This window comes from Choloepus didactylus, chromosome 20 (assembly GCF_015220235.1).
Source record: "Choloepus didactylus isolate mChoDid1 chromosome 20, mChoDid1.pri, whole genome shotgun sequence".
Classification (NCBI taxonomy): Eukaryota; Metazoa; Chordata; class Mammalia; order Pilosa; family Megalonychidae; genus Choloepus; species Choloepus didactylus.
This window is the reverse complement of record NC_051326.1, coordinates 1,369,453-1,439,895: the sequence shown is the minus strand read 5'-3', so window position 1 is coordinate 1,439,895 and position 70,443 is coordinate 1,369,453. Positions and strand designations below refer to the sequence as shown.

Below are 70,443 nucleotides of genomic sequence, written 5' to 3'. Positions count from 1 at the left end.
CTGAAAGGACCTCAGAAACCAGACATTTTAATCTCCTTACTCATTTGTTCAACAAATAGTCAGTGTGCACCTGCAGTGGACCTGCCAATGGTAAACCGTCGCATTTTATAATTTGCGTTGATTATTTGGGCAAAAATATTTGCGGATCGGGCAGCACTGAGCCGAATGTGGTGAGGGGCTCCGCTGAGGGAGCCGAGAGGGGAGGCTCATACGGAAACGTGCTCTGGCTGGGGCTGTGTGTCCGGTTTGCACGGGGCCTTACGAAATGGGCGCGATGCTCGCAGTCCAGATGCCCGTGCTTGCCCTTCTCCTGGACCATACCGGCTCATCGTGCTGAGCCACGGTCCTGAGGGTCCCCCCGGTTCCACATTCTCTGGAAACCCCAGCCGGTCAGCTGCTTTTGTCTTCTGGAAAGTCCATTGTCTGGAAGGGGCCCTCCCAGCCACGCCCAAAGCAAGTGGCCACTTTCCTTCACTGAGAGCAAATCCCAATCTCAGTGAACAGAGGCATAAACCCATCTTTTAGAACTTACGTTCTAGAGGTGGAGACAGACAATAAATAACTCATTTGGTCTGGGGCCAGTTGACAAATTATGTTCTTCATTTTGTCTCATAGTTATTTTCTGCAGCCGCGTCAGCCTCAGACGAGGTCTTTGGCAGCCAGATGGTGGACGCACCGGGTAATTTATTCGAGCTCATGCTACAGTGTCAGTGAAGCTGATAACATTAAGAAATACTCTTAGAAATACATTCATGTCCTCTGCTTTTTTCCTAAAGCATAGCTATAAGCTTTTTCGGCACCGTTTCGTTAAAGCCTTTAGACGACAGAGACATTGAAATGTCCACTGTGACTGGGATAGGAGGTGTTTAGGTAAGTTTAACATCTAAATCCAAGGGAAAAAATTAAAAGTTTTCTTTAAGTAACCAGAATCACTCTATAATGATTTTTCTGAGCAATAATAACTGATCATGATGAATAATTTATGTTTTTGAAAGTTATTTGTTAAAAACAAGAAACAGCCATTTGTGAGTTCCACCTTAGTGCTGTAGACAATGTGATAGTTTTCTTTGGAATTTCTGTTTCCTGATGTTGCATGCTGTACTTCATGTGCCATTGTTTTGGCAAATAATGATTTGTAATTGAGACCTGGTTTGTCTAAGTGTAGAGTTTCCTGCTATGGAAAAATTTTCTGTATTGAAAAAAGAAATTCTTCATAAATGTTCAAATAGTTTATTTGGACAAAATATTGCTCCTACTATAAAGTAGATAAAACCGTGAGGTTTTCCCCAACCTTAAGACATCACACACTTGCTATTTAACTTGCTTTGGGGCAATCTTTGGGTGTAGCTCAAAGCCCTGTTTTTTGTTTGCTTGTTTGTTTCATTCACTTACTAATTGTTGTTCCCCAATTTCTATTTTGCCTGAAAGATAATCATAATTCATTCTCTACCATTTCCATCATCCCAGATAGAAATCCTATATATTTAAGCCTTGGCTCCCCATTCCCTATCCCCACCCCATCTCCTGGCAATCCATATTCTGGATTCTGACTCCGAGTTTGCTTATTCTAATTATTTCATATCAGTAAGACCATACAATATTTGTCCCTTTGTGTCTGGCTTATTTCACTCAACATGATGTCGTCAGGTTCATCAATGTTGTCTCACACATCAGAACTTCATTCCTTTTTACAGCTGAGTAATATTCCATTGAGAATATATACCACGCTGTATTTATCTATTCATAGGTTGTTGGACAATGGGTTGCTTTCATCTTTTGGCAATTGTGAATAATGCCACTATGAACATTAGCGTGCAAATAGCCATGTGAGTCCCTGCTTTCAATTCTTTCAGATGTATAGGTAGAAATGGGATTGTCAGCTCACGTGGTAATTCTGTACTTAACTTTCTGAGGGACGGCCAAACTGTCTTCTACAGGGGCTGCACCATTTTACACTCCCACCAGCAATGAATGAGTGTTCCTATTTCTGCACATCCTCTCTAGTACTTGATATTTTCTTTTTTTTAAATAGTAACCATTCTGGTAGACGTGAAATGTTATCTCAATGGTGTTTTGGTTTACATTTCCCTGATGGCTAATGATGCTGAGCATCTTTTCATGTACTTTTTGGCCATTTGTATATCTTCTTTGGAGAGATGTCTGTTTAAATCTTTTGCCCATTTTTTAATTGGATGGTTTGTCTTTTTGATGTTAAGTTGAAGGATTTCTTTACATATTCTGGGTATCAAACCTTTATCAGATTTGTGGTTTCCATGTATTTTCTCCCATTGTGTAGGTGGTTGTTTTACTTCCATGATAAATTCCTTTGAGGCACAAACGTCTTTAATTTTGATGAGGTCCCATTTATCTTTTTTTTTCTTTTGTTGCTTGTACTTTGGGTGTAAAGTCTAAGAAACCATTGCTTAACACAAGGTTCCGAATATGCTTCCCTTTGTTTTCTTCTAGAAGTTCTATAGTTCTGGTTCTTATATTTAGGTCTTCGATCCATTTTGAGTTAATTTCTTGTATAAAGTGTGAGGTAGGGGACTTCTTTCATTCTTTTGCAAACAGAGATCCAGTTTTCCCAGCAACATTTGTTGAAAAGACTATTCTTTCCCAATTGAGTAGTCTTTACTTCTTTGTCAAAAACATTTGGCCATATATGAGGGTTGATTTCTGAGCTCTCCATTTGATTTCATTGGTCTATATGTCTGTCCTTGTGCCAGTACCATGCTGTGTTGATTATTATGGCTTTGTAATAAGTTTTAAGATCAGGAAGTGTGGGTCCTCCAACTTTTGTATTCTCTATTCTGTTTCACTGAGTTGTTGATAAACTCCCATGTGAACCCCAAGTTCTTTTAATTACAACAATGGAGAAGATTGAAATATTTCTTGGGGCAAGACTTTTATCATTATTCCTACTTTTCCACAAATATTCTAAGCATTTCAATCAGCTTATTCTTCCAGCAGAACTTAAATCCTATTTCCTATTTCATTAAAATTCTTATTGCCACTTATATTTTGATTAGCTTACAGAGAACTAACACTTTTACAATCTAGAGATTTTCTGTTCAAGTATAATATATTCATATCTTGTTTGACACCTATCCAAAGATTCTTATAATTTTGTTCATGTAGATGCTAAAAATTTGTATTTAAGCAATATCTAGTTATGTTGTAATTTTAATGTCATTAAGACTGCGACAATTTTTTTCATCATCTGTATTATATTCATATTATTGCTATACATGAAAGTTATTGATTTGCAAATATTTTGTAACCAAAAGACTTACAATTAATAAAGTGTTAAAAAGTTTTCAGTTCATCTTCTTGGTTTACAAGTTGACAATGTAGCATCTGAGAATAATGATGATTTGCCTCCTACTTGTCGATACTTATAATTCTTAATTTTGACCATTTAATCATGTCATTTTACATTTTGCTTTGGTCTTGAAGATGGCAGAGAAAGCAAAGGAAAAGGTAAATAAATGGAACATAACTGGAGATAAAAAGGCTGCTATGAAGAATAGCATCACAAGATCCAACGTCTTGTTAACTGATGTCTGAAGGAGAGAATGAACAGGTGGAAAAACTCTTCTAAATACGTAAGAAGACCTGAGTCGGTCGGGCAAGATGGCGGCATAGAGAGGAGTGGAAGCTAAGTAGTCCCCCTGGAACAACTACAAAAAACCCAGAAACATCTAGTAAATAATCCAGAATAACTGTGGGGGGACAAACGAGACCATCCACTCATCATACACCAACCTGAATTGGGAGGAATGCCCGAGAACGCAGCATAAACTCTGTAAGTAAAACCTGCGGAACCAAGTCGTGAGACCCCCTCCCCCATAGCCGGAGCTGCAGAGCCTCGTGGTGCCACAGAGAAGCTCTCTCCCAGCAAGCGAATACAGCTCAGCTGAGCTCCAACTGGGGTTTTAAGTAGCGAGTGTGAACTGCTCACTACAGGTACGCATCCCAAAAAACAGACAGAGGCTTTGGGTGACGACTGAACTTGGAGAGCCTTGGACTGGGTCTGAAGGGGACTGTTTCTTTTTCGGCTCAGTGGAGAAAGCCCCAGTCATTTTCAGTTTCCAGGGCTGTGACTCAGGGAAGGGTGGAGACAGCACAAGCAGAGAGTGAGACCATTGAAATGCTAATGACCTCCACCTGGGGGGTCTGTCTTCTCTAGGAGGAAAGGGGTGGGGCCCTTTCCATTCAGAACCAGACCCCAGAGCCTGGGGGAACACGGCCACACCTCCTCACACCAGTCAAGGATTATAGGCTAACAGGCATCACCTGCTGGGCAGAAAAGCACAGTGACCCAAGGCATCAAAGGGTGGAGCAATTTTCTAAGACACACCCTCAGGGAAACCAGATACTGAATATTTCTTCCCTCTGGGACCTGAGCCTGCTCTGGTCTGAGAAAACCTGATTTGGATAACCAAGGAAACCATGCCTAGACAACAGAAAATTACAACCTACACTAAGAAAAACAAAGTTATGGCCCAGTCAAAGGAACAAACGTACACTTCAACTGAGATACAGGAATTTAAACAACTAATGCTAAATCAATTCAAAAAGTTTAGAGAAGATATTGCAAAAGAGATAGAGGCTGTAAAGGAAGAACTGGACATGCATACGGCAGAAATCAAAAGTTCAAAAAACCTACTAGTAGAATCTATGGAAATGAAAGGCACAACACAAGAGATGAAAGACACAATGGAAACATACAACAGCAGATCTCAAGAGGCAGAAGAAAACACTCAGGAACTGGAGAACAAAACACCTGAAAGCCTACATGCAAAGGAGCAGATGGAGAAAAGAATGAAAAAATATGAGCAACGTCTCCGGGAACTCAAGGATGAAACAAAGTACAATAATGTACGTATCATTGGTGTCCGAGAAGGAGAAGAGAAGGGAAAGGGGGCAGAAGCAATAATAGAGGAAATAATTAATGAAAATTTCCCATCTCTTATGAAAGACATAAAATTACAGATCCAAGAAGCGCAGCATACTCCAAACAGAAGAGATATGAATAGGCCTACGCCAAGACACTTAATAATCAGATTATCAAATGCCAAAGACAAAGAGAGAATCCTGAAAGCAGCAAGAGAAAAGCAATCCATTACATACAAAGGAAGCTTAATAAGACTATGTGCGGATCTCTCAGCAGAAACCATGGAGGCAAGAAGGAAGTGATGTGGTATATTTAAGATACTGAAAGAGAAAAACCACCAACCAAGAATCCTGTATCCAGCAAAGCTGTCCTTCAAATACGAGGGAGAGCTCAAAATATTTTCTGACAAACAGACAGTGAGAGACTTTGTGAACAAGACACCTGCCCTACAGGAAATACTAAAGGGAGCACTACAGGGTGATAGAAGACAGGAGTGTGTGGTTTGGAACACAATTTTGGGAGATGGTAGCACAACAATGTAAGTACACTGAACAAAGGTAACTATGAATACGGTTGAGAGAGAAAGATGGGGAGCATGTGAGACACCACAAGAAAGGAGGAAAGATAACGACTGGGACTGTGTAACTTGGTGAAATCTAGAGTATTCAACAATTGTGATAAAATGTACAAATATGTTATTTTACGAGGGAGAACAAGCAAATGTCAACCTTGCAAGGTGTTAAAAATGGGGAGGCATTGGGGGAGGGATGCAATCAGCATAAACTAGAGACTGTAACTAATAGAATCATTGTATTATGCTTCCTTTAATGTAACAAAGGTGATATACCAAGGTGAATGCAGATAAGAGGGGGGGATGGGGAGGCATGTTAGACACTTGACATTGGTGGTATTGTCTGATTCTTTATTCTACTTTGATTTAAGGTTATTTTTCCTTTTGCTGCTTCCTAGCTGTCATTTTTTTTTGTTTCCTCTTTCTTTTGCCTCTCTACCTTCTTTGACTCTCCCTCCTGCCTTGTGGAAGAAATGTAGATGCTCTTGCTTAGTATGAGCAGAATGTTCAATTAGGATGAACTTAAATGTTTGGAAATGAACAGAGGTGTCAGTAGCAAGATGTGAGAATAACTAACAGCACCGAATGGTGTATGAATGAGGTGGAAAGGGAAAGCTCAGAGTCATATATGTCACCAGAAGGAAAGTTGGAGGTCAAAAGATGGGAATGTATAAAACTAAATCCTATGGTGGGCAATGTCCATGATCAACTGTACAAATACTAGAAATCGCTTCCATGAACCAGAACAAATGTATGACAATACAATTAGAAGTTAAGAACAGAGGGGCATATAGGGAAGAACTATATACCTATTACAAACTATATACTACAGTTAGTAGTATTTCAACATTTTTTCGTAAACAGTAACAAACGTACTATATCAATACTAGGAGTCAACAATTGAGGGGGGTTAGTTAGGGATAGGGGAGGTTTAGAGTTTCCTTTTCTTTTTTTCTTTTTTCATCTTTCACTTTATTTCTTGTCTGGAGTAATGAAAAGTTTCTAAAAATTGAACAAAAATTAAGTGTGATGGATGCAAGTGATTGTACACTTTGGATCTTTGGATAATTGTATGGTATCTGAACAATCTCAAGAAAAATGGGAAAAAAAATTAAAAAAAAAAAAAGAAGACCTGAGTCAGAAGACCTAATTAGAGAGCCACATGCCTGACAGATGATTGTTGCAGACAGTGCCCCAGTCCCCAGCCCTCCCGCCGTGGGCTGAGGAAACTTCCACATCCCAGACTTTCAGACTGACCCTCGGCTCGCTCCGACCAGAGGAACGGGGACGCTGGTGACACTGAGCGACCCCAAGCCACTCTGAGCTTCTATCCTCCGCCATGAGAAAGACATGCCCCAGTCCCGAGGTTCCTTCAGCACGGGCTCCAAAATGCAGATTCGGGGAGCCCCGGATCACTCCCCTCAGAGCCAGCAGGGAACCGGAGCCGTCAGAGTTCAGCCGACCCCTAGGGAAGCCACAAACCTGTGAGCTGATCAAGAATGAGAAAGAAATGGTTTTGCTTTTGCAAGATATTGTTGGATTTTACTGTATCATCACAATACAAACTAATATATCTAGTATTGCAGAAAATGTTGCAAAGAAAACAGACCAAGGCGTATTTTGATGAAGTTAGTAAACTTCGAATATAAAGAATCACACAAGCAATCAGTTTCTAGGCTGAGATTACCAAAAAAGGAAAATAAATTATAATGATTTCAGATGTTGCTTCAGCAACATTAGAAACCAGCATAAAACAAATAAAATATTTTCAGAGATTTGAAAGGAACATTGTATGACCCCCACTTTTTCTAACTAGTAATGGTACTGTACATAAAGACAACAGTGAAAAAAATTCTCATCACAAAAGATCTTAGAAACCAGAACATCTGTGATCTAGAAAAATGTGTTTGAAATCAGAATCAAATTAAGGATGTCATAAGTGAGGAATTTATGGTCTATAAGGTGGGGTAGTGAATATGGGATAGATTTAAACATGGTATCAAGTCAGATATTTCCAAAAGAAAAACTACCTAGTGTAGAGTAAGTCATTGAACTGTTATCGTTGAGCTTTTACATTCATTCCCTGGTTTCAGTGTTTCATATAGGTAAAATTTTATTCTCTGTTTTTTTAATTTTTTCCTTTTTCATTTTGGGGGAAGTTACAAGTAGAGCACTTATTTAAAAATTACTTATTTCCTGTGATGGTTGAGTTCATGTGTCAACTTGACTGGGTTATGGCGTCCAGGTGTCTGGTCAAGCAAGCGCTGACCTGAGTGTTACTGTGAGGGTATTTTGTGGATTTAAATCATTTGTTAGTTGATGGCGTCCATGGCTGATTACAGCTACAATCAACAAAAGGAGATTGCCTCTGGTGATGAGAGGAGTCTCATCCGATCAGTTGAAGATCTTCACAGGAGAACTGATGATCTCAGCTGTCAGAAAGAATTTCTACCTCTCCTTCAGCCAGTCAGCTTCTCCTAGGGAATTCATCGAAACCTTTATTGGCCTTCCCAATTTGCAACATGGCCTACAGAATTCAGATTTGCCAAGGTTGCTTGAGCCAATTCTTATGATTAACCTCATGATATTTATGGCTCTGTCGCTTCTGTTTCTCTGCAGAACCCTGACTAATGCACTCCCAAACATAAATCCAGATTGTAATAGTATGTTCCTAGACTGTGTGTGGTTATCCTTCACCACTACCCTTTACATATAAAAGATAGTTCTAATTGTCAAAGTGGCTTATTTCTCTCTTGAGTTAATAACTTGAAACCACTATCTGATTTCTGAGTTTCATTTTGTCACCTATATGTCAATGGACATATCAATTTGCAGAGTTTCAACAAGGCCTGAAGGAGACAATGCAAGTGACAGCACCTGAAGTGAAAGCGCTCACGCAGTGGCACTGTTGGCCGGTGCCCTCCCTGACGTACGTGGACACCCACCGTATGTTTATCCAACTCGCCAACCTGTGGCACTGTCAGCCGGTGCCCTCCCTGACGTACGTGGACACCCACCGTATGTTTATCCGACTCGCCAACCTGTGGCACTGTCAGCCGGTGCCCTCCCTGACGTACGTGGACACCCACCGTGTGTTTATCCGACTCGCCAGGCCGTAACTTCCTCGAGAACTGGGGACCATTTTGTTTTCTTTGTGTGCTTGTGCCCAGCGCAGGGCCTCGCCCACGGCCCTCACCCAGGAGACCTGTGTGGAGGGAACACAGACAGAAAGACATTGAAGGAACTCAGACAGAAGGACATGGAAAGAACCCGCTCCCTGCCCCTCCAGAAGAGAGCTGGCTTAGAAAATGCATTTTTAGTCTGCATTTGTTTCAAATTAGTCTCACCACGGTTATTCCTCTGAGCGGTCAGTGGGGACACGGGCGGTCACGTCCTCCTCGTTGTTCCCAGAGCAGCCTGACCCACATCTCCCGCCATCATGGTCTTCCCGGGGAACAGTCAGGAACACTTGGGTTTTCTAAGTTATTGCACACTCTGAGCATGGACTACATGGCCGGTGCTGTGGGAGACATTTCCATGGGTATCGCATCTAATCTTCAGAACACGTTTAAAGTTGGGCATTATTAACCGCCTTTTACAGATGAGAAAGAGAGATTTTAATATGAAAGTGATTGTCCACGTCTAATAAGGGTCAGAGCTCAGCTGCTGGCTCCACTCTCCCCGACCCCACACCTCGTTCCCGGTCCACTGTGCCACAGCTGCAAACAAACAGCTCAGGAAAACACCGTCTCTGTTACCCTTTCTCTCTCTTGTCCTTTCTCCAAACATGGCTCATACCATGGAATGGAATTCTAAGGACATAGAGCACATTCTTTCCTTTTTGAACGCCTTTTCCTTTGGAGATCTTCCCAGTTCTTGCGTGAACTGTGGTTCAACTCCAACATCCTCTCTTTGACCCTGACATCCTCTCTGATCTCTTTACAAGAATCCTCCTGACCCTGTGTGATGAGTCACCTGGTTTCCTCAAGACGCAGAACGACAGACACACCACCCTGTCGTGGTACACAGGAAACTCTCCCGGCCATCCACGTATTTAGCCCTGCATATCTGCTACAAGAAGTGTGTCTATAAGGTAAGGGGTTTCCAATTATGCCTTAATACATTGGGCATCCAGCACAGGTTCAAATCAAGTTATCATGCTCACCTTTATTCTATTCTATTCTATTCTAGTCTAGTCTATTCTATTCATTTATTCACCAAGGTTTCACTCTGTACCAGGCATTCTACTACACTTATTCGAGGATTACTAAGTTACATTCTCTGCACTTAAGGAGACCAAAGTCTTGAAGGGGCAGGCAAATAAATAAGCATTACAAAAGAGTGTGGTAAATGATGTAAGAGGTAGGTGGTACATAGCAGTGTAAGGATTACGGGCTTAGAGACAAATCAACAAGCATTTAAAGTCTGACTTTCACACCTACCAGCTGTATGCACCCATGCCAGACCCTTAGTCTTTCCAAGTCCCATTTTTCTCATCTGTAAATCTGCGACAATGCCCCCCATACTGTCACTAAGTTACAAGAAACCACACAGCACACAGCCTGACACATAAGAGCCCAGTATATGCCACATCCTATGCCAGGAGAGAGGAGAGGAGAAAGTATTTTTTTCTCAAAGTTAAACCCATGTTAAGAAACAAAAATAGGGAGAGGAATGTTCATGAGACTAAATTATATAAAAATTGACCTAATGTGGCTTAGACTTATGTGTAGATTCCAATAAGATCTAAGTTAACTAAATTCTTAAGAATTAAAGAAGGTGTGTGCATGTGTGTGTGCATGTGTGTGTGTGTGTGTGCACGTGCGCTGGCAGGGACAGGGGAGATTTGTAAGGCCTTCTTTGATTGCTTGACTAATTGATTCAACTTTCCACAAATATGTTCTTCTGTCCATTAAAATTACCGTCTCAGTGTTGTCCCGGGTGCTAAAGGGGAAGCTACGTGAGAGAAACAAGAACTCACACAAGAAAAATCTTTCTAAGAATGAAGTCCAGCATACACCTTGAGAGGTAGCAACTTTCATGACACTCAAAGAGTTCAAATAGATCTTGAAAATCACTGGTCCAAAAGCTTGTTGTAGAAAGAGTTCAAGAACCCGGTGAATCTGAGAGAGGTGTCCTCTAGTCATCCTTACCCCTCACACTGTGTGCCTCTTTCTCTGGGCTCCCCATCCTCCCTCGATGAGCAGGACCCTAGTAAACTGTTCAATGTCTCTGTGCTTAGAAGGGGATTGGTGGGAGCTCAGTGTCCCCATCCTGACAACAGCTCATACCCTGTTCCAGTTTGCTCAAGCTGCCATTACGCAAAGTACCAGAGATGGATTGCTTTTATACAGGGAGTTTATTCAGGTACAAATTTACAGCTCTAAGACGATACAGGTGTCTGAACCGAGGCATCAACAAGAGGACACCTTCACTGAAGAAAGGCCGATGGCGTCCAGAACACCTCTGTCAGCTGGGAAGGCATGTGGCTGGCATCTGCTGGTCCTTTGCTCCCGGGTTCTGGTTTCAAAATGGCTTTCTCCAAAATGTCTCTGAGCGTCTCTTAGCTTAGCATCTCCACACGTCCTTCTCTGCATCTCCAGGCATCTCTAAGCATCAGCAAGCACCCCTGGGGGTGTTCTGTCCCCCCTGCTCTCTGCATGAGCTCTCTTTAAAGGGCTCCAGTGATCTAATTAAGACCCACCCCAAAAGGGTGGGGTCCACACCTCCATGGGAATAGTTCATTCGGAGTTTCCACCCTACTCAGCAGACTAATCAGTCTGCCCCACGAGGATACAGCATATGGCATTTTGGGGGGTTATAATCTATCCAAACCAGCACATACCCCCTTACACTTCACATATTAAAGAGATGACATGACTTCATTGCACTGAATTTGAAAATGCATCCCTAGTCCCAATGTAATTTTGCTGAAGCTTTTTTATTTTTTTATTAAAACAATTAGAACGCAATTTTTGTTGTACTTAGATTTCCCCCTCCCCTCCCCAAAAGTAATTAAGACTTCTAGGTGGTCGGTTCCACGTAGCCCTGATCTAAGCCATTCCCCTAATGTGCCCCGGGGCCACTTCCAAGACTCAGGAGAGCAGCAGTGAAGGGCCTGGCAGTGGCCCTGCCAAGGAAGGACAAACGCAGGCCCCTGCTACCAGCCAGGGCCCACTGGCCACTGCCGTCAGCACGCGGGGCCGGGCCTGCCTGGAAATCCCGCGTCTCGGCTGCTTTCCCTTTAGGGGGCTGGTTCCCACATTTTCACCTGGACTGACAGGTGAGTGGGCAGGGCTGGCTGGAGGAAGCTGCTGCCGTTAGAAATGGGCCCAGGAGTGATTCGGTCTCGCGCCTGCATGACGTTTGGGAGAATGAAGCATTTTAGGAACCTTTGTGCTATTGTAATGGTCCCACAGCATTTGTGGTTTTTAATCCCACTAGCATGACTGTAGGCAAGTTAATTAACCTCTCTGAGCCTCGGTTCTTAAAGGTGAAATAGAGATAATAATGCCTTCCTCACTGGATGTCAGAATTCAGTGAGTTTACCCGGGGAGAGCCCCCGACAGAGAGCACGTAACTGCCCAGTGAAGCCGGCTCCCGGCGTTATCCCTGTCGCCTTTACAAGTTCCCACCCACACGCCGCTGCAGCATCGCATCCTCAGCGAGCACAAATCCAAACCCATCGCTCCGCCCGTCTCCTCCTAACCGTTCCCAATTCTCACTTCCAGCTTTGGCCTCCACGGTTCCCTTCCATCACATTCCGCCTGGAATCTGCTCCCCGGCCCCACTGCTCCACTCCACCGTGTCAGCTCCAGTGTGGCCCGGAGTTCAGCCGCCAGTAGCCACATCAGATAGTCCACCCAGGGGCTCTTAGACATTGCTGTGCCATGAGCTCCTTCTGACAGTCTGGTGAAGCCTCTGAGCCCATCCTCAGAACATTGTAATGCATTTAAAACTTGGATATCAAGAGCAATAAATTATACTGTAATGCAGTTATTCATATTAAAATATACTTATGGTATAGTTGTGTTTCTTTATTAACACACTGCATAATAAGATCTAATAGCAGATCTAATAAATGCCTCAATTTTGAAATAGTGATGAGCGTACATACTATTTCAAGGTATTTGAAACAACTATAATGGGATATGAAAATATCTGTGATATACATCCGGTTTGCAGGTACAGAGAATGTGATTGCAGTTTGTCACCTACAGAGGCTGGGTTTAAGATGGGGGTTAGTGAAAATACATAATTTTATTATCCCTGAATTCCATCCACAGACCTCTTGGAAGGCTCATGAACCCAAAGTTAGGAGCCCTTGGTTTAGTGCAGGATGGGGTAGATGCTTCTGAAGATCTGGTAAGTTCACTCCAGCTCTCTATGTGGGCTCCAGACTGTGTCCTGGCAGCCTGGGGATCCTCCCTTTGGGGTCCTTGTCCCGTCTTTTCACCGTCAACGGAAACCTCCACGTTTCAAGGCGCAGACCAAGCCCAGCCTTCCCAGGAGACCCTCCTGGTGGCAGATCCCGCAGTGTCCTCTAACACCCCCTGCGCGGGGTTTGTTACTGCTGAGGAGAGGCCAGCAGTGACACTTGTGTATGGGGCTTTAATGTCACCTTCCTGCTTTATTGGGAGCTTGTCTCACTACTGCACTTTATAAGCCTGAATAGCAGAGGTCAGGTGAACTACCATTATTATCATTTCAGCAGAATCCCTTTGCACCTTGCAAAGTGCATACGTGGCCCAATTGGATCCATGTGACAGGTCTCTCTGGGTGGTTTGGGCAGGATCATAATCTCTATTTACATGCAAGGGAAAGCCACGTGGCTTTCTAAAGGAAGGAACTAGGAGTCGACACTAGAGCAATGGACTCCCCGTCCTCTCTGCTCTCACCCCTGCCTGGTGTCCACTCCAACAGCACGGGTTTGCCCGCAAGCCAGCGTGGTGGAGCCCTGTGGCCGACCCCTTCAGGACTCCTCTTCACCGTAAACCTCATGACCTGCAGGGGAGAGACCAGCTCGAGGGTGATTCGAGACTGCTGATCTAAAATAGGAGGTCTCCAAAGAAGTTGAGCGTCAGAGCCTTCCTCTCATTGTAGGTGCAATTTTATTTCTTAAAATGTTGCAAGGCTTCATGGGAATCCAGCTAAGGACTGCCAAAAGTGAAAAAGACAAAACATGTAACCACTAACAAAGACTTTGGAAGCGGTTTCCTACAACATCCACATTTTGCAGCAGAAGGAAGCGCATCCAAGAAAGGATGTGAGTCGCCAAGGGGCGCGCTGCTGATTCACAGCAAAGCCGGGAGGGGGGGGGCCCAGGTCTCCAGGGACCCACGAGACGCCGAGGTGTATGTGCTCCAGTGGCTTGGGTCGCCTTACAAATGCACCTCGTTTTGAAGGGTGTAATCTACAGGGAGGTCTCCAAACTGCTCTGTCAGATACTCTTGGAACATGGTCTTGAATCTCCTCCTTAATATGCTGATTTTACAAAAATATCCATATTGTACATTTTACATCTTGAACTTGAAGAGGCCACATGCCAGAGCATGCACCTTGGTATCTACATGTGTGGAACATTTGTGCCCACTCGCCAGCTGAGCACTGGGACCTTGCCCGGGGACCCCCACTGCTCCGAGACAACGGGCCCAGGTTAGCTGCAGGATGGGGCCCGTGGTGCCCGGGGAGCCATCCCAGCTGAGACAGCGCCCGCCCAGCTGCTGCGGAGAGGCCTGGGTGAGCTCAGCGAGATCTGCGCAGCCCGACCAATCAGCAGAACTTCCCACCTAACCCGAAGACTATTAGCAAACATACGTGGTTATTTTGGTTTGCCGCTGCTGGTGATCTGTTGTGCACGGCTATCGTGGCACCAGACGGCTGATGCAGGGTTGGGATCCAAACGACGGGTTTAGGCCCCAGCAACTCCACGTCTGGCCTATGTGTCCCTGTGAAATCACTTCTTCCTGAGCCTCAGGCGAACTCGCTATAAAATGGGGCTAACCGTACCTGCCCCGTGGGATTTTTGTACAGAGTTGAGTGACGTGTAATGGCTGGCATGCAGCGGGCACTCAGTACCGGGCGACGTTAATCCCCCCCCCTGCATCCACGTGGGAGTCCTCGTCCCCGCGTGGCTCCCCGGTACAGACCTTGGCGGTCATGCTCCCTGGGTGGTCAGCAAGCCCACACTCAGGGAGGCGGAAGCGGATGGGGATCTGAAGCCCAAACGGTGAGAGACGAGCTAATTTAAAACAGGTCCCTGAGGGCAGCAGAAGTCTCCATGCTGGGGGTGCTGGGAGCCACCTTCCCAAGGGCGCAGAGCCTTCCTGACCTGGCCAGGCCCTGCCCCATCGTGCACGGCCAGGGCTGTCCCCGCAGAGCCCCGGCGATGCAGAGCACCTGGGGAGCCCCTCGGACCACCCAGATGCGCTTGGCTGCCTCATTAGGAACCGAGCCGGTGGGAACAGGACGTTCCAGCCGCTAGCTCGCCAGCTGCCCTGGCTCTGGCTCTCAGATCGCTCCACGGGGGAGGTGACGCCTTTGATCTCCAAAGCCCACGTCCACTTTGATCAGGTCACCTTCCAGCAGCTGGCCGCTCCCTTTACATCAGTCACCTGTGCCCCGAGTCAGACTCGTTTAGTGTTTCCAGATGGAGAGAAACTGGGAGAGAGGGAAGCCGGCTGCTTCTGCCGTGTAGCCATAGATGTGGCTTGAAAGAGACCTGAGATGCTCTACGCATTTTGTTTTATCCTCCAGAACCGCGCTAGCAGTGGGAAGGGAGGGAGGTCACTTCGGCGGTGTCCATCGGGCACCAGGCTCGGTCACACACTCTATCTCAAACAACCTGGAATCAACGCTGAACTCCAGCGCTGCTGTTTAAGCAACTGTGGGCAAGTCGTTTGTTCTCTCCACCTGCTTCCTCATTGACGGACTGGCACTGATCCTCTGAGCCTTCCTTATTCCTAATAATCCAAGTAAAGCCCTTACAATGAAGTGCCACTCAACCTACTCTTCATAACAACTGCACAATTGAAGTATCTCTTACCATTTCAGAGGGGCAGAAATAGACCCAGGACCCAGGTGAGTAAGAGCCGGAGCTGAGGTCTGCCCTGGGTGTGATCACCCTGCACTCCCGCTCTGCAGCGCTGCTGATAGCCAGGCACACGTGACCACCGGCTGTTTCGTTCTCCTGAACTCCTCCTCTGGGTGGCAAGTGTGGCAAGGCCAAAAACTCCCTAAAATAAACTTAATATCCATTTAACTATGAAGTTCACCCATAAACTTTTCTGCCAGAGTTAGTTTCTGTCTTCTCGAACTTAAAATATTTTAGCTTTTCCATTTTGATCAAAATCTTCCTAAAGTGATTTTTATACTGCTGTTCTGTCCTAAAGAGAGGTTACTTCCTACACGTTAAACCTTTTCCTGATGACCCAGTGGCAGTGACTATCTGTTAGAAAGCTCTGGAACAAGAGATGGTGCCCCCTCATCTCGCGTGCACCCGGCAGGCTCTCCGCTCTGGGTGGTCTGCTGGGCTGCAGCAGCCTTCCCCTCCTTCTGCGTGCAAATTCAGGGCTTGAGGGGGACCTGGAGACATCAGGAGAGGCGAGGACCTTGCTCTCAAGGGCGTGCAGAGCAGCACTAACGCCATTTGACCCCACAGTCACAAGCTCTTCTTCTTTCTTTCCTTAGAACTATGAATACTATCATGAAATCAGAATAAGAATAACTCGTTTATTGAATGTCTATGAGCATGCCACTATAGATACATTATGACATTTAATTTAAATCTCAAAGACCCTGCACAAAAGTGCTCATTTTTCAGATAGAAACCTGAGGCCAAGGGACAGAGCGCTTTGCCTGAGATCGTTCAGGAAGCCTGTAGGATGTCGGGGATCCACATGAAGAGTTAGAAGGGGCCCTCCCAGCACCACTGTCCCACCTCACCTTGGGCTAAAGCCTTTTTGCCAAAAGAATGTTTGCATTTTTACTTCTGGTGTACATGTGCTGGTCTTGGGAGTTTCAATCCAGTCTTCAACCTCATACCCCTAGATGTCTCTCCCTGGAGTAATAATAACCACCCTATTACTTTTGGAGCACCTGTAGAAATTTAAACATTCAAACATACACATTTCTGTGTAATGACAAAGATGAAAAACATAGCAGCAATGGAAAGGATGCGGAAATGTCAACTTAAGATTTTGAAGTTTAAACGTTTATTAATAACATTTGGAAGCTCGCTGTTAAATATGGTCATGGAGGAAGGAAAAATCCCCTTTGTCTTTCTGTCCTTCAAAGTCACTCTGTATCACAGCTGGGAAGTTTCAAGGGGCGGTTGTGGGGCAGGAGAAACTCTGCACAGAAGACATTTCAAAGACGGAATCTTCTGCAGGAATGAGGCCTCGAGTCCCAGGGGGGCTTTCTTCTTAATTGAATCCTCCTGTTTTTCATGTTCAGATTCTCAGTAATGCGTTTGGTCCCCCCCAACCTCAAGAGTGCAAAAGCACACCAGAAAAAAAAAAAAACCTAGCACATTTGATAAAAGGCAGATTGGGTGGGATTCTCCCAGCATTCGAGGCACTCACATTTTATAATTAAGGCATCTCCAGAAGCAGCTTTTAAATTAACAGCTCAGAGGGGCTCTCCCTGGGGGTGATTTCCAGCTAGATACCTAGTCTCAGGTCACAAATCACGCAGCTCCCTTCTCCCGGCCCGGGGTTTACACAGAACCTCTTCACATCATCTGTAGAACCCGTAATTTACAAGAATGCCAGTGGGGTGTACTTATGCTCTCTTTTAAAGTGCACCCCGCTGGGAAATGTGTGAGGCTTCCATTCACCAACACTGGAGCACAAACTTCCTCAGTGGGCTTTCTTCCTTTCTAACACCTGGTTCTGAGCAATCAGTTCAAACAACAGCTTCTGAGGAAGGGGGCTGGGAGGGTGGGGGGAGAAGGAGCTAAGAAAACCAGCAGGAGAACAAAAGGTTCCCAAGAAGAAAGGGTGAACATAGTCTCTGAAGATTAGTCCAGTTTTCCCGGAGTCGGAGGCTGGTCCTTCCACTGTCCTCCAACCTTCCCTGGGTCTTTCTGCCCACACTGAACCCCAGGTTTCTCTCCTCCTGCCGTCTCACCACATCTCTTTCTTCCTCTGGGCGGCCACTCTTCCGAGGTTTCTGAGTTGTCCTACCCCTTCACTCCATCATGCGGTCACCCGACAGCCCACGATAATTCCATTTTCATCCACGCCACTTCACGGAACGTAGCTTTTCCTGGGTTGCCAATGCCCTCTTCACTGGGTCAGCCGGCGTCATCTCACGCTGTTGACCATTTTCTTCTCTCCCTGTTGGTCCACGAGGCAGCTTCGCCTGGTTCTCGCCAGCCTCGGCGTCTGTCCTTGCTCAGTCTCTTCTGCGGGTGACACCCTCACCCAACACCACACAACATTTACCACCTGCCCGCTGGGGCTGCTGCATGACACACCCGGCCATCACCCACATCGAGTCCATCAGGGGATACTGTGAGATGCTTTCCCAGTCGCCACATCTCTGCTGCTGCCCCCAGACCAAGTGTCACCTGCACCTGTTCCGTGCAGGGGCTCTGACGTGCCCCTGCGCTCTCTCCCAGGCCATGTGGCTCTCCACTGGGCAGCCAGAGCTCCAGCGCCGCCGATGACCCCAGAGCGTCCCCTTCCCTGGTGCGGAAACCTTCTACAACACTCAGCCGCATCACAGTAAAATCTAAACGCTGTGCTCTGTCTGCAAGGCCACACGCCCGTGTGAGCCTCTTTCTTTCCCTCCTCTCCCTCATCCGTGGAGGTCCAGCAACCCCGGGGCCCTGGCTCCCGAGCAGGCCGGGCCACGCACGCCGGGGCCTCGGCTCGGCTCAGCCACCCCCAGACACGGCCCATCTCCCCTCGAGGCCGCCCGTTGCCGTCCAGCTCGGCGCCGCCGGGGCCTCCCAGAGGGGCTGCTCAGCACAGGCCCAGGGGAATCCCACGCCCCCAATGCTCGGTCCACACCTCCCCGTTTATTTCCTTGACATTGAAGTTTAGCATCATCTTATTTAATTGTTTATCATCATCTTATTTAATTGTTTATCATCATCTTATTTAATTGTTCATTTCTCTCGACTCCAACTCGCCCAAACTCCCCCCCAGTGTCAGTTCATGGTGAGAGGGAATTCTGTCCCTTCCACTTCTTTATAACCAAGTTCCTCAGTTATGCCCGACACAGGGTTGGCCCCAACTAAACGCGATTACCTGACTGTAGGAAAGGTGAGGCGAGCACCTAAGGGTGGAGCAGGAATGGAGGAGAGGGGGCCATGTTGGTGAAGGGAGAACGTCAAAGCCAGGACCACGTGGGCCAGGCCGGTCCCCCCTTCAGCTCTCGTCTCTGAGCTTTGTCTGGGGACCGGACGGCGAGGTGCCTACTGGTCTGTGTGAAAGACACACGGCGTCAAGCTCTAGAGGCAAATACTCATCTGTTGCTCAGTTTTCTCGTCTATAAAATGGGAATAGTGTGCTCTGCATCACAGGATTGTGTGGCTGGTCTGGAGGGGCAGAGGTGAGACTGGGAGTCTGGTGTGCACGTCCCCGGGTGTTGTGTAGGTGCAGGTGTGTGCGTGTGAGCACATCCCTGTGGTTCTCCTCCTCCTGCTTCTAGACTGGTCAGCTCTACATGCAGCAACAGCTGCACATGCCAGGATGACGCCTGAGTGTTCTGTCTTCTAAACCTCCTGCTCCTGCCTACACACCTGCAGCACGTCATGATGAGACGTCTCATCCCACACTAACAAGCTTATCTAATTCCTGACACCGTGGCCAGATGGCGTGAACAGCTGATTCTCCTTAGAAAGCCTGGTAAGAAAAGGCAGGAAGTACAAGAATACAAAAATACTTTTCAAACTTTCAAGAAGGAAACAGAAATTGTGCAGAAGAGAATAAAAATTATGCATTAAAAGAACTCGATGGGACACACATCTAGGGAAGATCTCGGGTGGCAGTGCAGAGGGGAAGCATCTCGCCAGGGGAAGCATGGCCGCAGCGGAGCCGACCCCAAAGCCACGTGCCCGGAGGGTCGGGAAGAAGAAATGATACTGGGATGGCATCAACCTCACAGACAATCGATGAGCACCACGGGGGCCCCGGGTTACTGAGTATCACTGCTTCCTTCTGAAGGCGTTTGTCCATAAAACCATTTTTGCTTTTTAAAATAAATTCTCATTTCCTAGCAACTTATATGGTTTAGAGCCCTCAATCAAATGGCACGACGAAGAAAGAGGTGGGGTCTGGTGCTTGGAGAGAAGCAGCCTTCTCCGAGAGCCTGCCAAGTGCCAGGCAGCAGGCCAGGAAGCAACCAACGCCTCGAATTCCCACAGCCATTCTATAAGCCGGGCAGAATCTGTGCCCGTGGTGGGGGTGGGAAGACAGAGGCTCCGGAATGCCGAATTACTTGCTCAGGATGAAGCGGTGAAGCTGAGCGTGACATCCACGCTTGCATCATGCCAAAGCTGGAGATCCATTCCTCTCAGAAGAGGTTGACTTCATAATTTCCAACAAAGTTGGTAAAGGTGATTTGGAAAGAGCTCTTCACAGGCTCTGCTGTCTTCCTGCTCAGATCTCTCTCCTTCCCAGCCTCCTCGGGCTCTGTCTATGGATGGGATGTCGGTGCCTGGAGTGCCCACGTCCAGCATCCTTGTCCCAAGCCGTCTCCATGTTTGCTGAGACATTCAAATGCACCCGACACAACCTCCGGTGGTACAAGAGGTTGGCAACCCTCAGCCAGGCAGTGTCTACTGCTCCCGCACGGCACCGGCGAGAGAGCAAGTCCCTCGTGACTCTACGTCCGGCGTCTGCAGGAGCAGAGGAGACTGACCTGACAAGGAGCTGGCACGGTCTGCTCTCCTCCCGCCCGCACAAGCTCCTCCTCGGGCACCGGCTCTCCTCCCCTCTCCTCTCTTTCCTCTTTGTTCTTGTCCTCTTCCTCTCCTCTTTTCTCACCTCCCTTTTTATTGACAACCCCCCATACACTTCTCCACAAGCTCTAACCCCCCACACTCTTTCTGTCCTCCTCTCCTTTCTTTTCTAGCTACCTCTTTTATTTCCTTCTTTCTTTCCTCTCTTCCCCCTCCATCACTCCCTTAGTTCCTTTCTTTCTTTTGTATTTTCTGTCTCTTGATTTGCTTTTCTTTTGCTTTCTGGTATCTCACTAGAGTGTTCTGCACAATACCTTACCCAGTTTTACAAAAAGAAAAAGATGGAAAGAGTGTCTAATGATGTGTATTTGTGTGTGTGTGTGTGTGTGTGTGTGTGTGTGTACATTTGTTTGTTTTTGTAACAGAGGCAACAATCTTTGTTTCCCGGAAGCCATGTGCTATGCTCTCTTTCCCATATCTCTTCCCACTGGCACTAGAAAAGATTTGGGTCTCTCTATTTCAGAATTAGATGGACTCTTGGAGACCACCTAGTTCAATTCCCAACAGGTTCAGGAATCACCTTGGCCACATGGTGCACAGGATTTCTCCAGGTAGCGGCCAGGTGGACTGAGATGTGGTAGAGACGAGCCAAGGAGGTGGGGTCAGGCTGCTGGCTACCCCAGGCCACCTGTGCAGGGCAGCCTTCTCCTGACCAGCGGGAAACTGCCTGGGTCCTTAGAGGAACGGAGAAATGTGGGTGTCGTGGCAAAGCTCATGGGTCTCCTTGGGGAGGCCAAGGTGCATAAGACTGCAGAACAGCATCACTGAGAAAGGCTCCTGCGCACCCTCGATTCACGGAGGAAGTGAAAAGGAAAAGACACCTGCCAGTGAGCGCACGTCCAGGGCCGCAACCAAGCCCCTCGACAGAAGTCACCGTGCGTGCCCACTGCACTCAGCAGCAGCCTGGGACGAAGCCTGGGACCTACTCCCGTGTCCCGTCTCCTCCTCCTGCCCCTCACCTCTTCTCCCGGACCACCACGGACCTGCTTACCCACCTCCTGTCCTCACAGACGCCTTGGGCCACCCGTGGCACTCGGTGGCCTCTCAGCTCAAGGGGCCATCAGCAAGCACGCGGAAGACAGACTATCGAGCTGGATGAAAGGACAAGAGCCCCCTTGGGCTCCCAGCCCTGAGCTCCAGAGCAAACACTCCCTCGGAGACCCAGCGGCCCGCGTGTGAGGTGACGAGGTGCTGGGCACGGCCTGGTTCCAGCTGAGTGTTCCTGCAGGGGGGAGCCGTGGTCTAGAAGGACCAGGTGAGGCACAGGCCGGATGGGACGTTAGAGACCCCTGCCCCACCTGCCCCAGCACGTTCTGGAAAACTGAAGCCTCAGAGAGGAAAGCGACTGGCCAGAAGTCACACCTCATCGAAGGAGGAATCTGAAATGAAAACAAAGTCTGCCTCTCATTCCTCCTCCAGCCCCCGCAGCCGTGAGGCATTCAGCAGTGCCTGCCGCGAACGCTCACTTCCTTCCTTCGGCTGCTTTCCCCTCCCTCCCTTCCTTCCTTTCCTTCCTTCTCATCAGATTAAAGTAATTTATAAGCACTTAGTGCTTATTTTCCTGGGACTTTTCCAAATCTGGTTAGATTTATAAACCTATAATTTCCTCCGCTCATTCATGTCTAACATGTGCTCACCGGGCCTCTGGGAGCCACCTCGGGGCCCCCTTCCCACCCTAGATGGGGTGGGGGCGACCCGAAACCCACGGCCCCTAAATCCTTTCCGAGCCCGGCCTGGCCCCGGGACTCCCGCCGGGTGGAGGCTGCGTGGAGGGGCGGAGGGGCGACCGGGGCCTGGCCTGCGAGTCCTCGCGGGGGAGCCTGGCGGGCAGAGGCGGAGGCCGGGATCCGCGGAGCAGGAGGCCAGCTCCACACAGAGTCGCAGTGCGGGATGCGCCGCGGCCTACAGAGCCCACTGAAGCCACGTAAGATCTCAGGGCCACAAGGAACAGCCACCCCTTGCTCCCCTCGGGAGGACCTGCCAGTGTTCTCCAGCCCGACCCCCAGGTGCCCGCTGGGGAGCTGGGCGGGGCCAGGGGCAGATGGAGGGAGCGTGTGGCTGTGCTTTGAGGACGGGGACCTGATTCCAAGAGCAGCTGGTCCCCCCGGCAGCACCCCAGGCCTGCTGCTCACAGGCGGGGTGACTTTTATGCAGCTCCATTACCTCAGCTGTGAAACGGGTAACACGCCTACTTAGCAGATTGTCACAAAGATTCTAAAGGATCACCCAGAGCACAGACTGCTGTAGCCGTCCTGATTAATTTTATAAGAACTTTAGAGGAGATGGGGGGACATTCCACGGGCCCCCCCCGTAAATGGGGCTAATTTGGGGGAGGTCTTGCAGGCAACTCGGCAGGGGCAGTGTGGACACTCACTTCCACACTGCTTCTGGGTTTAGGCCCGACGGGGCCTCCCAGGTGCTCTCCGGAGTCGTGCTGTCCAAGCGGCCCCTTTGCTGCCACGAGCTGGACGGGCCTGCCCACTCGGGACCCGCTTCCCGCAGCTCCTCCCAGACTGGCCGTGCCCTCGTCCGGGGGCTGGGTACCCCGGGAGCTCCGAGGCGCACTGGCTGCTGCCCCCACAGCGGCGACTCAGTCAGAGAGCAGCGGGGGATCCGGCCACGGCGGCACCAGCTCCGGGCTCCCGGGCGTCTCCACCTGGCTCAGCGTCTTCCGTCGGGGATGCGGCACCCGCGCCACCTCCTAGATCCCACGGTCGGTCGCTCACAGGGATTCTGCTCCCGATTTGCTTCCGCAAGACCCCTCTCCTCCAGGCGACTCCAGGGCCCGTCCACGGGGGGCAGGAGTGGGGACCCGGCCGAAGCCCCTGGGGCTCGGGGAGGGCCCACTCACCTCCATTCCAGGATTTGGATGGAGCATTACTCTTTTATTTTCAGCGGCATTAGTGGTGAATTCGCTCTGGAGATGCAGCAGCTCGCAGGAAGACACGGAGGAGGATTGGACACATGTTTTCACCCACGACTCAGTGCTGCTGGTCACCTGCCCACAGAAGATGGTGCTGGACTCAAAACAAATGATAACGGAGGTGAGACAGCTCTGCCAACTGTAAAACACTGATATTGTACTATAAGTTCACTACCTCCCCTGTGAAAAGATGCTTCCTCTTTCATCCTAAAACTCCTTTTAAACGTCACAGGCATGTGGGCTGGAGGCTGCATGGTGACCACGGAGGGCTTGGGAGGTTGGAGGGACAGGGTGGTGAGTGTCTTACAGAAATAGATTTGGGGAGTTGGCTAGAATAAATTCTTCCTTCCCCACCCTTCCCCTGTCCTCTCGGCATCCTTCCTTGCTCCCAGCCAAGTGCTCTGGGAGCCTCTTCTTTACCAGACACCGGAGCAGGTGCCACAGACGTGATGACATGAAATCTCCAAGGAGCCACAGTGCAACGGGGAAGCAGAAGTAAAACCACGAACACTGAAACACGGCGTGGGAGGCTCCGGGAGAACGGGCCACATGGCTCTGGAGGCCCGGGGAAAAGCGGACGGGGTGGCTTCATGCGAGTGACCTCACTGACGCTTTCCAGGAGAGGTTCTCTCCCTACTTCACATGTGAAAAAACGGACGCTCAGGAAGGCCAAGTGACTTGCCCAAGGTAGAAAATACAGTCAGTGGTGTGGGCTGGGCACAAGCCCATGGTGGTGGGTTCAGGGGAGCAGTCTCCACCTCACTCCACGTTGAGCAAAAGCTACACGGGCAGAAGTACGACGCTGTCAGCAGAGGGACCCCTGCACCAGGAGTCGGGGAGCACGGAGAGAACTGCCCTCCAACCAGCCTCCCACTCACCCCCCACAGCCCCTCACCAGGGCTCCCCTCTGGGGTGCCCCATCTTCCTGCCCCAGCGCCCCCGTGTCTGTCTGCTGGGCTGTCCCCTGAGCGTCCGCCCTTCCCCATTGGATGGCCCCAGGCCCCGCGTCCAGGTGCTGAGCCATCCTGAAGCCCGCCAGGCCGTGCCCTCTCACGCTGCCCCACGGCCCTTCCACCAGCCTTCCCCATATTCGCACCAAGCGCACCTGAGCCTTGTCACCCGAGGTGCCAGTCGCTGAGGTGCAAGGAGGAAAGGAGCACCTTGGAGCCGGACGCCCGGACGCAGCTCCCAGCTCCCACCCTGGGGTGCTGGAGCATGGCAAGGCTGCCAAGGCGCTGAGGCCTGTTCGTTGTCTCTAAAACGACATCAGCACTGACCCCAAAGGCGTGAGGTGAGGGTTAAGGGGTGTGGTTTATTCCTGAAAGTCTAGTGAAGTGCAGCGCCCAAGGGCTGTCCCGGAGAGCCACCTGCACGTAGGCCTTTTCTTCAAAGGAAGGAGCACGTGGGTGCTCCCGTTCGCCTCCGAGCCGCCCTGTCTGAAATGCCCTTCCTTTGGCAGCCACCCCTTGCCCCTTAGGCTCTGGACGGGGGAAACCAATGCATCCCAGACCCGGCTGTTTGGGATCGTTGCTTGCTTTCTCTTCTTGTTTTTGCCCTGCAAAACGTTTCTGTTTTCTAAAGAAGATTCCCCTCTGATCTTAGCTCTTTGGAGCCCAGGAGTCCAGCGCTTGGAATGATGTTCTGTGAACACTCGCTGGGAAACGGGGCCAGCCCCAAGGCTGATGTCCAGTGCCATCTAGACGTGGACCGAGGCCCCCGGGGCAGGGGCGGTAGCGGTGCCTCTCGGTCATCACCTTGGGCCGGCCCCGACTGGGCCAGGGCTTGGCTCCGCATCCTCAGGAGCAGGCCAGCTGGCCGGCGGGCGCTGGAGGTCCTCACCAAGCCGTGGTTCCGTCGCCCAGGACACTGCAGGCAGCTCGGGTTTGCTCTGTGCATTTCCCTGGAAGAATTGGGGAAAAGAGGGGAGGCTGTCCTCTCGCCAGATGCTTCAGTTCACGAGCCGGGTCTTTAAGCTGTGAGCATACCCAGAAACGTAGGAAAAGGGGAGCACGCAGCTCCACCCTCCTTTGGAAAGCACGGCCTGATGACGGCCAGAGCTCCCTGAACCCGTCTCGCTCCCGTGTGTCTGGGGGAGAAAGTCTGAGCAATTTCCTCTCCACATGAGGGTAGTAGAAAGATGCTTGGCTCAGGAAGCTATGGGCTCAGCTACAGAGTTACCACCTTGGGCTGGAGACCAGCCTCTCCAGAGCCTATTTTCTCATCTGTGGAACATAGATAATAATTTTGCATTTAATTGAAACCAAGGTGCCATTATTTTATGCACCTTTAAGAAACAAAAACATGCCAGTTAGACAAACACACTCCTAACAATAAAATAGATCCCGAAGTCAGAGGTGGTAAAGTGCTAAAAAGGAGAAAAAGTGTCTAGAACAAATGGAATGCGGTCCCTACCTCAAAGGCTCCTGTGAAGACTAATTAAGATCATGCATCTGAAAGTGTTTTGAAAACTGTCAAGAACTGCAGATATGCTGTTAAATTTAAATTTAATAGAGGTGGCCCGTTGCCAGGGACAAAGTGTGGACTTTGACGTGAGCCAGCTTTGGTTCAAATTCCAGCCGTACCCCTTCCCAACCGTGTGAACATGGACAGTTGAACCCTTGTGGATCTCTGCTGCCCGCTCTGAGCAATGCCTGCTCTGCTTCTCTCAAACGTGCAGGGGCACAAGGCCTGTAGCACGGGGCATGCTTATAGTAAAAAATTATTCATTTGTCTGAAATTGAAACTTCACCAGGCACCCTACGCTTTTGTTTGCTAAATCCAGCCACTCTACGTAAACAAAAGGGCTCAGCAAAGGTAGGCTGTGGGGCAATCTGGGTTCCAGGGCCAGGACCTGGCAGTAAAAGGGCAGAGTTAAAGGTGAATCAACAATGCCCCATGACGAGGGCTCCTTATCCGCTCCTCCGGGGTGGCAGGTCTGAAGCAGCCGAGGAAGGGGAGGCCGCCCGCCAGAGCGGAGGGCGCAGGGCGTGCAGATCACACGCAAAGAGCCAGGAGCCACCGACTCCAAATAAACGTCTCTTCCCCCCTTTAAGTGAAGATGACTAAGAGAAGCACAGCCGCAGGACGAGAACTCACCAGTTGCATTAAGTAAGAACATGTCTCAATGTTTTCCAATAAATGAAGGAAACGCTGTAAATTATCCACTTGTTATTTTTGTAAGAGTTTCAGATCTACATTTTCTTTTCCGCCTGTTTTGTCTCCTGCTTTTGCAGCCACAAAAATGTTTCCCCTCCATTGCAAGTAACTTTTGTTTTTGCAAAGGAGCCTCAAACCACTCCCAACACAAACATGCAGCCAGTTTCTCCTCCCCCAGATCCACTACCCAGGGTCCTAGGTGGGTCCCGGAGTCAAAACCTTTTTCCAAGTGGAAGGAGGGGTTTGTGTGGCACCTGCTTGTTTTGACTTCAGAAGCTGCTAGATTCAGTCTTTGATATTCGACCATGTTTCTGAGCTATTGAAATAGGCTGGGATTTGGGTCAGTAATAAACGAATTGCTTTTGCATGTTCTCAGCAGTCACTTATGCCCGCGAATTAGGAAGCAAGGGCTCTAGTGCCTGCTTTCAAGTGTGCATACAAAGTCCCAGGCCTGTAGGGTGACAAACGCTCTGGGGGTGCAGTGGAGAGAGTAAGCCTGCCCGGACCCAGCCCTGCTGGCTGCCTCAGCTTTCCAGTAAACCCTCCGGCCCCAGGCCTGCGGGACACTGGTTACGTACTTCAACTTGGCGGGCCTGGGCCAGGGGACCGGATCCGCCCCTGGGGAGGGTGGTGGGCACGGGCGACAGCGCCCTCCACAGCCCCCCAGGCCTGGGAAAGTGAGGCCGGAGGCAGGCCCCATTTCCTCACCCAAAATACCACCGTTAGGGGAGGCTTGCCGGAGGGAACCGCCTTTTCCCCACCCCCTTATCTTGCCCGGACACTCCCCGTTGCCAGTGCAACTCCCATCACCACCAGTGCGCATACATTGTTGCCAGACACCGTTACCGGAGCAACTCCCGCCCCTTTTCAATCAACCTCCGTGCTCTCTTAGAACCAATCCTAACCTCCGCACCCTCTCAGAACCAATCCTAGCCTTTATCCCCTCAGCATTGGCTTGTAACAACCCCCGCCCTCTATGCCAGCCTATATAACCTGTGCTCACCCCTAATAAACGCTCTTGGTTTTACCCCCCTGAATAAAGCCCCCCCCTTTAGTTCTACCCCTACTGGAGGAAGAGTGTCTTGTCTTTCCCTTCTCGCCGCCCTCCACACCTTGCACGCCACCGCCGGGGACCGGGCCCAGTCCCCCGCCTCGCCCTCGCCTCCGGGAAAGAGCCCCCGCCGCCGGTATCCTCCGAGCAACGCGGAGAGCCGAGGGTTCAGCAACCGGCCGCCCCCCCCCCCCCCAGATAAATCAACTGCGACCACACAGGCCCATCTATGGGGTCATTTAGGAAGCTCATCCAAGATAGGGTGCATGACAGAGCATCCTGAACCACAAAACCATATGCCAATGGTAGCAGTTCTTACATATTTAGCTAGTTTGTTGGCAGAACTGAGAGACTTCTTAGATGAACCCTTTATTCTCCATTTTTGACAAGTGCACGTGCATTCAGGTAGAAGAGCCAACCCCAAAGCACAGGGAAGGCCAACCTTGACCTCGGGTCCCCCTTGCGAGGTGGGGTGTGTGTGAGGGGCTGTCATCTTGCTTTCTTCTCTAACCTGGGGATCCAGGCACAGTGGTGGGGAGAAGGTGCACATATAATATTTATGTTGAATGAATGCTGGAGCTATTTTCCAATTAAGGGCCATATCCCCATCTTAAATATGAATTACTCTGAGCTGCTGACAGTCCAGCACGGCTAGCCTTGCCCCGCTGTCCCTCCAAAATTCGGCAGGTGTCTGCTGTGTTTAGGAGAGGACACAAAATTTGGAGCTAGGAGTTTAGGCTCAGCTCCACTGGGTGTGACTTGATTTGATGCAGGCCTCAGTTTCCCCAGCTGTAAAATGAGAGGCTGAGCTCAATGCACCCTAAGATTCCTTCCAAGTCTGCCATTCCCTGGCTTAGTGCAGAGCGGGATACGGATGAGTCACTTAGCAGGATAAACAAGCTCCCCCGATGTGCAGTCTGCTAAAGAAATGAGCGGAAGTCTTTCTAAACGGAAAAAAAATTTCACACCAGGCAGAGTCCAAAACGTCTGAGGGTTAAATGAGGGGAACCGTAATACTAAGCAGATGAGTCTAAACTAATATTGCAACACCTCCTGGCATCCCCACCCAGTTTCCAGAGGCTCCTCCCGCGTGAGCTGCCCGCCGTGCACAGGGACACAGGTCACCTCCCACCTGCCCGTCCCCACCCGGCCCAGGCCACAGGAGGGCACAGGGCGCCCAGCACTCCCCCGAAGCTCCCAGGGTGGCCGCAGATCACCTCCAGCCAGGCTGTGGACACTCGTCCTTTCTCCGCCACGGTGATGCGAACGCACTCAAAGGAAACAGACTAAGACTGAAACTGGCCCACTAGCCATTGTAATAAGCCATTATGCGTCTATGCACACATCATCCCAGGTAAACGCCACTGCAGACACGAGGTGGGAATGCCGCCCCCGCGGTACAGGTGAAGACGCTGGAACTCGGAAGTGAAGTAGCTGACTGACGTCACCCAGCTGCACAGAGGTGCAGGAATAACCCACACCGTGCTCATCGCCTCCATTCCTGTGTTTTCTGCCCCTGTTATGCATATAGCATGCACGACTATATTTTCCTTTAGGAAAACTGGGAAAATAAGCTTTTAGATAAAGGAGGATGAAAACCATTTTCTCAAGTCTCAAAGATCCCACGGCTGGCGCTCCAGAGGGTGAATGCTGGTGAAAGCTCGTCACCGCACTCCCGCTGAGGCGGCGGCCCGGGTAGCACGGGGTGGCCTCTCTCTCTGGACCCCCGTGGACCCTGCTCATGCTGGGCCAACCCCTCGGGCAGCCCCAACAGCATGATCATCCCCAGCGGGGGACCCAGGCCCAGCTCCCCGCACACCCGGCCTTGAGCACCAGTTCAGTTCCAGAAATCAACCAAGACACACACCCAGAGGCCCCCTCAGAGACCGCCCGGATGCCACGACCCCAGTGTCTCCTTCTTTAAGCTTCCACATCCTCTGACGTCAGAGCTCGTGCCGCCGTTTCGGGCTGGCCACATGCCCTGGAGCTGTCAAGGGGCTGTGAGATGCCGTCTGTGATAGAAGGGATCCCGAGAACACTGCCCACCACAGCGCTCTCTGCTCTTTACGGTGCCTGGGAAAAGGGTTTTCCAAGCTCAATGACAGAAGAAACGGCTTCTCCTAATTAATTAATGTATTTTATTTAACCTGCTGTGAGGAACGTCTGATACTCGGGCCCCTCTGGGCCTTTGACATTTTCTGATCCTCACCTAAAAATACTGACCCCTCTCTTTTTGTCCCACAAACTCTTCGTCTTCCCTCAGGAGCCAACTGCCATGACCATTTTCCGTGGATCCATCTTTCCTCCCCCCGGGCGGGATTAGGGGCCCCCACAACCCCTCCAGTTGACAGCAGCACGGCTGTTCTCTGGATGGGCCAATGGTCTGTTTCCTTGTCACTGTCTCTCCTGACAGCCCGAGCTCCTTATGGGCAAGAACCGTGTGTGCGTCATCCCTGCATCTCCTGCACAATGAGGGATGCAGAACAGGCTCCTGGGAACAAACACCCAGCGAGCAACGAAGGGAGGAAAGTACCAGAGAGCGGGGCGGCAGGGGGGGGGGGTTACTTTTTCCTCCTTCTGTATCCTGTTGTTCACAGATTTTATTCTTGGTTATTTTATCAAGATAATAAGTAGACTGACATAAGTAAATTAATTAATATGGGTAAGACATCTCTGGAATGACTTTGGTATATTAATAACAATATTATTGACAATCCTGCTCACCCCAGAACTAACCACAGCCCCTGAATCACACAAAAGTGGTTTCTGAGCCCAGCCCGTGGGAGAGAAGTTACTGTCAGCAAATGGCCACAAGGAATCCAGGCCAGTTATCTTCGTGGATAAGAACTGCGAAGCTGTGTCTTCCTTCAAAGGTACAACTTCCAGACTTTCTCCGAGAAAGGTATTTCTGGGAACTTTGGGATGGTCCCTCGGTGCAAACTGAAAAGGAGCAGCTCAGCTCCCGGGCCAGGCGGGGCCAGCTGCCGGCCCCTCTTTCCCGTCTTGGCTCCTGGGCCCCGTCCACCCTCCCAGCAGGCTCTGCCGACCGGCTACTGTGCATCAGCAAGTGAGTTATCAATATGCCCAATGCATAAATGATGCTTCAGCTTAGAGAGCCTAAGTGATTTATCCAAATTTACATACTGGAGGAGAAGCAGAGTAAGAACCATGAGCCATGGTTTCCTCATTCTGAAACCCGTGTCCTTTCTGCAACGTCCCTGTGCCTTCGAATTGCCAAGGACCACAGGGTTCTCCACGGCTCTCAACAGAGTTTGGTTCAAAAAATATATTAATGTAACAAGTTAATATTTGTAAAATGAGAGATAGAATTAAGAAAAATACAAACTACAGAAAATAAAGTTTCACCTCATTGACGAAAACAAGCGGAAGATAAACTTTCCGGGGGAAATATCAGAAAACCCAGTTGCCGGGGCAGAGTGTGGGCGTCCAGCTCACACAAAGGAGCGCTGCCCTGTGGGACGTCCCCAGGAGCAGCCTCGTGTCGTCGGTGGTCTTAGCATCCCCACACCCTTCCTCCAAGCCTCTTTATGGGTGTCACAGTGGATCCCAAGGACACTACAAACGCCTTCTGGAAGAACCTCCCTCACAGCAAGGCGACGTCATTCCCCAGAATGGCCTCCCTGCAAAATTCTGTCAAGTTGCACCGGGTTTGTGACGACTGAAAGGTCAGTTAAACCCACTGTCCATTTTTCCCACACTCTTGCTGCCTCCCAGCCACCTGCCAGATCCTACTTGAAGGTTCAGGAATAAATGTGACAGGGAACCTGCACAGGAGGCTCATACGCTGAATTTCAGACCCGAAATGTGTGAAGAGCTTGGAGCCCCAACCAGGTCCCCACCAGAGCTCACACACCACCCCAGCGGCCGCTGAGCTCAACAGACCAAAATCCACAAAGGTTGCCGCGCAGGGAAGGAGCTCCCGGACGCCTCTCAGACAGGACGCTCTCTCCGACTCGCCGGCTGTCACCTGCGCTCCCCCAGCCTGTCCTCTCCTCGGAGCCCCGTCCCAGCCTGAGATCATGCCGGACCCCACGCTCCGACAGCCGTGCTGGACGCGCCTCTCCCGGCTGACCCTGAGGACGCGCCCCGCTCCTCTCCACGCGTGCAGCACACATGTGATGAGCATCAACCCCAGACGGGACACGGGGGGCCTGGGCGGGGAAGGAGCTGGAGCCCGGCCTCAGGGGGAGCAGCCCCGGGCAGAGCGGCCGCTCAAGCACGTCCTTCCGGGAGAGCTAGGTCCGGAGCCGGGGCTTGGAGGATGAGCCTTAGAAACGGGGCCCAAACCAGATGACTCCCAGGTCTCTGTACTACCCAAGTGGGAGATACTGCATCACATAACTTGCACAATATAAGGCACAGAGAAGACAAGATAAGATAAGTGGTAGTTTTTATCATCGATAAGTGCCTTCAATTTTTAAATTCCTTCTCGTGCCCTGTGTCTGCTTCAGGTAGATGATACTAGAGGTCAAAACACCTGCACCAGCCCTGGCACTGTGACGAGAGCTGGCCTTGCAGGGAAAATCTCCTCATTCCGCATCTGCTTCCAGGGCACTGTGGGGACGGCGTGTGTGCTGCCTGCAGAGCCCACCCTCAGCCCTTCCCCTGGGGTGGGTGGGTATCTCCTCAGGCACCCCCTCCTGCCCGGCCTCAGAAGCCCCCTCAGCCTCTTCCTGGCCCCCTCTGAGGCCCCGCGCCTCTGCCTCTGTGGCAGGTGAACGAGGGCTGGGACTGACCGCTCCAGGCCTCACAGGTGCCCACTTCCACCCAGCCTGAGGATACGACCCACTGTTTCTCCCTCCTCTGGGCTGGTCATTGCAAGAAGGACACGTGCGTCATTGGCATTTATTTATTCTGAGAAGTGGGAGTCCCAGGGGCTCTGAAACTCGCGTCTCTCCTGCTGGCACGTCGTCTGCCACACAGAGAAGGGCTCTGGCCTGCTTGGCTGAGAAACCAAGTCGTCAGAGTGGGGTGTGCATTCCACAGGTGTCTTCCGTCTGGAGCTGTCCCACGAGGTGCATGGATGGATGTGGCTGACCAGGAAAGTGCCGCTTTCCCCTGAAGTACAGCTGGTCACCGCCGCCAGCGGTCAGCCCTCGGCGTCCATCTCAGCGTGTGAGCTGCGGCCAGGCCCTCCTCACGATGACCCAGACAGCGCCTGAGGACAGGACGAGAGGCCTCGTCCCCCATGGGCAGCGTTCGCGGAGGGGCTCCCTGGCGGGTGGCAGACACTGTCAGCTCTGCACCCAGCTGGGGACATCTGCTCAACCCTGCTGCCCCCAGCTCCTTCACGGGAGTTTCTCCCCAGTAGATCTCCTGCACCCCAAATCCAAATGAGCTTCTGCGTTGGGCAGACCCAACCCGACCCAGGACGTTGGAAGTGGGGCAGCCCCAGAAAGCAGGTGGTGAGACGGGCTTGGAGACGGCCCCATGGGCAGCCGACAGGAGGTGCACCAGGTGGTCTGCAGAGCACAGATGGTGTCCAACGGCTCAACCTGTCACTAGCACGCACTTCAGGAACAGGTTCCGATGGACTAGTGTTTCCTGGTAAGCCAAGGACTCAAGCATTTGAAGTGTTAGAGAACAAAGCACATGAGAACAATGGAATTGCACTGCAGTACAGAGGCATGATGAAAAGCTGAGAGCAGCTAACCGCTAATTACAACTGTGCAGCCCAGGGGGCCTCTCTGGTGGCTGAAAAGAACCTCTTTAGTGGGAGAACACAGAGCGCTGAAGACCAAGCTCAGGTAGTGACAGCTAGTGTAGACGTGTTCTGGCAGGTGTTAGCCAAGGTCAAGACTCTGGTTGGGAAAACCTGGGCCTCTGGTACGCTTGGTGAACTCTCCCAAAGGTTTTGGCTCCCCAGACTCCCCTGAGCCCTCGAAGTCTGCAGAAGCGGCCCACCTCCCTGTTATAAGCAGGCACCTCTCCCACATGGGCAGACCCTGTGAAGGCTTTCCCCTTCCAGGCGACACAGCCCCCTCCGTCCCTCCCCTCCCGGATGCCAGGCCATTCCTAGTGTCAGCTGGCTGTGGAAATGCACGCCCCACGTGAAGACTTGGTGTCCCAGCCAAGTGGGCCAGAGCCCTTCTCCATGCGGCAGACGACGCGCCAGCAGGAGAGTTGCAAGTTTCAGAGCCCCTGGGACTCCCACTTCTCAGATACTAATACCAGCTGCACGGTCCACATATGGACACACTGCAGCGACTCCCCAGGACTCTCCAAAAAGGTCTATTACTTGCATCAATATACACTTGGGAAACAAGAATATCCAGACATTTCAAGGACTTTTGGACACAGGGATAGATGGACACTGATACCCAGACACCCAAAGAGAGCTCTTGGCTCTACAAAGCATCTGACACGGGAGGAAAAGGACTCCTGAGTAGCTCCTGTAATCAGCCAGCTTGTGCTGGTGGAAGCAAGCGGCGTTTTGTGGACCTGGGTTTTGAAGATTCCCGATCTGGGTGGCGAGGACATACAGCCGGGTAAGGGAGGGGTTGTTGACACGCCCTTGGGATATGGAAGCACTACCTGTAGCAGCAAATAACGAGCCCCAAAGATGCCAAGTCATATTTCCAACTTCCTACAAATATGTTAGGTTACGTGGCAAAGGGGAGTTAAAGTTACAGATGGAATCAAGCTGCTAATCAGCTGACTTTAACTACAGAGCTTGTGCTGGATTACCAGGGGGCCTACATGTAAACGCAGGGCCCCTAAAAGCAGAAGAGGGAGACAGAAGAAGGGTCAAAGAAAGATAAGTGATGGCAGAAGCAGGATCAGAAGAGGCCATGTTGCTGGACACAGGGGACCCCAGCTGCTGGAAAGAAAGTAAAGGGCTCTTCCCCAGAGCCTCCGGGAAGGAGCACACTCCTTCCTGCTGACACCTTGATTTTATTCCAGTGAGACTGAGTTGAACTGAAATAATAAATTTACATGTTTTGGCCACTAAGTTTGTGATCATTTGTTACAGCAGCAATTGAAAAGTGACGTGCACCCCTAGCCAGCAACCAAGTGACGGTGCCAAGGCAGTGTGAGGTGGTTCCTGGAAGCCTGGGGAGGCTGCGGCCAATGCAGCGCATGCTACAATGTCCAATTTATCCTGGCACCTTGGAGAAAGGCACTAGAGCGGCTGTATGACATGAGGCCAGAAGGTCACTGTTCTAGTTTGCTAATGCTCCCGGAATGCAAAACACCAGAGATGGATTGGCCTTTATAAAAGAGGGTTTATTTGGCTACACAGTTACAGTCTTAAGGCCATAAAGTGTCCAAGGTAACACATCAGCAATCAGGTACCTTCACTGGAGGATGGCCAATGGTGTCCGGAAAACCTCTATTAGCTGGGAAGGCACATGGCTAGCGTCTGCTCCAAAGTTCTGGTTTCAAAATGGCTTTCTCCCAGGACGTTCCTCCTTAGGCTGCAGTTCCTCAAAACTGTCACTCTTAGTTGCACTTGGGGCATTTTTCCTCTCTTAGCTTCTCCGGAGCAAGAGTCTGCTTTCAATGGCTGTCTTCAAACTGTCTCTCATCTGCAGCTCCTGTGCTTTCTTCAAACTGTCCCTCTTGGCTGTAGCTCCTCTTCAAAATGTCACTCACAGGTGCACTGAGTTTCTTCTGTTATGTCAGCTCATTTATATGGCTCCACTGATCAACTTAGACCCACCCCGAATGGGCGGAGCAACCCCTCCATGGAAATTATCCAATCAGAGTCATCACCCACAGCTGGGTGGGTGCATCTCCAAAGAAACACTCACAGAATTACAATCTAATCAACACTGATAAATAACATCTGCCCATACAAGATTACATCAGAGATAATGGCGCTTGGGGGACACAATATATTCAAACTGGCACAGTCACCAGAGGCTCCACCAAGGACACCAGGAATGTCCTAGGCAGTCAGAAGTGGCTCTCCTGGAGGCTGAGGAAGTGCAGCTGCCTTGGAGTCGGCCTCCAGATGGCAACGGAGATGACGGCAGCTCAAAGCAACAGAGGAAAGGTGTCCTCAGTAATCTCCAAAACCAAGAGTCACAATTACCACAATGACTGCAAGGCATTGCAGAGAGAGCAAGATGGTGAGCGGGGGCCGAGGACAGGCACTTTGATAAACGCCACAGTCCTTTGAGCCAGTTTACAGGTCCAGACCCGGCTCTGAGGAAGCACCCTACAACAACACACGTTTACACAGGCCTTTCCCAGAGGGAACCACAGCCTTTCCGTGGGTGACTGCACCTGGGGACACTGGAACCCAGACACTTCCAGGACCTGGGCAAACAGGTGGGACTGACACTCAGAAACGCGAAGGGTCATGACGGCTCCACGTTGTGGTGGAGGTATGTGAGGGTCAAGTAGTAAAGAGTCCCTACAGAGCCCCTCACACGGGGCCCCCTGGGCCTGCAGACCTGCCTGGTGGCTTGTTCCCCATTCCCCAAAGGTAGAGCTGGGTTGACGTACTCAGCAGTTGTCATAACCCCACATCGGGGCCCTGGCCTGTGGGGAAGGAGCCAGCATAGCAGGGAAGGCCACATCAAAGCCTCCGAAACTGGTTACCCACCCACCCCACCCCTAGCTAAGAAAGTAAACCAAAACATACCTCATCATCCTGCAAACTGTGGTAATTCGTGCCTCCCCAAAAGCCTCAAGTTTGCAGGAGTGACAGTCCCTGTCATGCCCCAGGGAATGCGGCAGTGTGAGGCCTGTGATGCCAGAGGGGTCCCGGGGATGCAGACGCCACCGGCTCAGCCACAGGAACCCACTGAAGGCGACTTGCGTGGCCTCTGGGGTCGCTGCTGGGGCAGATGCAAACGGCCTCAGGCTCATGAGGGGCCCGACTGGGTTAATGGCAAACACAGACCGAAAAGGGGCCAAAGGAAGGGAGGAAAGAGTCGGAGGTTTCCCCTTACAAGGTTCTTATTCAATATGCAAAGTGGTAAATTATCATGGGAAGGTAGAATGTGGTCAAATAAATCCGAAAGCAACCACTAAAATAACAGAACAACTAGCTGTAGTTAATAAGCCAACAAAGGAGATAAAATGGAATTATAAAAAGTGCTCAGTAATCTGGAAGAAGTTAATAAGAGAGAAAGGAGAAACTAACAAACAAACAAACAAAAAACAGATGGGACAAATAACAGCTCACTTGATTCAAGCTAAATCGAACCAATAATCACCTAAAATGTGAATTATCGAAGCAGAGCAATTAAGCACCAGAAATTGCCAAATTGGACTAAAAAACAAAAGCAAAAACAAACTACACATGTCCTGCAAGAAAGTCACCAAATGTGAATATATAAGTAGGTTAGGGGGAAAGAGCCAGAAGAGAGATCCGTGACGAGGACAATAGCCAAAAGAAAGCTAACGTCAGACAATGCAAGTTTCAGAGAAACGGGTATTACCAGGGACTCTGAAGGCCATTTCACAATTATAAACGGGGCCAATTAATAGCACATAACAATCCTAAACATTTATGCGCCTAATATCAGAGCTGCAAAATACATGAAGCAAAAACTGATAGAACTGCAGAGAAACAGAGAAAAACTCTACAGCCCCGGATTCCAGCACTCAGCTCTCCACAACCGACAGAGCAGTTAGACTGAGAAGCAGCCGAGCTACGGCCGCCGCCTGCTCGCCGCGTGCGTCCGCCTTGCCGTGGGTTCGGCCCGTGGGACAGGCGAGAGCAGCGCGCTCCGGGCACCCAGGCCACACAGGAGCAGGGAACGTCCATTTGCAGGTGACACAATCATCCACGCAGGAAGCTGCACGGAATCTCCTAAAGCTACTAGGAGAGGTGAGGTTAGCGAGCCCACAGAACAGCAGAGCCACAGACAAAACTTAACAGCTTCGTGGGTGTATGCCTGGGTCGAGTTTATCAAATTGCATAATTCAAGTATGCACAGTTGTATATCGATTACACCTCAATAAATCTGCTTTAAAAAACCTTAAAGAGAGACAAACTAAACCAGGGAGAAAAAGTGGCAGAACTGCAGGGTCTTTGATTCTCACGAGTACCAAAGTCGGGCAAAGACTGAAACGAGAGCTGGGACCAGACTGCACACGTCCCGCTGGTTGTCTCCCCGGACGCGCACGCGGGCAAGGCCTCTGCAGAGGGTACGTGGGACTAGAGCGACAAGCTCGGCTCGGGACAGGCGGAGGGAACACAGGCGGGCTCTGTGCCCGAGGAAGGGGCCGCCACGGGCTGGGGTCGCCTGCGCTCCCTGCCCAATGGGGTGACCCGGGCCTGGGACCCTGGGGGTGCCGCCGTGGCGCCTCCACGTGGGGCCCTTGCTGTGCCCGTCAGCCTCTCCCCGTACGCTCCTGCCCTCTGGGCCTGTGCCTTCTGGCCGAAACGTGGGGTGCGCTCTGCTCCTGGGGGTCCCACAGGGCAGCCCCTATTTATGGACCCCACACAACCAGGTGACACTCTTCCCGGGAGGGGGCCGTGTCCTCACCCTCTAGAATGGGAGCAGGTCCCAGGCGATGCTTTGACTTCACTAGAGAAAGAATTAGAGAGAACCCTGTGGCAACCCAGCTCTCCCTCTGTCCGCGGAGTCGTGAGGGCAGGGGACAGGATGGCCGGGGGCCGGGGGGACGTCGTGGCCGTGCTGCAGGCACAGTCCAGCTCAGGGACGGGGTGAAGGCAGCGAGCTCAGTGGGGGCGGCTTGGCCAGCAGCCCCAGCTCCGCATAGGGCCCCCCTCAATCTTCCCCACTCGGCCAAGGGAGGCCTGGGCCGGAGCCACGGGGGCCCGGGAGGAGCCTCTCCACGGGGTGACAGACCTGCCCTAGGATGGGGAACCCCAGGGGTGTTGCTCCCAGCTGAGTCTATTTAGCCTTCACCCTTGAATGCAACTTAGGTTTTTAATTTTGGTGCCTAAAACGGCAGCATTGCTGAGGCCATCTGTCCTCGTAAAGCGTTTGCAGAAGACTCTGCAGTTCACACAGCTTGGGAACCTACAGGATGTCGGTTATCCTCACAGTAACCCTGTTTCCGTCTTACCTGCGACAAAACAGAGACTCTGCAACTGAAGTGACCTGTCAAGGATTTAAACTACGGCTTCGAATTCCAAATCCCGCACTCTTCACTACATTGAGATGCTCATTTTTTTAAAACTTTAGCAGTCCGGGTGAAGAGAAGTCGCTCAGTCGGAAAGGAAGGAGATTCCGACATGCGGAAGCTTCCCTCCGGTCGTGGTTAAGTCCACGGAAGGTGGGAGAACCATGGCCTCGGTGTCCTCCCTCCAGCCGGGCACGGGCGGACGCTCCGCCACCTCCACTGCCCTCACTGCTGGTGAAGGCTAAGTGGCCTGCCTGGTCACCGGCCACAGATTAGGATTCAGGGTCCAAGCGGCACCCCAGCACCCGCCGCCTCCGCACCCCCTCACCCTCTCCCGGGCCCAGGCCCTGCTTCAGGTCCAGACGTGCCTAACCTCAAAGCCCTCGCTGGCCAAACCTTCCAGCCTGACGGGAGCAGGGAGCCGGCTGGTCTGATTCCCACCGAGGGGACACTCGTCACACGGAGGCTGCGTGCACCAACAGACCCTCCCCCGGCACCCACAGGCGAGGACTGATGGGACACGGCTCGAGCAGGCGTCCGTTCCGCACCAGGCCCATTTGTGCCTAATCGCGGGCAGGGGAAGAGCAAGGAAACTGCACCAGCCTAGAGGCCCCCCAGCAAGAGCCGCCGGAGGGCTGCAATACCTGTAAGGTGGGCTGCAAGACTGCCAAGGTGGGCCGCGAGACCTGCCCACGCTGATTTCCAATGATGGACGCCTTAGAAACTGGGGTGGGAAGGAAGCCCAGCAGTGCCAGAGCCCTCGCGGCACAAGATGCACGTCCACAGAGGTTCCTTACCGGCCCCCATGCCAGATGCCGGGACGCAGAGCACTTGGGCCCAGAGAAGGCTGCCCGGCCAACTGCGAAGGCTCCACTGTGCCCTGTGCCCGGCACCAATGGCCACCCTGGAGGGCTGGGGCCTCAAGTCCTCGGTGCACGGTTTCCTCAGCCTAGAGAGCGATTCGTCTCTCTTACGTCATCACGCTAAGCTGTCTGTCTTTCAGGATGGACTCAGACGCCGCCCCTTTCAGCGCACGTCCCGCCGGTCCTTGACTGGGCGAGGGCCCCAGCCTGCGTCCCTAGGGAACCCTCCATGCCACGGCCCGTCTCCAGAGTCAGCCACGGTCCCAGCCTCTGCTGTTCCTGCCCTGTGAGTTCCCAGTGTCCCACCTCTGCAACCCGCCGTGGTCCCCATCCTGTGTGCCCCCCTGCAGCCCCTGCACCCTCCCTCCCTGCCACGGCCCCACCTCCAGACTCAGCCATGGTCCCCGTCGTGTGCATTCCCCAGCCCGCGCTCCAGCTGCACCTTCTGTGCTGTGCCCACCTCCGGAATCAGCTGCAGTCCCCATCCTGCGCCCCCACCTCCGTGCCAGGGCCCCTCCTCTGGAACCGGTTGCGGTCTCTGTCCTGTGTGTTCCCACTGCACCCTCCGTGCAATGTCCCACCTCTGCAGTCAGCCGTGCCCCTCAGCCTGCGTCCCCACTGTACCCTCTGTGCCAGGGCCTCTCCTCCGGACTCTGCCTGCTGCCTTTGTCCACCTCAGGGCCTATTTCCCCAAACAGCATGGAAGCTGGCAGAGCTACCTGGTTTGAACTGAGTTTCTCCAGGCGGTGGCTTTTGTCTGCTACGTGAGGGGCACAAGAGGTGGGCTCCCCTGGAGAGACCATCCAGTGCCGACATCCGTGGGTCTATGCTCAGAGGAGACTGCTGGGGGAACCCAGGTGGCTGGTGGGCAAAGGACCCAGTCCTTGAGGTTTTGTCGGGTTTGCAGTGGACGCTGTTCCTCCTGGAGCACCTGTGCAGGGCCTGGGATGCCCGGGGCCTGGGTGAGCCCAGCCGCCACACCCTCAGAACCGGCGGAAAGGGCAACACCGCTCGGTCCCGGCCTCTCTCTCACTTACAGGTCACCCAGCCCTGGACACACTCTGGACCTTCCGGCCTTGTTTCCTGCCCACAGTAGGAAGGTAACTTGTACCTCCAGAGACGGTGGTACAGGTTAAGTCAATGAGATACGACACCCAATGTGGCTGGCACAGGCCACACAGGCCGAAAGGCAGGTTTTGCTTTTCCCATGCATACAGCAGGGGCAGCTTGTGCCTGAAAGTGTGAACACCACGAGAGCCATGAGCTCCTGGTTGTGGTGGGGAGGGCGCTGTTGACAGAAAATGATTTCTCCTAACTTCAGAACATTAGTTAAATACGCACAATTTTATTTATTGAAGAGATTAGGACAAAAACATTAAACCAAAAACATGACAAAGCACCAGAGGCCATCGGTCCCCACCATGCACACCCCAATCTCTCCTCCTATACGGTACTTAGAGTAGGGGAGAGGGAGAAAGGTCCTTCTTGACACAGCACCATCCACAGAAGGTGACAAAGCCCCTCTCCCTGACGGCCTCCATCACCAGAACGGAACCACGGGCAGTGCCTGGCCGCAGGCTCCCGGCTGAGCGTGGGGTGTGTCCTCCTGCGGACAGGGACGGCTGCTCCTGCCACGTGGCGTGGACATCGGGTTCCACACACATGCCACGGACGAGAATTAAGCACAGATTCAAGTAACATTTACATACTAGAGTCCACATGTTACCCACCCAAAAACAGGACCATTTCACAAAACATATACAGGCAGTAAGAGGCAAACAACTGAGGTACTGGAGACACAAATAGGTATGCCAAAGGCTTCTGTATCATACAGCAATCGAAAAGCAGTAATAAACATTTGCCACTCGAAATCAAAGAAAGCTACCAAGAAAAGCCAAATAAAGGGTTATTTCAGGGACAGAAATACTCAAACAAGAAAAAAAAAATCATGAATGTTAACTACGGCATGTAACGTCATCCCAAGTCAACCCGTAATTGAAGTACTGGCTTAATACATCACAATGTGACATTTTCCTTAATAAATAGAAGAGTTCTTGAAAATACGAAGGTGCGTATTGGGACAGAGAGCTGTTTGTATTTATATCATCCTCACTTTCAGCTTTTTCTCCTTCCCACTTGTCTCTACAAAGGGTTTGTTTTGTTTTTTCAAATCAGAGGGCCTTCCAAGCCAAAAGGACCATTCTTTGTAAAGAGAACAAAATAGCTGCCCTGCATTTTGTGAGTGTGTGACAACCTGCTCTGCTTCACTTGTTTCCAATAAAACAAAGAGAATATTTAGCTGAGGCCAGAGATTTGCAAAAGCTCACAATTCCAAGAGAATCCTGCCATCTTGGGCCGCTGTCATTGTCACAGCAAAAAGGAAGGCCTGTGAGTCAAACCCTCGCTGCTCAAAAGAAAAAGATTAGGAAGGAGTTGAATTTCAGTTTTCCTTTTCTTTTTTCCTTTCCTTAAACTGTGATAGCAGTAATGCATCTGGAAATCTAACTTGTAATAGCTTCCTGTCACAACCAATTGACATAAAACAGAAGAGCTTGTTAAAAGACAGATTTTTCCCCGTTTGGGGAGCAAAGCATTAATGTGTCATTTCCTGACCAGGATGTTAAACAGTTTATTTAGAAGAAATGAGCTGAAGAGAGCAATTAGGAGACACAAACCGGACTTTTGTTTGCTTTTAGTTTAGCACCCAGGTTTCTTGTCAGTCTGCGTGCACCGAATTTTTTAAGTGAACCCCGTTAATTATCAGCTAGGTGGTTGGCTTGTTGTAAAAGAGAAAAGAAAAAAGAAATCCTCGGCCAATTGTACCTTCCCTGAATCATGACGAGAAGTTAAATGCTAACAGTGCGATGCCAAGATGAGTGTTTGAGGCAGAGAGTTTCAATTTTGTCAGGATCTGCAACTATTTTTGAGCAAAACAGGAAGTGGGGTAGGTGGAAGCCGCCTGGCTCGCAGGGGCGGGCTCCAGGCTGCACAGGGACGGGGGGCTCCGGGCTCCCTCCAGCTTTCCACCCCGTCCACCCGCCCTGAGCACGGAGCCCCACCTGCCTCCCGCCTCCAGCCCCGATGCTACATGTGCAGTCAGCTCCTTGGCGCTTTTCCTTCCTTGAACCCAGACATGTGTCTTTCTCGCTACCGAGCCAGGCGCCGTGCGCTCCCCTCGATGCCGTCTCTCGGTCCGGGTGCCTGCTGGAGACCGCGGCAGGCGCTCAGTTAAAGAACGGGTCCAAGTTCTCCTCCATGTGGACGTCCGGCACCAGCTGGTCTGAGCCCTCCTTAGCACCGTATCCCGAACTCGAGACGCTGAAATCCGTGGAGAACCACGGGTGGCCCAGGATCTCCTGGGAGGTGAGCCGCTCCGAGGGCTCGCGCCGCAGGATGCTCCGGATGAGGCACTTGGCCTTGGGGGACAGCGCCTCGGGAATGCTGAACTGGCCGCGCCGGATCTTGCTGAAGAGGGAGCTGGGCTCAATGTCATGGAAGGGGTAGCGGCCCACCAGCATGGTGTACAGCATCACCCCCAGGCTCCACACGTCGGCCGCCTTGCCCGAGTAGCTGCCGCTGGTGTTGAGGATCTCGGGGCTCACGTAGGCCGGGCAGCCGTGCTTGTCGGACAGGGAGTCGTCATCGCCCCGCAGGACGCAGGCGTCTTCCAGGCTCTCCAGCTGCACCCGGGTCCTGCAAGACAGGGAGGACACGTGAGCTCCTGCCACCGCTCCGGCCATGCATTTCCCGGGACTCATTCCTTCATTCGCTCAAGGGCCCATTCATTCATTCGCTCCACCTGCCAGACGTGCTTACAGGTGCCTCCTCGTGCCGAGCACCTGGGGCCACGGGTGACCGAAGCCACACGGCGGTGACGACACAGGGCTGTCGTTCCACTGTGGATGCAGCCTTTCAGCAGCCAAACGCACCACGCACACCGAGTCATCACCCCATCTGAGGGCGGAGCAGAGAGATCAGGACAGTTTCTGATTCAAATAATGAGACGCCCCAGACCGAGCTCACTGGCAAGCCCCCTGACGTGCTGCCCATTACCCCCGGTGTCCGTCTGGCTGAGGTGGCACAGCCTGCAAAGCTGCTCGCATCACTCGATGCCTCTGGCCTCGCAGCAGCCTTCCCGCCTGGCACCTAAGATGTTATGACCACGTTTTAGAGCTCAGAGCCCCGGGGTTCAGCGTTTCAGCATCGCACCCAGAGCCTTCTAGCTGGACTCGGAGACCCACCGGCCCGGCCCCGTCGCCCCGTACTCTCTCGGCACCAGCAGAGCCGGGTGGACTCACCGCCCCGCCTGCATCCTCACTCCAGGGGCAGCATCTCCTCTGCTTCCGGTCACCCCGTCACGTGGCCAGAGCCCTCTGGGGGCCCCTGACTTCGCCCTCTGCATCCAAACCCAGCCCCTCTGTCCTCTGCCTCTCCCACGTCGCCGCCGACTCTGAGTCCGTCCCCGTGTGCACGTGTGGGCAAGAGAGCAGCCGTCCCCGGCCCTCAGGGACACGGCGGTGGCGGACGGGACGTGGGAGACCAGCGGAAGAGGGTGCTTTACACTGTACCCCCGAGGCCACGCCACTTCCCACACCCTTCCAACTCCAAAGGCTCAGGAGCACCCTTGGGTGCAGAATGAGTAAGTGCTCAGTAAACACATTTGGAAGTGAGCTGGGTCCTCACGCTTCCCAGAACCCAATTTAGTGCTCCACTGCCCTGCCCTGTGCCCCCGGCCCCCAGGTGCCTCCAAGGGTGCCCATTCTCCCGGCTGCCATTCTCGGGGGGCACCTCTCAGTGCTTGAAGCCGAAACCCTCCTCCTCCTCTCCGGCCGCAGCAGGACCGGCAGAGGCCCCAGGCCCCTGGTCTCGTTCCCTCACTGTGGTTGGGGCTCACTGGGAGGCGGCCCCGGGATGGGAGGAGGGAGAATTCAGATCTCAGGACCGTCCTCCTTGCAGAGTGCGGCCTCCTGCCCGCGGGCTGGGGGGATCAGAGGGGCAGGGACAGGAAAGCACCTGGAGTAATCGCCCTGGGGTCTCCGCTGACAGTGGGGTCCCCCCCTCCTTCCAGGGCTCAGTGTTGTCAGGATGAGCACCGCTCTTGGAAGACAGGGTGCCCAAAGCCATCAGGGAGCGGCTGGCCGCTCTCTAACAAAGCTCTGACGAAATCTGGGGCACTTCTGAGAGCTCAAGCTGGGACTACAGGGGTTTTAGGGGCAAAGGGTCACTGGTTTCCCAAGATGAGCAAGAAATGGTTGCAGCAAGCAGAAGAGGGGCTGGCAGGAGGGCGGCTTCCAGCAGGGCGGCTTCCAGCCCGGGCAGCAAGGAGGCACCTTCCAGCCCCGGCCGGACAGCGGGTCCTCGACCTGTTTCTCAGCCTTTCGGGAGGAGCAGCCGGGGCAGCCCGAGGTGCGGAGCCCTTGGGGCTGTGCCATCCAGCACGGCACGGCGGCCACAGCCTTCCCTTTTCACCTGTACCCTCTTCTAATGCAGACGTCTGGGTGCCCCTTGCCGCACAGCTGACAGACTATAAAAATAGAGCAGACTGAGATGTGCCAGATCGGGAAGCGAGCAGCTTAAGAACAAATCTCTTTCTTCCTTTCCCTCTTGCTAATCTAGGGTGGCAAGTGGAGCTCCCAGATGGCTGGGGAGTGGGGAGCCGCCCAATGGGTCAGAGGGGAGGGGGGTGCAGGCACCACAGGCTCTCCCCACAGCCTCCCCAGCCCCACCCACCCCTCACACTCTTGGCCTCAGGAGTGAGCCAAACCCCTCACCTTCGATGCCACTGCCCCTGGCAGCACAGTGGCCACAGGAAGAATAGTGGGGTCAGGCACCATAACAATTAAGGATAATGTAACCTAGTATTACTCTAATAATAGAGCCCTCCTATAATTACAGCTAAGCAGCACCTCCAGGGAGCCTCTTTTGTTGCTCAGAGGTGGCCTTTCTCTCTCTAAGCCCAACTCAGCAAATAATTCATTAACCCCACCCCCGACAAGGGACATGACTCCCTGCCAGGCCCTTACCAACAGTTATATCCTATAAAAGACAAACCCTCGCAAAAAATGAAAATAAAAAATAATAAGCAGTAGGCCTCCCGCCTGCGGGAATGTGGACGGCACTGTGCACAATCACCCGTCCTGGATGGTTCAAGTTTGGGGCCGGGTTCCTTCCTGAAATCCAACGGTGGCTCTGCAGCAGGGTGACCCCCGCGGCCCCATCCATTCCAGCCTCCTCACTCTTCCTCCTGAGACCCGGGCACTCGCTCTCCTCCCCGCCCGGAAGCCTCTGCCCCGGGTGGCGCCCAGCTCACCCTGCTGCCTCAGGTCCCTGCTCAAGGGACCTCCAGCAGCCACAGAGACTTACACCACCACTCATGGAGAGGGGCACCCCACCCCAGCACCCCAGCACCCCACCCAGTGTCACCATCAGAAACTTGGTGTGTTTCCATTTATTTGAGGCACTGGTTGTCCACTGCTCCGCACTGGCCCACAGCTGCATCTGGTCACCCTGTATATTCATCTGTGGTTTGCTGTGTGGCTTCAGGGTGGACCCCTTGACACCCTCCAGAACGTGTGCTCTGGGAGCTCATGGGTGGGCAGCTGGGGGCGCTGGGTGGGCAGCCCCAGTTCCTGCTCTTCCTCTAGCTCCCGGGCCAGAGGCCGGCAGCCGTGGGCACCGGGCACCTCAGCGAAAGGGACAGTCACTGCTGTAACCTCAGAGCTCCGGAGCGTTCGCCGCTACAGGAGCAACAGCCCCTGCTCCGCCCGCCTGGTCCACACTGAGGGGGCCTGGGGACCTGTGCACAGGCTTCGTAAGTGACAGTTCTCAGGCCCTGCGGGGGGACAGAGGGCTGCACCTGCGTGTTCAGGGTCTCCAGCTGCCCCCCCATCACCTCGAGCTGCCCACACCAGGCCAAGTCCAACGCCCTTTCCATGCTGCCCTTCCCAGACCCCGAGACCCTCACCCTCCCTCGCCTCCCCCAACACTGGCTCCCAGTTCTAAGACCCTAACCCGTCTTCCTGGAAGGTGGTGCAGGCCCCATCTGACCACACCTCTCCCACCTCCAGCTGAGGGTCGTAGCTATGCTAATAACGCACGGAGGATGACAGAAAGGGACCAGTGTCCATGCCCTGAGGTCAGGCTTGGCATCGTCACCCTTCCCCTCGGAGGCTGGGGTGGCAGTGGGGGGGCCCTGGCCCCCACTGGGCTACGAATTCCCCACAGGGCCACCGGGAGCCCCCAAACCTGCTCACAGAGCAGAGCGCTGCCTGGAGGCCAGAGAGCCCCGGATCCCCTCTGCTTCTGCCCGTGTCCAAGCACCAAATGTCCCCCACCGCCGGAGCGCGGGGGAATCACGCACATTTCCGCCCCGAGGTTTGTAAACAGCCTCTCAGGGCTCCCTTCCTGCTGTGTGGACAAGGACCCTTGTGCCCAGAGCAGTCAGGGACGCCCCCTCGTCCCGCCCACCCTGGGGTCCTGGGGCGGCTCCTCCACGGTGGGCAGCGCAGGGTGCCCCAGGGCCGGGGCCAGCGGCTGAGGGACGGGGCCAGCACCTCCTGCACACGAGCCCATGAGCCCCAGGTGGGGGAGGCACGGGGAGGGCGCAGGAAATGACGCATCCCGGCAGCCCCCGGCCGTGTGGCATCTGGGGACGTCCCGAGCCTGTTCACATCACGCGCAGGCGGGGGGTGAGGGGTCAGGCCCGGCCGACTCCCAAGGGCTCGCTCACCATGCACCACCGCAGGGGCCAAGGTGGCACACGGCCTTGCACCCAGCCCCAGTCCCAGGGGACATCCTGTGTGACCGCACAGGCAGCCACACATCGTGGGCCTCAGTTTCCCCCAGGAAACGGCGCTACCACCTCCCCTCAGGGACCAGGCAGGTGACACGTCCGGCAGGGCACTGGCACTCGTCGGGCAGGTGTGAAAATGAACACAGCAGCCTTCCCACCTCTGACGCCCCACAACGGTCTGGGCATGAGGAGTTTTCCAGGCGAAGGAAGCAAGTTTCATAAAAAACAGTACAGTTGAAGGCTCAGGCAGCCACGGGCTATGGTTAGAGTGCGCTACGGTAACACTGTGGCATCAGTTGTAACAAACGTAGCCGCCAATGCCAGGTGCCCACGGTAGGGAAACTGCACGTGTGTTGGGGGGGATACTCTACTTTCTGTGTGGTTTCTCGGTAAACCTACAACTTCTCTAATTAAAAACAAAATCACCAGGAGCACCTAGTAATTCCAATGTCCCACAAACCGTTCAGGCATTTTAAAGGGGCGCGTCGGGCACTCACGCTGCCCCAGCTCCTGGGCGAGGCTCGGGGATAAGCGCCTGGGAAGTAAAGCCGTTCTCCTCAGCGTGGGTGAGGCTCAAATGCAGCAATGCAAGTGCAGCCCCTACCAGAGTGCCCAGCAGGGCAAAGCTGCAAAAAATGGTGGCATTTACAGTTAGTGATCTTGTCATTGGGACTAGGTCCCCAGTCTTGACACCAGGGCCGGGCAGGCAACACGGATGAGGAAGCACAGAACACGCACGGCCGGTGGGCTGAGGCGGACTGAAGCGGACGTGAAGCTGGGGCCTCCCTGGGGCCTCCCTGCTCACACGTGCCCGCTCACTCCTGCTTGCTTTTGGAAATCAGGGTGTTCTCCTCGGAGGCAGCGGTGCTAAAGAATTGAACTTGGGGGTGAGGGACCTTTGCCAGCAACCTCAGTTCTCTCCTGCAGCGTCGCAGGGCAGAGGGTCACCTCCCTGCCAGCCACAGCCCTTGGCAGGTTGACGCAGCCAGAGGAGCTGGTCCCCGCCTGCCCTCTGCAACCCGTCCGTGGCCTGGGGAGGGGGCAGCCTGCTTTGCTTTCCACCTGCTGCACGAACCCGCTTGACAGGTGGGCGAGGGGTGCACTCACGCCAGCCCTGGGCCAGGTGGGGAAGCCAGAGGCAGCAGGCCCTGCCCCTGTCCTGACATGTCACCCCAGCAGGGGCCCGAGCCCTCCGGGCCCTGCTCCGAGCAGCAGCGCAGCCCCTCGCAGAGGCTGTCCTCTTCCACGTCACTGCAGAGGGCGAGCCAATGGCCAAAGAGGCCGAAAGGCCTCTTCCAACTTCAAGGGTCCACAGGGTGAAAGTGGTATTTTTTTAAATTCTTAAGTGATAACGACCACGACGCTGCCTCTCTGAAAGCCTGATGTCACAATAAAACCAGCAAGTGTGGCCTAACAACTACTAAATGCCGGAACATTCAGTCTGCATCTCTGCTTCTCATAACAAAACAGAAAGGCAAACGTTATGAGACAAACATGGAAACTGAGGCACAGAAAAACAAATGCCCCAGCCACACACGCGGTACCTGCAGCGACGGACTCTAGATCCACGTCACGGTGGATCTGATGTTGGGGCCCCCAAGTACTCAGTGGCCCCCAAAGAGCGAAACTTCCAAAGGAGACCCTGCATTGGTGCAGCCCCCGATCACGTACAAAGACCTGGCCACGCTGTCTAATCGCTTTAGTTTAGAAGACAGAGGCGGCTCGTCCTACTTGGTCACGAGACAAAGAAACAGGTACAGAGAGGCTGTGGCTGTCCGAGGCCACCTGGGTGGCCGGGCAGGGGTCCACACCGGCTCTGTGACCTCCCGGGCCGGTGCCCCCACGGCCTCCGGAACGGCCCACGCAAGAGCCGCGCCCTGAACCTTCACTGGGGCAGGAGGAGCTCGGGACAGGTGGGGCTGGCCGGGCGTCCACCAGACACAGTGGGCCTGGCAGGGGCAGGAGGGCCGGCGGCCTGAGGCCAGTGAGATCCAGAGAAGTCCCCGAGGGTCACCGCGTGGGGCAGGGCCCAGGGCGGCGAAGGGTCATGTCGGAAAGATCCCCCACAGCCAGATCTGGCCCCGGTCCCCGGCTGCCAGGCCAGGTGCCCGGGCCCTGACCACCACGGCCACACACAGACCTGGCTGCCACCACCAGAACCAGGCAGCGTCAAACTGCCCCCATGCACGGCTGCGCCTGTGAGTCCTTGTTTTCCGTGTACAAGGATTTTCCAACAATCACAGGTCCCGCCAGTGAGTAAAACGCAGTCTTCCCTCAGCTGCTCGTGAAAGCGCAGGGCGCGGCGGCAGGTGAGGGGTACCCCACTTCAGGGCGGCGAGAGAGGCCCATCTGCAGGGTGTCCCCCCGCCAGGTCCACGTTTACCACTCGCTGGGAACGAGAACCCACCCGACTCAGCCTCCCGGGTGTTTTCACAGCACGGGCTGCGCAGTGCGAGGAGATGCTGGCACTGTGCTCCAGCAGGCACACCTTCCGGAACCTGGGAGGGGGCAGGCCGCCCCCGGGGAACACTTTCCTGCTGCCCGCAAGGAGCCGCAGGGGTGCAGCCTGGAAAAGGACGTCTCTGTGTCCACGGGGACAGACAGGGAAACCCGAGAAAGCCAGCGAGGCCCCGAGCCCCTCCGTGCACCCCGTTCACCATGGGCTGACTCCTCTGCACACCCCATTCACCGCCAACTGAGCCCCTCAGTGTACCCCGTTCACCGTGGTCTGACCCCTCCGTGCACCCTGTTCACCGCCAACTGAGCCCCTCAATGCACCCCGTTCACTGCCAGCTCCTGCGTCCAGACCAGCTCCCAAAGTTCCCGCAAGACCACCAAGCTGGGCTGGGCAGCTCTGCCTGAGGCCCACCCAGTGGCTCTCCAGGAACAGCCAGGGGCCCTGGAGATGCTTGAGGATCCAGAACCTTCCTTCCCATGCCCAGTGGGCTCTGAGCAGTCCCTCCAGCCCAGACCCGGAGCACCCGGCAAGTGCTGTGAGCCCGTCTGTCCACACCCCGCTGGCCAGCCACGGACGCGGACCTGGCAGGCAGAGCTGCATTCGGGGCTCCCACACAGAAGGCTCCGCACCGACCGAACCCGTGCCGGGAGCCGGAACACCTGGGAGCTGCCGCTGGTCGTGCCGCTAATGCATTAGGGGACACCCCTTATCTGTGAGGTGACGGGGGGTCCAGCTCACCCTCCTGCCCAGCTCCTGCCCCTATCCGTCCACGGCCGCAGCCCCAGGCCTCCCCCTCCCACGCGGCTCCCAGGCTCCAGGCTCGGCAGCCCCCGTCCGTCCCGCACCTGAACTTCCACAACCACAAACGCGGCCGCGCTGGGCCCCGGGCGGAGACCCTTCAGCGCGTGACTGAGCTCCGAGACCTCCGCCTCCTCGCGGGCCCCAGCTCCGTCCCCCCCGATGCCCGGGCTGCAGCATTTCCTCCCCCAGGTGTCACTCGCCCTGACATCTGCTCTGTCTTTCTGGACCCTTCCTTGCAGCTCCACCACCTTGGCTGACCGCATGGTCCGCACGGCCAAGCAGGAGCCCCCGCCCCCACGCGCTCCACTGCCGGAGTTGCTCTCGCCGCCCTCGGTCTCTCTCTAACGCACACACGCTCCCGCCTGTCGTGCGGTATTGAAAGAATGGCTTCCCCTCTTCCGTCAGGCAGGGCTCTCTCGTATCGATCCTTGCACACTAGCTGCATCCCAGGGGCTTGGCGAACATGTACGATATGTTGTGCCCCCACGTCTAAGACCCCGTCCACCCCAGCTCCAGAGCAGTGTGTCGTCCCGCTCCCAGACTCCAGAGTCTGCAGAGGCGTCCTCGGCAGGCCGCGCTGCACTCGGCGCTTCAGAGAACCTCTGGCCAGCGGCTGCACAACGGACATTTAAAACGGGCTCTCCCCTGGCCTTCTACCTTCCCATTCAGACTGGGTTTTCTTATAATAGTCCTGCTTCTAGGGCATCGGGGCTCAAACATCATCACCGTCACACGTTCATCAGCATTTACAGCACAGAAGGACAGACGGCCTCCATCTTACTGCTCTGTGAGGGAAACAACACCTACCCTCAAACGGGGCATCAGGGCCTGGAGCACTGCCCTGGGTGGTGCCTGGCAGGTCATCCGACAACTGCCCCAGCCGTGCACGGAAAGCTCAATGGCCAGCATCTCCAGACCCAGTGGTCAGGCCCTCCCAACACATGGCCCTGCCTGACCTCGTGCGTCCTGGAGCAGGCCGGGTGGAGGGTCGTGTCTCCTGGCTGCAAGCCCCCAGGCTGCCCATACCAGCCGTGGGAACGTGGGCCTCTCTGGGGGTGAAACTGGTCAAGTTAAGCAAAGAAGTTTGTGGAGCTGAAGTCGGACGATGAAGGCCCACAGGTGGCAGGCCCCGGTGTCACCACTGGAACATGGAACCATGAGGCCGAGTTAGCATCTAGTTTGCCGTGGCAATGTCCCCGCACCTGGCACAGTGCTCTGTGCAGACAGCGAGCGCTCAGTTAGTATCTGTGGAATACACAGTGCCTGAGCCCCCGGGCTGGGGGTCATGGAGCTCTAGGCTGTCACACGGTGGCCGAGGCAGCTGGCTTCACCGACCTCCCCGGTGGCTGAGGACAGAACCAATTCCAGAGAAGGGGGCTGAGGTCACAGCGAGGGGGGGCTCTGTGCTCCGTCTGCAGGGCCCGGAGGCCTAGGGACCCTCGTCCGGTCCAGCAGCTCGTCGACGAGCGCAGGGCAGTGAGCAGCCACCAGGAAGCCAGCCCGGTGACACCAACGCTCCGCTGTCCCCTAAGCAGATGTCCCTCCCTAACAGTGGTCAGAAAAGCCCTTCCTGGTGAAGTCACACCCCACCACAGACGCTGGCAGCACGTTAAACACAGCGTCACCTTGTCCACTTCTCACTTGATGTGTCTTCACGGCCATCCCCAGGCTTCCGTGATGGGCAGTGATGTCCACACCAGCCATCCCTGCTCAGACCGCTCTCCCACTCCGCCTTCTGAGCTGCTCAGATCAAAGGCGGGGTTTTCTCTCACTCGACAAGGGCATGGTCAGCCATACTCCGGAAACTGTGAGCCTGGCAGCCTCCGTCTCCAAGCTCCGGGTCCAGCAGGGCCGGCCCAGAGGTGCACAGTTGGAGGGACGTGCGGGAGGCGGGTCAGGGGCTGCGGAGGGGCCTCCCCGCCTCCCAGCCCGACACACCAAAGGCTGCACGAGCTTGGGAATCCCAGAGTTGTCTCCTTTCCATCCACCAAGCAAGGCATTTCCATAAAACACAGAAGCCTACAGCTTAAAACAATGTAAATCTCTATTCCTGAGAGAAAAGGGGAGCCCAGTCTCCAGGCGCCGGTTTCTGCCTCTGTACCCTTATGCGATCAGGGAGCTAATAAGTGGGAGAGTCGGAATCTGAATCTAGAGCCCAAACCAAAATTGGCTGCTGCCGATTCAAGAGAGCAGAAGGAACCTGTCCCCAGTCCTAACAGAGCCTGGGTTCCGCCTGCACAGCTGCAAGTGCAGAACTGGCCTTAAGACGCCGATGGTTCCACCAAGAACTGAGGCCAAGTCACAGACGGGCCGGATCCAAACTCCATCCCCCGCGAGCTGGCAGAGGGCAGGTCTCTGCACCCGTGGGCTCAGCCACTTCCTGTGTGATGCCCACATCTAGGCACTTTCCAGATCACCAGGGAACGAAAAGCACGTCCACGAGAGAGAAAGACGGATGTGCAAAAGGTGTCTGATTATTTGACGCTTAATAAGCAGCACTTCCCCGTTTCTTGCCTTTTTCTCTTCACAGGACCAATGCACAGAAGTTTGGAAAGCAGACACAGCCTCCATGGTTTAACTCGGCACAGGCCTTCTGGAGTTAACCCACTGAACCCTCACACTGCTCCACGCTGCAGGGAGAGAAGCCTCAGCCCTCCTGAAAGTGGGTGACCGGGATGGGGGAGACGCCTGCCAGCAGCCCCAGTGAGACCACCGGGGCCCCAGGCCCCCCGGCCCCCCGCCACCCAGGGCTCCCCTGCAGAAGCACCGCCAGTGCCCTCCAGTCGGCCCCTGCCCACGGGAAAGGCAGAAAGCTTGGTGGCTGCGGAAGCAGAGAAGGGGAAACATGCAAGTGACAAAACCAGAGGCTCCTGCTCTGAAATCAAGAAGCTAAAAGACAAAACGACGACACACGATACAAGAATAAAGCCTAACAGACACCATTCCCCTTTCACAAGGAGTTCATAGTCAGGTAAAAGGGAAAAAAAGGGGGCTCCTATCAGCCACTGACAAGAAAATGTAAAATGTCCTTGAGGAACAGAATGACCTTCTCAGAGCTGCCGGACAGACTCATGTCATGCTCTGGAAAGATGTGTCCTTGGTGTGGGTGGGCAGAGGAAAAGCTCTGCAGAGAGACGCTGAGATTTCCCGGTTTGACCCTCCATCAAATTGGCTGAGTGACCTCAAGCTATGACACTTACCCCTCGGAGGCCAGTGGCGTGCGGCAGCTTCTGTCTCCTGATAATCCCACCACACGGGCCCGGGTGCTCCCAGACACACGGAAACCAACGATGACGTGTTCCCTCGCAGTTGCTCACATTTTCTTTTCAAGTTGGAAAATGCTCCTTAAGATTAAAGGGATTTAGCTCTGACATCTCTCCTCCCAGGAACTGTTCTGGTTTAATGTTCACATCTGATACACATTCTAGTTCTTTCTGGGAAGGGTTGTGCTTCTCTGTCCCCTCCTGACGGGACATCCCCGAGACTGACCACCCAGGTGTTGGAAACTTCCCGCATCTCGGCACCTCGGCCCTTGGCCCTGTGACATCCAGGATTCTGGCTTGGTGGCGAGCCTGTCCTCAGCATCTCCTGCAAGGGAGGCAGTGGGGCACGGGAGGAGCCCGGGCCAGGGGCTGCGAGGCTGCGATGGCCCCCACTGTGTCTGGCCAGCTGGGAGCACCAGGCCGGCCCCACCTCTGGGCTGGGCCTCCTGGAGGGTGAAAATGAGACCCCCCGGAGCCTGCAGAGCCCTCTCCTCCCCCCGTGTTCCACCCACGAGGATGCCCAGCCTCCCGGCTCGCTTCACAAAGCTGGCTCCACCACGGGGGTGCTGTCGCAGACAGGTCACCCACAGACCCACGGATGCCCGAGCTTCCTCTAAGGCGACGCGATCGAAGACGACGTCTACAGACGTGAGGGGGCCCGCTGCACCCTGGCTCCACTGAGGGGCAAGTGGATCTCCCGAGAGCTGACCAACCGGAGGTGACGCCCCACGCTCTGCTCCTTCCGTTGTAACTGCACCATCCGAGCCCCCAGATCCCCCCTGTGGAATAGACTGACAACACCACCTCTCCAGCGTGCAGAGAATGAGATGCACCAAGCGAGAACCTCATCGTCAAGGGCCAAAGGGCTCCCCTCTGATTTTTACTGGCATAGTTATGAAATCTCCAAGACTGGTGGAATGCAGAAAAGCCAAGAGGATGCCTTGTCCCCATTCTCTTGGGGGCTGTGGGTGGGATATCAATTTACTCTCCAAACGAGAGTATTCAAAAGAAGCAAATACCTGAAGGTTACAAGTCAAAAAGGACCTCAGAACCAGTGTAACAGAGCCAGGACACAAACAGGATGGGGAAACTGAGGCGGGGGGAAGGGGCCGGCACAGGCGAAGCTCCAGGGCAGAAGAGAAGGCATGCGGGCTGCCACCCACTCTCCATCTCAGAGCAGCTGCCGTCTGTTGATAAAAGCCAGGGCACCCGCTATCAGAGACCACGGCGTTAGCTGCACGGTGCTGACTCTCCCGCTTTCTGGGTAAGAACAGCGAGAAGCAGCGAAGCTCGCAGGGTCCGGGAAACCGGGTGTCTCTGCGCTCAGCTGGGCTACAGACGCCCAAAAAATTACTCCACTTGGGCTGAATAGCAACAGGCCCTTCTCCCTTGCTAATCCCAACATGCTTCCCAGACATGCACATCCCAATTAGCGTGAACCACGGAGATGAAGAAGACAGCGCACAAGTCACCGGATCTTTCTACGGTGGATTCTGCTGGAGTTCTGTGAGGAATGGTGTGAAAGTATCCCAACTGCTGGGCTAGATGGCAAGCGGCCTGGAGGGCAGAACGGTTCAACAGCAAGATCTGTGCCAGCCGCCAAGGGCACCCCTGGAATGCCTGTGGGTGACGGGGCGGGACGCTCAGATGGTCGGCGCCAAGACCCCAGCAGCACTGTGACAGTGGCTTTCTCCCCCACCCGCGCGTCCCCTGGCGGGGAACGCAGAGCCCAGGTAGAAAAGCCTCCAGAACAGGTGTCGGACCACAGCGAGCGGTGACTACATCAGCTGCCGCTTCTCTGAAAGGGCACGTGCCCAGAAAGAACACAAGCCTGAGAGTCTTTACAATCAAAGTCATCGGGGAGAGAAAGCCGCAGGCCCCCGTGGGGCCTGCCTGGTAGAAGGTGATGGCCCGGGCCCAGCACCCACTGGCTGTCGGCTGGACCTCGGGCCCCTCACCCTCCCGGTGCGTGCACGGGCTGCTCCCTTCCCTCAGCGCCTGCCACACGCTCATCTTTCACACCTTGGCTCCCAACGCGTCTCTCCTGCAGGACCTGGCCCGGCTGTCCTCTTCCTAACCAGAACCGACCCCAATGCCCCAGGCCGACCCTCACCTGACAGCACAGGTCGCTCACTCTCTAATGCACCCTGACACCCACAGACGCAAACTGTGATTGATGCACACGCTGAGAAGGCAGCTGTCGAATCAGTGAATGAATGGATGAGTGAGACATGACTGGGTCTAGAAACGAGTGTTCTGAAGGGAGAATTTTCAAAATCTTGTCTTGTTCTCAGTGAAAACTGACCAACAAGCAGGCTCAGAGTTCACGACCAGGGGTCACAGAACACCAGGCCTCTGACCCCGGAGCACGGCTCGGCTCTGCAGGGGCCCCTCTCCCTCCGTGCTCCCCAGCGGCCTCCCCTCACTGGGCAAGGCAGTGGGCAGTGCTGGCCATCCCAGGCTGTCCATGAGCCTCGGTCAGGGGGTGCAGGCCCGCACAGCAGGCAGCCTTACCTTTCCTCATCCTTGAAGATGAACTTGCGCAGCTTGAGGTCGCGCAGCACGAGCCCGCCATCGTGGCAGTGGGCCACGGCCGAGGCGATCTGGTAGAAGAGCCGGGCGGCCTCCTCCTCCCTCAGCTTCTTGCAGGTGCGGACGAAGGAGTGCATGTCCCCATAGCTCCGCTCGAAGAACACGTAGGCCTTGCTCTCCCCTAGGAGGATCTCGGTGATTTGGTTGATGTTGCTGTGCGCCGACAGGCAGAAGCACGGGGCGAGCGACTCCTGGTAGCAGCTGATACCGAACACCTGGGCCGGAGGGACAAGCAGGAGTCAGGGGCACCGCCCACGCCAAAGGACGCCAGCACCTCCCCAGCCACGGGCTTCTGAGACCACGGAAAGGGGGCTGAGCCCACCGGGCCAGCCACGGGGCAATATGGTCCCCAAATGGGGAATTTTACTGCTATTTTTCTCTCTAACCCAATCTCCTCTGTTTATAGAAGCAGAACCAAGGCAAAATCTGAGAAAACGTGCTCCACCCCAAGCCACATAAACAACACCTTATTTACATTCAAAAGAAGAAACAGATAAAAATATATATATCAAAAGACGCTAGAGCATATATTAGCAATGAAGAGGTTAACTACCTAGAATTTGCCTATTGCTCATCTAATCCGGTGCCTTCATTTTACAGATGTGGAAGCTGAGCTCAGAGCAGGATGCAGCTTTTAATAGGAAAGCAGACTCACCGCCTTCTCCCATCCCCCAGATCTCTAACTCAATGAGCCCGTTATGCAATGAGTTTCTGTGAATCAGAATTAGCCTGGGAAACGCCACCTCATTGTGCGGCTGTTCAAAAAAAAATTGCATCATCAATACCTTTTCTGAATCAGATCTAAGAGGAACCACCATTACAGAGGATTTCTGAGGTTAGAAGGAAGAGCTTTCATTCCCACCACCACCTCCCCTAAATCAAGGACACCAGCCCCAGGGTTTGGAATGTTTAACATCCACCTGGGAGCGCGGGTGAGGTGAGTGGACGCTGTGCAGAGCAAGGGCCAGCGAGGGGCAGCTGGTTGGAAAGCATCTGGCCCCAGAAGGCGCTAGCAACAATGCATTTAATGTTTCAGTAAGCCAATCGGCTAGCATCTCACATTTCGTTTTCCTTTGCCGGAGCATACCTTCCTTGAGCATCGTTTGCAGAGGCCCGAATCCTGGCTGGGCCACAAGGCAGCCGGGTGACTTGGATAAGGCCCTGGGGGCTGGGCCTCCTCGTCACATAATGAAGAGATGCATTTAGCACACTGAATCTGATGAGGTCTCTGTCCCCTCGTGGCTGGCCAGGCAACTTCTCAAATGCCTGCTCAGCCAGGGATTCCTTGTGAGGGACGCACAGGCTCCTCTGGCCCATCCTGGGACACGGCTGCCATCTAAGAATCCGCGCATCGCAGCCCTCCGAGCTCTGAGCCAAACAAGGGGGCAGACCCGGGACGGCAGTGCCCACCCCCGCAGAACCCTGTGAATGAGCCGCAACGAGGCGGCTCAGGAAGCGGCCCAGCTGCCGCCACTGTAACCTAGAATTTAAGAATGAATTCTTCCCCATCTCCAGAGGCCACAAATCACACCCTGATACTGTTAAATGACGGCCTTCCAGCAGTGACCTCAGAGGCCTGCTCAATTAGGAATCCGAAATGCTTGAGGCAAACCTGACACTCAGTCCTCAGGCACAGAAACCAGGGAGGCCTCAAAAATGTGAGAGTAAGGAGCCGGTGCTGTGGCCAATGCCGGCCCCACGTTACATAACCAGACGAGAACACAGTGAGCCAGGGGCCGGGCTGCAGGGCCGGTCCCCGGTGCTCGTGGAATTACAATTATTTATAGCACACTTCCTGTCTCAACACACAGCTTTTCAAAATAAAAAGTGGTATTTGCCCAGGAGCTTTGGCCTCGTCTCCTGCCCCTCTGCTGAAAAACCAAATGGACACAGAATTAAAAAAATAATAATAATCAGACATAGTCCCCATAGCCTTGGTGGGAGACACCAACCTCCAAGATGGTGGATGGAGTAAGAAAAACAAAGCAAGTACTTACGCATTCCCAAATGGGAAGGGGCCAAACCTGTAACAGGCATTTCTGGGATTGGAACAGTATGGATGCCATCACCTTCAAGTCCAACCTCAAGCCACAACAGCCTGATTGCCAGCTTCTTTAAAATGTTTAATTTGGAGCCTTAGTTACAGAATGTGACAGTTCAGATAAGGCAGTATGATTAGATCACTGCTCATATTTGCCAAAAAAAAAAAAATAATAAATAATGTGTCCACTCTGCCTAGAGAGTAATCATGTCACTCTGCACAGCAGCCACCAGCATTTGCCTGAAAATTATTCAGCTGAGGGTCCCCCGAGGCCCCCTCCCTTCCTCCGTGGCTAACAGACATTTGGAGGAGGGAGGCAACACATGGGCCTGATTATTTTGTGAAAATGACCCTTAATCACCCACTCCTCCCAAACAGTGTCCTACAGAATCCTCCAAATGGCCCTCTACCATGAATGGTATCTGTACGTTTGATCTGTTTTTGCAGAGGCCTTTTTCCTGGGTCAGCACAGCACTGGGAGAAAGGAACCCTAATTCTAAAACCTCAGGAGTGCGCATTTCACTGAGACTTGAAGCAGGCTGAGCCCACGGTGCCTGGGGGCAGGTCACAGAAGCAGCTTATAAAATGCAGTCAGAGCTCCCTAGAACGCAGTCAACTAACTGTGCTTGCAGAAAAGTCCCCACGTCACCTCTCGTAAAAGGCAGGAAAACAGAAGCTGCTGTGTCTTAAAGGGCTGGCCTCCGTCAAACAATGATACTGGACTTAAATCCTGTGACTGGTAAGGGGCTGATTCAGTCTTCTGGAAAACCAAACCAGCAGACCATGCACAGTATTAGGCCAGAGAGTAAATCGCTCGGTAAAGTCTGAGTGGATGGAAGAGGTCTCCAAGCACCTGAAGAAGAAAGGGAGCACAAAGGCCAGAGAACCCGCTGTTCCAAACAAAGAACGAAAAGCAAGACGCTTCTGCAGACTGTGGCTGCAGAATCCCTGTACTTAAAAGCATCTCCAGCCTTTGGAAAATATTAAAATGCAATACCAAAGTTGAGCAAAAGGAGCGAAACGCTCGCTGCTGGGTGACTGTGCATATTTAATTTTTGAGTGGCAGCTCTGCGGAACTCATTCATTGCAAAGCCCAGCCGTCCTGTCGCGCAGCGCTGAGGACCTCCTGAACTGTGGTTAACCAGGCCCTGCTCTGGACCTCACTAACGTGGAGAAGATACAAAGTATCAAAAGCTCAGCACAAGCATACAGCAGTAATATTTAGAGTGGCTCTGATTTTCCCAAGGTCTGAACTGAACAATCACAAAACTGACTGGAGACCGCCACTAAAAGCCCCATTTCCACGATGAAATACATGAGTCTGGTAGGAAATAAAGAAGGCCACGAAGCATGAATCGAATCACACTGGGCAAAATGCCTGCTTCAGCTGCAGCTTGAGTGCACCCTCCTTCCCCACCCCATAAAAAGGGAGCAGATCTGAAATTAAGTGGCAATGACTCTTCATCTGTATCCAATTCCTGATTAGCTGTTAACTCTACTGTATTCTTTTTTTTTTTCCTTTCAACCACCCCCACCCTCCATCCCTTGTCTGAGCCCTGCGGGTGCACACAAACACACACGCATAAACCAGTCCCTGCTCAGGGTCAAAGACAAAAAGGAGTGTGAAGCGCCCATCTCCTGGGGGGGCTCAGTCCCGCGGGCTTCCAGACCAGCCTTTACACCTCGAAGGTAAAGGTGCTTGTTAGGGAAAGGGGTGGGGGGATGGGCAGACAGGGAGACAGGAGAGAAAGACCCAAGGGATTCACGACTTCCGAGACCCAGAGGTGCTCTGGGCCTTGGATGCCCACCACCCACCCTCCTTTCCAGGCTCCCGGCAGGAGAAACCGCTGGGTAAACGCCTCCCCGCGCCGGGCCCTGGGGCTCAGCCCCAGCGGGACCCTCCCGCTGTCTGTTTCAAAGGGCACCTCCGGAACAAAGGTTTAGCACCTGCATCCCGCCAGGAACAATGGCTGGGAAAGGCAACAAGTCAGCAAATCTCGAAAAGGAGCGGGGGATTCCCTGCCCCGGAGGCGGCGGAGGGCTGGGCCCCAGAAGTGATGGCCAGGGCACCGGGGCCCGTCTGCCAGCCTCGGGGGGCGCGCGCGTCCCCGGCTCCGGCGCAATCGCGCCGCCCTCCCCGCCCGGGGCTCCCCCGGAACGCCCCCGCGCCACCCGCCCCATTGTCCGCAAGGGTCTGCAAACTTCGCAGGGAGTGGAACGTGAACGAATAAACCTATTTAAGGAGGGCACGGGTAACTGCCCAGCGACTCTCCCTCCCCCAGACCCTAGGGCCTAGCGGCCCCGCGCCCCCGGCGGCCCGCTTCCAAGGGCCGGGAAAGGACCAAACACCAGACAAAAACCCAGAGCCCTTACCTTGCACACCAGCTCCTCTCCGCTGTGCAGATGCACCGCTCGGAAAACGTGGTCTCCCTCCAGGGGCTCCAACAATAAGTACTTCCCGATGCAGGAAACGCAATGCGACAAGTTCGGAGTCTCGGGCGGGCTGGGGGAACCGAGGTTCGGGCAGAAGCTCGGGCTGGGCTCGGCGGGCCTCACGGACGATAGCTCCTCGAAATCCTGGGTTTTGTTCCGCGGTCTCCCATACCGTGCGATCGCGATGGGGGTGGACCTGTGTATGTTCATGGGTGTGCGGAGCGTGCGCCGCCGGCCGAAAAGCCCGCCCGAGGGATGCGCCGCTGGCGAGGGCGGCCGCCGGCGCCTGGGGGGCGCGGGCCCGGCGAGGGCAGGGGCGCGGAGGGCAGGGCGGGGGGTGCGCGGAGGGGGCGCTGGAAGCCCCCGAGTGAGCGCCGCCGGGCACCCCGTCCGCTCCGCAGCCGGCGCCTTTTGTTACCCCACAGCGGCGGGCGGCGCGCAGGAGAGCCACGCTAGGCTTCCCCCTCGCTCCAGCGGCTTCGGCGCGGCCCCAGAGAGCCGCCGGGTGGCTGGCGTGGGGAGCCGCGGCGCCGGGTGTCCCGAAGCCGTCCCCGCACGGGCTTCCGAGTCGCAGCGCGGGGCGCAGGAGCCCGACTCCAGTTTGTGCGGTCTTGGGGCGCGCGGCGGCGGCTGACTCTCCACGCGGCAGAGGCAGACAAAAAGGAGCAGGGGATCCGCGCGGGTCTGCCGACTCGCGACGCACCAGGCGGAATCCGCGCGGCACCCCCTTTTTTGGTGGAAAGGGTGGGGGGCGTGGAAGAGGGGGGTGCCGGAGAAGGCAGTTACCGTCGTTTCAACTGTAGATGGCGTCTGCGCCTTTCCCAGGCTCGCAAGCTCGCTCCAAAAATCAGGCAAACAAACAAAAACCCCAAAAAGCCGAGGGAGCAGCGCACTCCGGGCGGTCAGCACTGCCAACAAAAGCTGGGCCCGGGCTGCGGGGACCGCCGCGGCTCAGCGAGGGTCGCCGCCGCCCGGCTCGCCCTCAGGGACCAGGGCAGCCCCCGGCTCGGCGGCCCCGGCGCTCCTCCCCGCGCCTTCGAGGGGCGCCCCGCCAACCCCGCCGGCGCGCGGCGACTCTCTCCGCCCGGACAACGGGTCTAGCCTCGGGATAATGTGCCAGTGCTCCTTGTCCCCCGACCCTAAACTCAGATGTCCTGGGGTGTTTGTTTGAAAGAAAACTGACGGCTTAGCTTCTTCTCCTATTTTGACGTTTCCTCCCCGCGGTGAGAGGAGGGGTACTGAGAGATGAGAGGGGACGGCCGCAGTGCCCGCGCCAGGCCCGCAGCGCGCGGCGAGGCGGTGTCAATAGCGACTTACGTGGCCGGGGACCTCGCCGCCAGCGGGTCGGCTGTGCGCGTGTGCGCGTGTGCGCGCGGGTTTGCGCGCGCCCAGCTCGCGCTCACGCTCCCCATTCAATGTCACCGACACATTTCCACCGAGCCGCCCGGACCTCCGCTCCCGCCCCCACCCCGCATCCGGGCCTGGACCCGCCCCGCCGGGACCCTCCCCCGCCCGCCTGGCCCCGCCCCGCCGGGGTCCCCCGCCGCTCCACGCCCCCTCCGCTCCGGGGCCCCGCCCCGCCTGGCCCCTCCGCCTCCGTCCCCTCCCCGCCGGGTCCCCCTCCTGGATCCCCCGCGCCCAGGAGTCTTCCCGGCCGCTGCCAGCTCGCTGGCGCCCTCCGCACCCCCTGCACCCCCACCCCAGTCACCCCCAGCCCCCAGCGAGCGGGCGGCGCGGCGACAGCCACAGCCCCGGCGGCTCCCGGCCCCCGCCCCGCGCGAGCGGCCTCAGCGCCATTTCCTTCCGCAGCCCGCGCAGGGGCCGGGGGCGCGCCGGGGGCGGCGGGGTGCGGGCCGGGGGCGCGCCGGGGGCGGCGGGGTGCGGGCCGCGCGCGCCGCCTCGCGCCTCGGGCCTCTCCCGGCGCCCTTTGCCGGGCAGCGCCGCAGCGCCGGATCCTTCGGCCTCCTGGGCCCGAGGCCTAGGAGACCGGAGCTTCGCTGCATCTGAAGAATGTGCTTGCGTCAGGGTTGCTGCCTGGAGTTGCAAGAACCGGTTTCATTCTCTCGCCCCGACATCCTGCCCCCCTTTTAAGAAGAAATTAATGGCTTGTTCTCAGTGGGTGCTCCCGCCCCATCCAGCTCGGGCGCGGGGTGTCTGCTGCAGACCAGCCGAAGGCGCCTTCGGTCCCAGAGGAGTTGAATCACCCCTCCCGCTGCCCTCCCCCCGGGGGAGCAGGGCCCAAAGGTCCAGGGAACCACAGTGCGCCCCCCACCCCCTTTCGGGAGGGCCCGGAATGATCCCTTCCTGAGGCCAGGTGAGTGCTGCCCACCTGCTGGACAGGGATGCACCAGCAAAGGGGCTTGCACAGTGCATCTCCTACATCCAAGCAGCCTGGCCCGGGCAAGCTTAAAAAGACAGGAAAAGAAACCAAGGGTGTTCGGAGACTCTTGGAGCCTTCTGAGCCTTTGGGAAGGACAGGGGATAAGCAGGGTGACCATATAATTTATCGCCCACTTTTGAATTAGAGAGTCACTATTCTGTGCCCCGTGGGGCAGAGGCCATCTAGTGATGAGGACTTCCTGGGGTGCTGCTGTCCCGAGAGGGAGAGAGGAAGCTGCCAGCACCCCAGGCCGCTGAGTTGGTGAAGATAAAGTCCTGGCCCCTTGGGGCTCACGCCCCGTGGCCCTCAGACCAGCCAGGACTCAGCCCCTGATACAGGTGTCCCTCCACCCCCAGGCTATCCCCGTGGCTGCTGGGCAGGCTCCCTGGGCCCAGTCCTGCCTGGGAGAGACCCTCTCTGCCCTGCACCTGTCTAAGGCCTCGGCGGGGGGGCCAGAAGGAAAGGCACTGGCTGCAGTTCAGCCCCGACCACGGTGCTTGGCTGATCAGAGTGGGGGAGCTGTGCACTGCCCCGGCTGAGCCTCTGGTTCAAATGGAAACTGAGTCAGGACGTCCCCCCCTCCCGGGGTCTCTGTCCCTTTACCTGTAAAATGAGAAGACTAACACCAGCTCTGCTCCCCTCACGTGATTGCTTTAGAATTTCGTTTTCAATTCCAGGAAATCTCTGAAGGTTTACCGTAAGCCTGGCCCTGCCCCGTGCTAAGGAACCAAGTATGACTAAGATGTGGTTTCTGCCCCCGAGGAGGCTTGAAGTCTACCCCAGAGAAAGACCTGGAAGCACATCCTTTCATTGTCCAACCATGCAGCAATTAGGGTGTATGTAAGACGTCAAGTGAGCACGGAGGAAGAAGCAGGTTTTCCTGAACATCAGAGAGTGTCTCCAGATGAGACGTTTGCCTCAACTTGATGCACAGCCCGTATCGATTGAAACTACTATGTGCTGCACGCTGGATATGGAAACAGTGATTTTAAAAATGCATTTCCTGTCTTCATGGGCCTGTGAGTCTTAAAATAAAATGAGTAAGAGATGCTGCTAGGGTTGCAGCCAGAGGTAAAGGAACGTGCCAAAGCCAGGAGCGGGTGGTCTGAAGTTCTGGTGACTCGCTGAGGCCCCGCATCGCAGCTTGGAGAGAAGCAGCCAGGGACGGGACCAGCCGAGTGGACTGCGTCACCTTAGGGAGGGCTTGATGGGGCCAGCGACCCCTGCGGGCTTCACCCCCGGCCCAGAAAACGCGGGAAGTGCTTGGTGGGATTGGGGTTTCAGCAAGATCACGCTGGGGTCATATGGAGCAAATACCACTGGGCTTCCAAGGGATGACGAGGCAGCCTGTGGCCCAGGGAGAACAAGCAAATTATAAATGCATAATGGCGTGTAATGCTGCTATGCATGATTGATTACTAATTGATTATTAGTAATGAGAGATGATACAGTGGGCCCAAATTCTCAAAGGCCAAATTCATGGCCTTCTGATGCTGTTGTAGCACAGGATAAATTAGGTGATTTATACAAAGTACTTTAAAATTTTCATGCCAACTTACTTGGTAATTCTTCAAAGGTTGAAAAAAACGTAGTGGGAAGATCTGAGTGGGAATTTCTGTTCATTCACTTTTTAACTGTATGATCTTGGGTGAATTGAGAATATTTTAATCTATAAAGTGGAATTATAGGCTGAATTTTGTCTGAAAAACTAATACAAGTTCTTGCAAGTAATAGAAACACAGTAAATGGTTACTCTCGGCACTGTTACTGCTATACATTCACAGAAAACACACAACATATGATAATAATAATAATAAAATAGGAGATAAAACACTTAATGTGTTAATAAAAGGCGTGGGTGTTGTCAAACTTCCAGTAGCAGGAATGGTTAAGTATAATACTTCACTGTGATAAAAATATTATATGACAATTAAAATAAGGACAGTAATTATATAGTTAAATAATAACATAACCCCTACAATAATGATTATAAACTAAGGTTTATAAAATTATATAATAAGGATTATATCTATACACATATATTTTGTGTAAGGTTTATATAAGATAAGGATTATAGGTGGCAGTTAAAATAAGGGTTCTCTGAGGGAGGCACGATTCGCTAGTCCACTGTAGGACAGACAAATTCAGATGCCTCAGATCAGCAGCCGGCCGTGCACACTTCCGGAGCTCGCCCTGTCTCAGAATGTGCTGAACTGCATCTCCATTTGCTCTCTTCATTAGTTCATTCATTCAGCAAACAAACAGCAGGCCCCTGCTAAAGTGTAACGCCCAAAGCTAAGTGCCTTGTTTGTTGATGAAATAAATGGGTTTTGAGAAGGAGCATCAGACTGTGTCAGGTGACCACCTTTATCTTAGAGGAGCCTCACGGAAAGCTGGTGCGCCATCATCTGTGACGCGCTTCCAGGACGCGTCGTGGGCAGGGCCGGCCTGTGTGGAGACTGCGGCCCCGGAAGGTTCCTTCCCCCGGACCTCCGTGAGTGGCAGCTCTGCAGCTGTGCGAGGCGGCCTTCTTGCCCAGGCGTGGGGCCTCAGGGAGAGCCTGCGTGGGCTGGAATTCAAGAACTTCCTACCAATTGCCTCTCCCACGCCCCTCGGCTGCCCGCCCAAGTGCTGCCCACCGTCCACCAACTGCCCACTGCCCGCCTTCCAGGTTGCTAGCTCTGCACCTCCTGGTGGGTCACGTGATGTCTCCGTGTTTCCCTGGAACAGCCCCTCCCAGGCAGCCCCCCACCCTGGGCCCTTCCCCAGTCCTGCTCACACCCCAGTTCTCTTACTCCACTTCGAGAAGGCCTGGGCTTTCTTTACTGCATTTATTCATTTGTGATTGCGGTAAGGTTTGCATCACATAAAAATCATTTTAACCATTTTAAAGGGGCAATTATTTGACATTAAGTACATTTGCAATACTGGGTAACTTCAGCACTATTTCCAGAGTATTTTCAGCATCTGAACCAAAACTCATACTCATTTAGCATTAAGTCCCCTTTCCTCTCCTACAACCTCTGGCAACCACCCTTCTGCTTTCTGTCGCTATGAATTTGCTTGTTCTAAGTATTTCATATAAGGGAAATCATACGGTATTTGTCCTTTTGTGTCTGGCTTATTTCGGTAAACAGCATGTCGTCAAGGTTCATCCCTGTTGTCGCTGTGCCAGCACTCACCTCTTTTTACGCTGAATGAGATCAGTTGTTCAGCTACACCACATTTTGTTAATCCATTCACCTTTTGGGTTGCTTGCACACCTCTTGGCTATTGTGAATAATGCAGTAATGAACACCAGTGTACATACACCTGTCTGAGTTCCTGCTTTCAGTTTCTTTGGGTATGTACCCCAAAGTGGGATGGCTGGATCATGTGGTAATTCTATGTTAAATTTCTGAGGAACCCCAAACTGTTTTCCACAGTGGCTGCGCCATTTTCCATTGCCACCAACAATGTGCAAGGGTTCCTATTTCTCAGCATCCTCTCTTTATTTTCAGTTTTTTTTGTTGTTGTTAATAATAGCCATCCTAGTGCGTATGAAGTGGTATCTCGTTGCAATTTTAATTTGCATTTCTTTAATGGCTAATGATGTGCATCCTTTCATATACTTATTGGCCTTTGCAATATCGTTTGTAGAGAAATGTCCATGCAAACCTCTGGCCCAGTGCCTTGGCTTTTAAGCAGCACACTCAGCAGCGGGCAGGCTTGGCCAAGATGAGGAGGCGCATGGCGTGAACGCATGAGTTACCATCTACACGCTTCTGACGACAGACACTACAGATGGCTCAACACCCATGGCAGCAAAGGAGCCGAGAAGATCAGGGCTGCCCATTACCTGCCCAGGCCAGATTTATCTGGCAGCACATGGGCAACCAAATCAGGATACTCTTCCTAAATCCTGCCCTTGTCTTAAACCAAGTTTGCACCATGAACTTAGGTTTTGTGAATACTGTTACCTTACTTTGCATTCAACTTCACCTCCTCTTGTTGCCTTCCTTGAACATTCTGCCAACTCAAGAAAAGATTTCGATCATGCACCCATGTCGGGAAGAAGCGAGAGCTCCAGGCAGGAGGGTGCACGTCTTCACAGGCGCAGCTGCTGTCTCACGGTGGTCCTGGGTTTGTGCACAGTCGACGTCAGGCAGCAGGGGGCCGGTGGCTACCTTCTGGGCTCTTTCACCTGCCGACTGGGCAGCTGCCCCGTTATTTTGAGAATCTACTTTATTATTATCTTTAATGGTTACACTCTAATTATGTCTTTGAGTACTAGACTAGTCACTTTCTCTTCGATTCCTATATAACCCTTCAAAATAAGTATTATTATTCCCTCTTTACAGATAAAGAAATCGGGATCCAGAAAGATTAATTTTTTCTGTGGTTATTCAATGATTGTACAGGTTGAGTGTGAGTGTGTGTTGGGAGCAGGGTCAGGAGAGTGAGGTGGGGGAGGCTCAGCTGGTTCTGAACTGGTGATCTTTTAACCATATCATCTTGTCTGTCGTCAGGCCTTCTAGAATTGACTAAACTTTTGACTTGAATGGCCCACCTGAAATTCTCGCACTTCCTGACCTCCATTCTCATCATATACATGTTTAATCATCTCATATTGTTTGGGGGACAGCTGCTAATTTGCAAGGTCATTGCTAGTGCTATTAAAAGGTGGCTTTGTGTATGTGTGTGTGTTTGTTTTGCCCTCACTAGCAGGGAATGTGTTTTTGTCTTTGGAAAACAGTCCCTCCTGGGATGAGTCTAGGATATGAATGCAGAAGGAATTGCCACGATGGGACAATGTTTTTCCCCAAGGCCCTGGATTTTTAGCCATTCCTGAAATACAGGGAATCAGTTGTTGAGTGCTCATAAGGGAAAGGAGATAAAAGAGAATTTGTTCTGTTTGTTTAGTTAGAAGAGGGTGGGAAACCCAGCACAGGAGAATTTCCGGGTTATTGCAAATTGCGTACCACCCCGCGAGGCATTGCCGAGCAGCTGCTAGGACAGAGTGAAAACGAAGTGAACCGAGCCAGCAGATCCAGGAAGCACTGCACGTTCACATGTTACATGGAGCCCCAGTTACTGTAAGGCTAGACGCATCTGCAGGGGGTTCTCGTAACTGGTGTGTGTGCTCCACACCTGCCCACAGAGCCCTCAGGGCGGCAGGCCCGGCAGACCGCGGCCCCGGAGCACGGCCCTGCCCTGGTGGCCTCTCGGGTGGAGTGGAGATGACAAGGCCTTCCTGACAAAGGAAGTGGCTGGGCCAAACGCTGGCTTATGTCACTCCTGAAAGGTGAGCTTCAGTGTGAGAAAAATGGGTTTGCCACAAGAAAAGCAGTGTCAGAAAAATGATGAGTGGATGTCTCACCCCGCTCGGGCCCCAGGTCCCCCAGTCACGCGTGGCCTAGGATGGTCACCGAGCACCCGTGTTTCGTCTCAGGTAACCTCACACCGGCGCTGCAGAGCAGGCCTCGTGGTCAGCCGCCGCTGAGAGATGGGGAAACTGAGTCTCTGAGAAGTCAGACTGCCGCCCACCAGCGCAAGGGCAGGGCCGCCAACGGCAAATCCCACATTCCTTTTATTATATGGCCACGCCCTCCCTCACTGGTATCTTTACCTCCTCTCAATTTCTTCCACATCCCAGGATTATTCCAACGTTAAAACCATTTTTAGGTCACACATTGGAGGCTCTTGGAATAGAATTTAATTTGAATACAACCACAGTAGTTGTGAAAAATGGAAAGAGATCCCCAGAACAGCATTTCTTGCAACTTGTGAGCCCTGGATCCCTTAGCAGGCTTGGAATACAGCATATGGAGCAAGGGGTCACTGCTCTGTGTGCATATCATGGTTCTGTGTGCATACAGAGCATGGGGTCATAGCTCCATGTGCCTGTGGAGCATGGGGTCACGCTCTGTGTGCAGTGATATATTCTGAAGATTATAGGTGGAATAAATAACATGTTCCACCCATATACACACAAGTAACTTTCAAATATGCATGCATGTTACAAAAATCTAAACCAAATAAATTTCATAATATTTGGTTTCCTTTTTTTCTTCTCATTTCATTAACTTAAAAAATGTCCCTAAGTATAACTGTTAGCGCTTCGGACAACGTGAAATTTGGGATCATTTAAATTGGGTCCTGGGACTCGGAAAGGCCAGGGATCACCCTTCATGGGGTGGACGGCTCCTGGCCTTTTGTCCAACCCTTTGGGAAATGGGTCCTTATGTGTGGAGGGGTCTGGGGGCCCAGGGGGTTGTGTGTGGTGCTGGGTCTGTGACCTGCAGGGCTGGTTGAGAAAATCAAGCCCCTGTCAGAATCTGAGACATGTCAACCTCAGGCCTCATCCTTATTTGAAGAATAGTCTCAGTGGCACGTTCCTCAGTGAGTGCAGGGTGGGACCTGGGGAAACCCGACTGGAAAACCACCGGCGCAGCAGCCCCCGACCACCACGCAGCTGCTCGAGAAACATGCGTCAAACATTGACTTCGAACTTCAGCAGCTCTGCCTGGGTGAGTGACTCGCACCCGCTACCCCTTGGTCTCTGCTTCTTTACAGGCGCAGTGATAGAAGTGACCCAAACCTCCGGGCCGCCGGGACCCAGAGTGCGGCCCAGTGCCTGCAGCTGGGGGGCCACTCTGGGCACCAGGTCCACCGTCGCCTCGGCCCCTCGGCCCCCGGGAGGGCACCTCCTCTCGCTGCACTCCCCTCCCTCGTGGTCTCCCCTGCCCTCCCCACAGCATCCTCTAGACGATCCACCAGGGCCGGGTTTCGGAGCTGCTGCAGAGGGTGGATATTCACAAACCCTGCTGGCCGGTTTTCCACAGTGGCCGAGGCGGCCAGGAGGCGTCCCTGACCCCTGTGCAGCCCGGCTCCGACTGCAGCGAGGAGGGGGGACCGCGCCCCAGGGATGGCATTTAAAGCTCAGCAATCAATAGACATCACATTTTAATGTGATACATAAAAAAATAAAAGTTAATGCAAAAACTCTATGATGAAAAATACATGAAAATGTTAAATGAGTCGATCAGCATTAGTGATTCTTTGCCCTTGCCTCGGAGTCCACGTGGCGCGGCTCGGGCCTCCTGCTGGTCTTGCCCAGAAGAGCAGGGAAACACATGCTTTCTCTGCACCTAGTTCTTGCTGAGCATTTTGCACACACTCCTTCAGTGAAGACAATC

General features: G+C 53.7%; 1 protein-coding gene and 1 long non-coding RNA gene across 3 annotated transcripts; one reads left to right on the top strand and one right to left on the bottom strand.

Moving 5' to 3' along the window:
• Positions 1–40,830: 40,830 nt before the first annotated feature.
• TRIB2 (tribbles pseudokinase 2) lies at positions 40,831–61,822 on the bottom strand. Of its 2 annotated transcripts, XM_037813069.1 has the most exons (4): positions 61,304–61,822; positions 60,826–61,081; positions 56,334–56,626; positions 40,831–43,198 (listed from the first exon to the last, which is right to left on the bottom strand). In XM_037813069.1, exons 3-4 carry the CDS (start codon positions 56,486–56,488, stop codon positions 42,730–42,732), a joined length of 624 nt encoding a protein of 207 aa, XP_037668997.1. In that variant the 5' UTR covers positions 56,489–56,626; positions 60,826–61,081; positions 61,304–61,822; the 3' UTR covers positions 40,831–42,729. The 2 variants fall into 2 exon arrangements, with proteins under 2 accessions (XP_037668997.1, XP_037668996.1); XM_037813068.1 differs by having other exon boundaries at positions 60,826–61,447.
• A 916-nt stretch (positions 61,823–62,738) lies between these two features.
• On the top strand, positions 62,739–67,722 carry LOC119516681. The gene is made up of 3 exons (XR_005213349.1): positions 62,739–63,199; positions 63,943–65,958; positions 66,905–67,722. It is a non-coding gene; the product is annotated as an uncharacterized LOC119516681 (long non-coding RNA).
• Positions 67,723–70,443: the final 2,721 nt, after the last annotated feature.

Excerpts from the sequence above, each read along its gene's own strand:
- TRIB2 (XM_037813068.1), bottom strand. The coding sequence starts at position 61,095 with ATGAACATACACAGGTCCACCCCCATCGCGATCGCACGGTATGGGAGA. Across the intron at positions 56,627-60,825 it reads GAGAGGAGCTGGTGTGCAAG|GTGTTCGGTATCAGCTGCTA; the intron begins GTAAGGGCTCTG and ends CCTCCGGCCCAG. Across the intron at positions 43,199-56,333 it reads ATCTTCAAGGATGAGGAAAG|GACCCGGGTGCAGCTGGAGA; the intron begins GTAAGGCTGCCT and ends CCTGTCTTGCAG.